This window comes from Odontesthes bonariensis, chromosome 21 (genome assembly GCF_027942865.1).
Source record: "Odontesthes bonariensis isolate fOdoBon6 chromosome 21, fOdoBon6.hap1, whole genome shotgun sequence".
NCBI classification, from domain to species: domain Eukaryota; kingdom Metazoa; phylum Chordata; class Actinopteri; order Atheriniformes; family Atherinopsidae; genus Odontesthes; species Odontesthes bonariensis.
This window is the reverse complement of record NC_134526.1, coordinates 26,697,498-26,768,478: the sequence shown is the minus strand read 5'-3', so window position 1 is coordinate 26,768,478 and position 70,981 is coordinate 26,697,498. Positions and strand designations below refer to the sequence as shown.

At 40.6% G+C, this 70,981-nt stretch overlaps 4 protein-coding genes across 5 annotated transcripts; 1 reads left to right on the top strand and 3 right to left on the bottom strand.

The window, feature by feature from the left end:
• Positions 1-14,927: 14,927 nt before the first annotated feature.
• LOC142371063 (ferritin, liver middle subunit) lies at positions 14,928-16,557 on the bottom strand. Its single transcript, XM_075453654.1, has 4 exons — positions 16,240-16,557; positions 15,632-15,778; positions 15,370-15,495; positions 14,928-15,265 (listed from the first exon to the last, which is right to left on the bottom strand). Exons 1-4 carry the CDS (start codon positions 16,339-16,341, stop codon positions 15,110-15,112), a joined length of 531 nt encoding a protein of 176 aa, XP_075309769.1. The 5' UTR covers positions 16,342-16,557; the 3' UTR covers positions 14,928-15,109.
• Positions 16,558-23,345: 6,788 nt separating this feature from the next.
• aldh16a1 (aldehyde dehydrogenase 16 family, member A1) lies at positions 23,346-40,012 on the bottom strand. The gene is made up of 17 exons (XM_075454260.1): positions 39,695-40,012; positions 36,213-36,312; positions 35,909-36,035; positions 34,808-34,965; positions 34,634-34,711; positions 31,993-32,180; positions 31,734-31,892; positions 31,490-31,648; positions 30,482-30,638; positions 30,161-30,236; positions 29,731-29,836; positions 28,217-28,350; positions 27,947-28,114; positions 26,721-26,925; positions 26,440-26,625; positions 24,740-24,865; positions 23,346-24,569 (listed from the first exon to the last, which is right to left on the bottom strand). Exons 1-17 carry the CDS (start codon positions 39,782-39,784, stop codon positions 24,390-24,392), a joined length of 2,397 nt encoding a protein of 798 aa, XP_075310375.1. The 5' UTR covers positions 39,785-40,012; the 3' UTR covers positions 23,346-24,389.
• Positions 40,013-40,275: 263 nt separating this feature from the next.
• LOC142370822 (histone acetyltransferase KAT7-like) lies at positions 40,276-65,929 on the top strand. 2 transcript variants are annotated; one of them, XM_075453314.1, is made up of 15 exons: positions 40,276-40,471; positions 41,570-41,714; positions 43,263-43,475; positions 45,463-45,744; positions 45,864-45,946; positions 47,372-47,458; positions 49,810-49,908; positions 50,012-50,122; positions 50,749-50,940; positions 53,459-53,548; positions 53,971-54,111; positions 56,839-56,932; positions 57,120-57,266; positions 58,849-58,955; positions 59,046-65,929. In XM_075453314.1, exons 1-15 carry the CDS (start codon positions 40,457-40,459, stop codon positions 59,142-59,144), a joined length of 1,905 nt encoding a protein of 634 aa, XP_075309429.1. In that variant the 5' UTR covers positions 40,276-40,456; the 3' UTR covers positions 59,145-65,929. The 2 variants fall into 2 exon arrangements, with proteins under 2 accessions (XP_075309429.1, XP_075309428.1); XM_075453313.1 differs by having other exon boundaries at positions 45,460-45,744.
• A 1,510-nt stretch (positions 65,930-67,439) lies between these two features.
• On the bottom strand, positions 67,440-70,055 carry tac4 (tachykinin precursor 4). Its single transcript, XM_075454342.1, has 5 exons — positions 69,764-70,055; positions 68,455-68,551; positions 68,261-68,299; positions 68,050-68,106; positions 67,440-67,945 (listed from the first exon to the last, which is right to left on the bottom strand). Exons 1-5 carry the CDS (start codon positions 69,887-69,889, stop codon positions 67,908-67,910), a joined length of 357 nt encoding a protein of 118 aa, XP_075310457.1. The 5' UTR covers positions 69,890-70,055; the 3' UTR covers positions 67,440-67,907.
• Between the last annotated feature and the right edge of the window lie 926 nt (positions 70,056-70,981).

Genomic DNA, 70,981 nt, shown 5'->3' with positions numbered 1-70,981 from the left:
TTCCAAACATTTTTTCCACTTCTTCATTAGAGAAGTGAGTACCATTATCAGATCTTATCACTTCTGGTTCCCCAAATCTTGGAATTATTTCTCTTGTAAGCCATTTAATGACTTCTTTGCCTTGTTCAGTTTTGGTCGGTGTGGCTTCAACCCATCTAGAGAAGGGATCTACACACACGAGAAGATATCTTTTACCTTCAGTCCTGTTGGCTGCTCCCATGTCAGTAAAATCAATTACTATTTGTTTCCATGGGGCATCAGGCACTGCGAAAGTACCCAGTCCTGCTTTGAGAGAAACCTTTGGATTAAAGTGATTGCAAATTTCACATGATTGCACAAAGTATTTTGTTGTGTCCTTGAGGTGGGGATGCCACCAATGTTGTGAAATGAGCGCTGTCACTTTTGAGCTAGCACAGTGACCTCTACTGTGTGCTTCTTGACATAGCAAGTTCAGTAGTCCAGCCGGAGCTACGATTTTGCCTTCATGATTCCTCCAAAGTCATGTGGAATCTTTTGATAGCTCCCTTGTATTTCCATGCTTGTTTTTCAGAGGGAGCAAGTGCTTCCTGGAGCTCTCTGATGTTTTGTACACTTAGTTGTCGTTGCGATTTATCCTATAGCACTATAGTTTCAATGCGTACAGCACTGGACAATGTTGCCCCTCTGAAAAGAACGGTAATCAGTCAGAAGAGGTTGGCTCCTTGGTATAATTCACAGCTGCGTGCTTTAAAGCAGACTGCAAGAAAGCTGGAGAGACAGTGGCGTTCCTCTAATTTAGAAGAGTCTCAATTAGTCTGGAAAAATAGTTTAATAACGTATAAGAAAGCCCTTCGTAAAGCTAGAACTGCTTATTATTCATCATTGATAGAAGAGAATAAGAACAATCCCAGGTTTCTTTTCAGCACTGTAGCCAGTCTGACTAAGAGTCCGAGCTCTGCTGAGCCAGGTATTCCTTTAACTCTCAGCAGTGATGATTTCATGAGCTTCTTTATCAATACAATTGTTTCTATTAGAGAGAAGATTATTGGAATCCTTCCCACTATTGTCAGTGATGTATCATCAAGTACAGTAGTTTTAGAAGTATCTTTAGAACCTGATTTGTATTTAGACGGCTTCTGTCCAGTTGATCTCTCTGAACTAACAACAGCAATAGTCTCTTCTAAACCATCAACTTGTGTTTTAGACCCAATCCCAACCAGACTGTTCAAGGAGGTTTTCCCATTAATTGACACTTCCATATTGGATTTGATCAATCTGTCTTTGTTGACAGGATATGTACCTCAGACTTTTAAGGTTGCTGTAATTAAACCTTTACTTAAAAAAACTACTCTTGACTCAGAAGTGTTAGCTCATTATAGACCTATATCCAATCTCCCTTTTATGTCTAAAGTTCTTGAAAAAATAGTTGCAGCTCAGCTTTGTGATCATTTACACAGAAATAATCTGTTTGAAGAGTTTCAGTCAGGATACAGAGTGCATCATAGCACAGAAACTGCACTGCTGAAAGTTAGCAATGATCTCCTCTTAAGCCCCATACACACACGTCGCTGCTATTTACTCGCTACTCGCTCACTCGCCTACTCGCCACTCGCTTGGGTGCTTTTGCTGACTTGGTGTGTAGAAGTTGGGTGGCCACTGTTTGGAGAAAACTGGGGGAACGTCACCTGTCAATAATCTGTATTCTGCATTTTAATTGGCTACTCGCTTTTACTCGCTTACTCGCGTAGCTCGAAGTTGAAATATGTTCATCTCGGAATCCGCCCACATCGCATCGCTTGTACTCGCTTGTACTCTCCTCGCCTACTCGCCTCGCGTGAACACATAGACATTCTATTGACTTCACTCGCTGAGCGAGTAAATAACAGCGACGTGTGTGTATGGGGCTTTAGCCTCTGATAGCGGACTAGTGTCTGTGCTTGTCCTGTTGGATATCAGTGCTGCATTTGAGACGGTCGATCACAGTATCTTATTAAAGAGACTTGAACATGTTATTGGGATTAAAGGAACTGCATTAGGCTGGTTTAAGTCATATTTATCTGATAGATTTCAGTTTGTTCTTGTAAATACAGAATCTTCCTCACACACCAGAGTAAGTCATGGAGTTCCTCAGGGTTCTGTGCTTGGACCGATTATTTTCACTTTATACATGCTTCCATTAGGTAACATTATTAGACAGCATGGCATAAATTTCCATTGCTATGCTGATGATACCCAGTTGTACTTATCTATAAAACCAGATGAACCCAATAGGTTGGTCAGATTACAAGCATGTCTTAAAGGGATAATCCGGAGTAAAATGCACTTTAGATCAATTTACGGGATGTTGGGAGTACATACGTTGAGTTGACATCAAAATCATGTCATTCGGATGTGTTTTGAGAATTTCGATTTGACCGTTTTTAGCCAAAAGTCGTTAGCCTGGAAGTGAATGGGGCAAATCATGTCACCGCTACAAAACGCTATTTTTATACCTCTTCTACAGCTCCAAACAACATAACACTTACGTGGTAGTGAGTAGAGGGTCCCTAAAGCCAAACCGAAGTGTCCCGAGGTCTTCATGTGGTCGGAGATAGAGTCCAGAATGAATTTAATCAAGCCAGTACCTTTCCAGAAATGTGTCTGCTGCAGCTGCCACTACAGACCGTGGTGAAGTTGGTTTGATATTGGATATTCGACAGATATTCACAATAAGGAAATAAGGTGTCTTTTTTTTCAAACCAATATCAAACCAACTTCACCACGGTCTGTAGCGGAAGCTGCAGCAGACATATTTCCGGAAAGGTACTGGCTTGATTAAATTAATTCTGGACTCTATATCCGACCACATGAAGACCTCGGGACACTTCGGTTTGGCTTTAGGGACCCTCTACTCACTACCACTTAAGTGTTATGTTGTTTGGAGCTGTAGAAGAGGTATAAAAATAGCGTTTTGTAGCGGTGACATGATTTGCCCCATTCACTTCCAGGCTAACAACATTTGGCTAAAAACGGTCAAATCGAAATTCTCAAAACACATCCGAATGACATGATTTTGATGTCAACTCAACGTATGTACTCCCAACATCCCGTAAATTGATCTAAAGTGCATTTTACTCCGGATTATCCCTTTAAAGACATAAAGACCTGGATGACTCAGAACTGTCTGCTTCTAAATTCAGACAAAACTGAAGTCGTTATCTTTGGACCTGAGCGTTTCAGGGAGAAATTGTCTAGCTATATAGTTACTCTAGATGGTATTTCCTTGGCTTCTAGTTCTACAGTGAGGAACCTTGGAGTTATTTTTGACCAGAACATATCATTTGACTCGCATATAAAACAGGTTTCTAGGACTGCCTTCTTTCATCTTCGTAATATTGTTAAAATCAGGAACATCTTGTCTCAGAGTGATGCAGAAAAACTAGTCCATGCATTTGTTACTTCAAGATTGGACTACTGTAATTCTTTATTATTGGGCTGTCCCACATATTCTCTGAAAAGCCTTCAGTCGATCCAAAATGCTGCAGCCAGAGTTTTGATGAGAACTAACAGGAGAGATCATATTTCTCCAGTTTTAGCTTCTCTTCATTGGCTCCCTGTTAAATTCAGAATAGAATTTAAGATTCTTCTCCTTACATATAAAGCTCTTAATGACCGAGCTCCATCATATCTTAAAGATCTCATTGTAAGATATTTTCCTAACAGAGCACTTTGTTCCCAAACTGCAGGTTTGCTTGAGGTTCCCAGAGTTTCTAAAAGTAGAATGGGAGGCAGAGCCTTCAGTTATCAGGCCCCTCTATTGTGGAATAAGCTGCCAGTAAATGTCCGGGAAGCAGACACCCTTTCCACTTTTAAGACCAGGCTTAAAACTTTCCTTTTTTATAAAGCTTATAGTTAGGTCTGTTGAATCTGATAGTGTGTCTGCTAGTGTGTCTTGTCCTGCCTCCACCTCTGGCACCCTCTATACTTTCATTACCCCCTACCCGAACCAGGGTTTAAATCCCATTCCCGCTTATCTTACCTCTTTTATTTCTCCCCCTACCCGAACCAGGGTTTGCATCCCCACCCCGCTGTGACTGGTGTGCAGTTGGTGAGAGTGAGTTGTATGGCTTTGTTTTTGCTGGTATTTTTAGTGATTATAGGACTGTTTAGGTGAGTTTGTCTGCTGAATCTGCTAGTGTGTCTTGTCCTGCCTCCACCTCTGGCACCCTCTATACTTTCATTACCCCCTACCCGAACCAGGGTTTGAATCCCATTCCCGCTTATCTTACCTCTTTTATTTCTCCCCCTACCCGAACCAGGGTTTGCATCCCCACCCCGCTGTGACTGGTGTGCAGTTAGTGAGAGGCTGAGGTAGCTTGTGGCTGTAAAAAGATGGTTGTTGCGGTGTGAGGAGCAGATCTATATAGGGAGTATAGGGAATTACTCACTGAGTCTGGTCCTTTATTTTATTATTTATTTTTTCGTTAGCACAAGTTTCTTGTGTTTACCTTGAATAGGGATGGCTCAGGTAATCCTGAAACATCCCATAGTTAAGCTGCTATAGGCCTAGACTGCTGGGGGGCCTCATCTGTCACACCTTTCCTCACTTTACTCTCTTTATGTATATGTGATATTATTGTGATCATTAACTCGTGTTTCCCTGTTCCAACAGATATCCTTTGAATGGTGTTACAGTGCCGCCGCCGCGCCCCCCCACCCTTCTGTCTTCTCAAACCCCAGCTGGTCGAGGCGGATGGCCACCCTTCCTGAGTCTGGTTCTGCCAGAGGTTTCCTCCTGTTAAAAGGGAGTCGTTTCTCTCCACAGTCGCCTCAGGCACGCTCAGGCCGGGAGATTGGACCGAAAAACAAAAAGTTTTCAGTGCAATCTGTTGGTTTTCTTAGCTAGGAAATTGTTTTTGAATTGGCTCTATATGAACGAATTGGATTATTTTATGAATTATGATTATTATTAATTAATTCAATTCCAATTGGCTTGAATTGGACTTACTATCTAAGTGCCTTGAGATGACATTTGTTGTATTTGGCGCTATATAAATAAAAATGAATTGAATTGAATTGAATTGAATTGATCCATCCACCCACCAAGTCTTTGTCTGTCCAGCAAAGCTGTTAAATCATGCACTAATGGACCGAAACATGCATCCGGTGCAGAGGGTGTCGCATGAGATCTGGTTTCCAGTGATCCAAATGTGTCATTTGAATCTCTGGAGCCGGGTGATTCCACTATAGTACTCGTGGTTAATTGAGTACTGTTTTGCGCTGTAACATTTAGGTACTCTTCTGCTTGAGCTTGGCAATCAGAGTCTCCTGGAAAAGGGGCAGTTTGCAGTAAGCCATTTTTAATAACCACTAATTTGCTCCTTACGGGAGGGTCAGACAGAGCGCCTGCAGCAGTGGGCGCGGTTTGAGGCATCTGTTTCTGTGTCGCATCCAATGGTTTGCGAGCCTCAGCATAAGTGGGAGGAGAATGAGGAAGAGAAACACGTCCCTCCTCCTCACTCGCAGCTGTGCTGGGAGGTGTCCTGTCCTCCTGAGTATCGTGACTCACTGGAAAAGATATTATTTTTTCTGGTTTTTCGTGTTGCATTTGTACAGAGGACTGATTCTGAACAGAAAATTTTAATTCCCCGAAAAAACATTCACAGTCTGCAAGAAAAATTGAGGATCTTGTTACTTCCCTTTCTGCTCTGCCTCTCTGCAATACCCCCGCCCCCTGAGATTGTTGTTCCGCCTGCACCTTACTGATTCTCGCTTGTTTTGCAAAAACTGCAAACATTATAAGCTTAGGCGGAAAAACCTCAAAAGATCCAAACATACCCCTAATTTGCATTTCTCTCGTCCACTCCATAAATCTATCCGTCGCTCGTTTTTCATCTTCCTTCGAAACCTTTTTCTGCCATCTCTCCAAAGTGTCAACAAGCACCGACCCCAACTAATGGGTTTACATTTTTTCCAGTCGTCAATCAATTTTTGTGACATATTCAAAAGTTATACACGTGTTATTCAAAGTAGATGAAAGACGTAATTGCCCAAATGCTGAAAGCCGGTAAAGAAGCTTCTACGCAGAACTTATGCGTTCTGTGCGCTCCAACGCTTGGGGTTTAATCCCACTTTCCAAAGCATTTGTTTTATTTCATCACTTTGCGACACACCATAAAAATACTGTTTCTCCCCCCTTTTTATCTATACCAACCCCAATATTGAACAGAAACCCCTCGAGATCTGCATGAGCAGTCAAATATCTTCGAGCAGTCAATCCCTCCCCACAGTTGCACGAAAACAAAAAACAATCTTTCCCTGTGTCCTAATATCAAATTGCACAGTCAACCCAACTAAATTATGGGGATTAATGACCCTTCGTGGCCCGGAGTCCTCAATCCTTCGTCCCAACACCCATCAGGGGAGAAGACCTTCCGTCACGGAAACCGCTTAATTTTATTTATTTAGTCGACCCAACAAAATTATGGGGATTAGCCTACTAACTACTTCGTCACACGGAGCTCTTCGCGCACGGAAACTTCTCAATTTTGAAGACAAGTTCCCCCCATGGGATATTCATTTATAAGATGAATGTATCTTGTCTTTTATTTGTTCAAATTCACTTGTCAGGACACTTATTTACTTTCCCTTATGTGAGACTATGTGTATTATACTTCACGTGTTACCATTCAAATGCAAATATCAGACAGTACATTCACACCTGGATTTACCCTGATCAGAGGACACCTTAATTCAGACAACTTCATTTAGGTTGACCAATATGCAGAAATTTCACATTTATTCGTATAAGAGGTTTTCTGCCTACCTTCAGTTCTGGCGCCTCAAATTGTCTGAAAAAAGCTGTCCTCCCGATCACCTCCAACCGTCCTCCCTCGGACGGGGGTCTATGAGCCAGCCAACACGGACGTCACGGCACCACTTGTTAGATTCGATTCTTTAATTGGAAGCTCAAGAGTGGACCGGAGTAATTCAAGTGAAAATTAAGTCTTTATTGATGGCAACAAATGAAGTATTTCAGTGCTGGACTCGGTATGACAGAACTCTCGCAGGAATCCGTCAGACAGAGTCCCCATTTCCGGTAACATTTTGTATTTATATGTCTCATTGTTTCACACGTTGGATCCCTTATTGATCAAATATGATTGGATATGAGTAGGTTCTTCGTCATAAGCCAAATAATGTCTCTGAGTAACCCAAATAGTGTGTGCTTTTCGCACCTGGTTTCTCAGGGTTCCCTGTTCTGTCTGGGTCAGTCTCAGTTAAGGTCATGTCTCGTGTCAAACCCTGGATCACTTAGGTCATGGAGAATATAGTCATAATGTCTAAGAACAAGGCCAATTTTTACACCTTTAACCTACTGAAAACATTTGGAACATCATGAAACACAAAATACAACAAAAAAGACCCAGGAATGTTGAGCAGCTGTAATCCTTTATCAAACAAGAATGGGACAATTCCTCTCCCAAAGTAATGTTACAGAGGAATGTTGTCCAGCAACTGTTCTCCTCAGTTACCAGACATTTACAGACTGTAAGAAGAGGGGATGCTACACAGTGCTAAATATAGCCCTCTCCCAAGTTTTTTAAGACATGTTGCTGCCATCAAATTCAAGACGAGCAAATATTTTGCTGGAAATTTGTAAAATGTGTCTCGAACATGTGATGTTTTCTATGTTCTATTGTTGGTAAATATTGGTTTATGAGATTTACAAATCACTGTTTTCTGTTCCCATTAGTATTTTACACAGTGTTCAAATTTCTATGACATGAGAGTTGTATTTTGGTACAAAATAATCTATTTTTAATGAATTTAAATACACCATGTCACTTGGAGATAACTAGCATTTTTAATAAACAAACAAACAAAAAAATAGAGACTCTGTTTGAAATTCATTAAATAGTAAGGATTTTTATTGTGTACTGATATGAATCAGGTGTGACTTTTAATTCTGGTTCTAATTATAAAATGCAAGTCTGTGATGTAAGATTATGTGATCTCAAGTTACATTTGCGATGCTATCACCTAAAATGCAGTTAAGCTAATCAGGTTAAGGACAACAGCTTCTTTTTTTGTAATTTTTATCTTAAATACCGTAAGATACTATATCAGTTCCATCTATGCGGTCATACTGAAATGAAAATGTTCTCTCTCGTGATTGACAGAGGTGAGGTGTGTTTTCACAGTGTGGTACTAAGCTTTTCCAGCAGATGGCAGTGTCACAAAACAAATCCTAAGAAGAAATGTGAAGAACTAGCGCTTTGCTGGAGTGTTCAAACTTTGTGATGCGTTATTGGCCCCCTCATTGCTGTAGTGCAGTGCATAACCAGCTGTCCTCCCACCTCTAAATCCTTTCCCTGTTCATTTATTTTCATTGGAATAGTTGGCGAGGCTCAGACCTTTGATTTCATATTAATGCTTTCTGTCAGGCAGCAAAAGATAGGTTACAATTGGTGCCTACTTTTGGGGTCAACAAATTTGTCAAAGTGCCATTAAATGTCACTTCTTTGTGCTCTACACAACTGGGACTGTGCTGTTGCCTGCTGAGCACCTCTCCACCTGGGACTGTGCTATGGCCTGCTAGGTCCTCTCCACCTGGGGGCTGTGCTGTGGCCTGCTGGCTCCTCTCCACCTGGGACTGTGCTGTGGCCTACTGGCTCCTCTCCACCTGGGGCTGTGCTGTGGCCTGTTGGCTCCTCTCCACCTGGGGCTGTGCTGTGGCTTGCTAGGTCCTCTCCACCTGGGGGCTGTGCTGTGGCCTGCTGGCTCCTCTCCACCTGGGGCTGTGCTGTGGCCTGCTGAGCACCTCTCCACCTGGGACTGTGCTGTGGCCTGCTAGGTCCTCTCCACCTGGGGCTGTGCTGTGGCCTGCTGGCTCCTCTCCACCTGGGACTGTGCTGTGGCCTGCTGGCTCCTCTCCACCTGGGGCTGTGCTGTGGCCTGCTGAGCACCTCTCCACCTGGGGCTGTACTGTGGCCTGGTGAGCACCTCTCCACCTGGGGCTGTGCTGTGGCCTGCTAGGTCCTCTCCACCTGGGGCTGTGCTGTGGCCTGCTGGCTCCTCTCCACCTGGGGCTGTGCTGTGGCCTGCTGGCTCCTCTCCACCTGGGGCTGTGCTGTGGCCTGCTGAGCACCTCTCCACCTGGGGCTGTGCTGTGGCCTGCTAGGTCCTCTCCACCTGGGGCTGTGCTGTGGCCTGCTGAGCACCTCTCCACCTGGGGCTGTACTGTGGCCTGGTGAGCACCTCTCCACCTGGGGCTGTGTTGTGGCCTGCTAGGTCCTCTCCACCTGGGGCTGTGCTGTGGCCTGCTGGCTCCTCTCCACCTGGGGCTGTGCTGTGGCCTGCTGGCTCCTCTCCACCTGGGGCTGTGCTGTGGCCTGCTGAGCACCTCTCCACCTGGGGCTGTGCTGTGGCCTGCTAGGTCCTCTCCACCTGGGGCTGTGCTGTGGCCTGCTGGCTCCTCTCCACCTGGGACTGTGCTGTGGCCTGCTGGCTCCTCTCCACCTGGGGGCTGTGCTGTTGGCTGCTGGGTCCTCTCCACCTGGAACTGTGCTGTGGCCTGCTAGGTCCTCTCCACCTGGGGCTGTACTGTGGCCTGCTAGGTCCTCTCCACCTGGGGCTGTGCTGTGGCCTGCTAGGTCCTCTCCACCTGGGGCTGTGCTGTGGCCTGCTAGGTCCTCTCCACCTGGGACTGTGCTGTGGCCTGCTAGGTCCTCTCCACCTGGGGCTGTACTGTGGCCTGCTAGGTCCTCTCCACCTGGGGCTGTGCTGTGGCCTGCTAGGTCCTCTCCACCTGGGGCTGTGCTGTGGCCTGCTAGGTCCTCTCCACCTGGGACTGTGCTGTGGCCTGCTAGGTTCTCTCCACCAGTGGACGCTAAGATATGGGGCCGAAGAAATACACCACAGCAATGGAGGAAGAATTGGAGGAAATAAAGAAACTTCTGAACTCTCTAACAAGTGAGGTAAAAAAAAATCTCAGATCAACAAGACACAATAATGAGTCTTACTCGTGAACTGAAAGAGTTGAAAATGGAAAACGAGAAAAAAGACAGGAGAATAAATGCTTGCGAATACCGTTTGGCAGATTTGGAGCAATACACACGCCTGAACGATCTCATCATATCTGGGATGGATATTAAGCTGCGCACATATGCAAATGCTGTTGCACAAAATCAGGAGCCGACAGAACAGGATCAGGAATCTGTTGAACAACAAGTTACTCGGTTCATGCAGAGCAAGGGGATCAACTTTGAGAGTCATGACATAGAGGCATGCCATCTGCTGCCCCGGAAAGACAAGAAATTGAAGCCTGCTATTATTGTGAGGTTTGTGAATAGGAAGTAGAAAAATGCCATATTTAAACAAGGTAGGAAGCTCAGAGGAACAAATGTGTACATAAATGAACATTTAACACAGAAAAATGCCTTCATTGCCAAAGAAGCACGATACCTCTGCAAGCAGCAGAAGATCCAGGCAACATGGACATCGAATTGCAGAGTATTTATCAAGTTAAATGGAACTCCGGAGCAGGCAATGGTTGTCTGGATCAAGGATGAGAAGGATTTGGAGAAGTACAATTAATATCAAAGAAGATCAGGTAATACTCACCTGTGTACACTCACTCAGTGACAATGAAGCACAACTCATCCACTATTAAAGACAATAGATTAAATCATGTAGAGACTTTGGAACTAAATGAACTCCCAACCAGCAACCTGGATGAACATGACCCATACTGTGAAATAGACCCAGATAACATGTTTTTTGCAAATAATACTGTTGACTGTAAATATTATTCTGAAGATCAATACAATGCCATCAATACTGAAGGGAAACTCTCTATCATTCATTTCAACTGTAGAAGTATGTATTCAAACTTCTACAAAATCAAGGAATACTTACAGCAAATAAAACATCAATTTAGTGTAGTAGCAGTGTCCGAAACATGGTATAAAGAAGAAAAAGGTGGTAATTTCACAATAGAAGGTTATGACTTCAATTATGTCAATAGAGCTAACAAAATGGGTGGCAGGGTTGCAATATATGTTCTTAAAACAATTAAATTCAAGATTATTGAAAAAATGTCATTAGTAAATGATCTCCTTGAATGTATATCTATAGAAATAGACTGTGGAAAGAAAAAGAATGTTATTATCAGCTGTGTTTATAGATCCCCAGGTTCTAGTATTGAACAATTTAATGAGTGGATTGAGAATATGTTTTCATCCACAAATAAGATATTATTTATATGTGGTGACTTGAATATAGACCTCCTGAATCCGAATAAGCATGTTGGAACAGAGGAATTTGTCAATAAAATGTTTAGCATGAGTTTATTCCCAACTATCACCCGCCCAAGTAGAATTACCACGCATAGTGCAACACTTATTGATAACATTTTTACAAATAAAATTGAATTTACCAAAATTAGTGGTTTGCTAATATGTGATGTATCAGATCACTTACCTGTTTTTGCACTGTATGATGACAACTATGTAAACCCCAATAAAATGCAAAATCCTACTTATAAACGAGTTAGAACAGATGAGATGATTAACAACCTGTATTGTGATCTTGTAAGTCAGGAGTGGAGGAATGTTTTCACGGAACAGAATGTGGACATGGCTTACAATAATTTTTTGGAAACATTCTGCTCCTTATACAATAAATGTTGCCCTGTGCACCAATGCAAAATGACTAAAGTCAATATAAAAAGCCCCTGGTTAACTAAGGGCATACAAAATGCAAGTAAAAAGAAAAATAATTTGTATAGACAATTTATAAAATTAAGGACTGATGAAACAAAAAATCGTTACACAAAATACAAAAATAAGCTGACAAACATAATTAGAAGGAGCAAGAGACAATACTATACTGATGTATTAAATGAAAATAAAAATAATATCAAAGAGGTCTGGAACATCCTAAACAAATTATTAAAAGGTGATAGTAAAACTGATTCATATCCACAATATTTTATTGATGATAAAAATGAATTCTCAGATCAGATTGACATTGTGAACAAATTCAATGACTTTTTTGTGAATGTTGGCCCGGACCTGGCAGAAAATATTCCAGATGTCAAGGATATAAATGACTAACCTATTGTTAGAAATACAAACTCCATATTCCTTTCAGATGTGAGTGAAGCAGAAATTAAAACTATAGTACACAAATGCAAAAGTAAATCATCCACTGATTGTTATGGAATAGATATGATTATTGTAAAGAAAGTTATTGATGCCATTCTGAAGCCCTTGTGTTATATATGTAATTTGTCATTACAGACTGGAATATTTCCCAACAAAATGAAAACAGCTAAAGTAATACCCATATTCAAAAATGGAAACAAACACATCTTCACAAACTACAGACCTGTCTCTCTGCTTCCCCAATTCTCTAAAAACTTAGAAAAACTTTTTAATAAAAGGTTAGAACAATTTGTTGATAAGTGTAGTATAATAAATGATGGTCAATATGGTTTTAGATCCAACCGTTCAACAATATTAGCAGTATTAGAAGCAGTAGAGGAAATTACAAATTCATTAGACAGTAAAAAATTTGCAGCTGGAATATTTATTGACTTAAAAAAAGCATTTGATACCATCAATCATTCAATTTTATTGAAAAAACTTGAAAGGTATGGTATAAGGGGAGTGGCTTGGGATTGGGTAAAGAGTTATTTATCAGAGAGAAAACAGTTTGTTAAGATGGGTGAGTATGAGTCAGAGCATCGAGGTATAATCTGTGGAGTTCTATAATTGGTCCAAAATTATTCATTTTATACATAAATTACATTTTTAGTGTATCCAAAGCAATAAATATGATATTATTTGCAGATGATACAAATATATTTTTTTCCCATGAGAATTATAAAGCGCTAATAAATATTGCAAACCAGGAAATGGAAAAAATTCAAATATGGATGGACCTGAACAAATTATCTTTAAATTTAGATAAAACTAAAGTAATTATATTTGGAAATTGTAAAAACACAGAATTGGGAATAAAAGTAAATGGTGTTATAGTTGAAAATGTTTCAGAAAACAAATTTTTAGGAATGATAATTGACAGCAAACTAAATTGGAAGGCTCATATCAGCCACATACAAAATAAAATTTCAAAAAACATTTCAATAATCAATAAAATAAAATATGTATTGGATTATAAAGCTCTCCATCTGTTGTATAGTTGTCTTGTGCTGCCTTATCTAACGTATGGTATTGAAATCTGGGGTAATAACTACAAAAGCTCCTTAAATTTACTCTGGAAATTGCAAAAAAGGGCTATTAGAACCATACACAAAGCTGGATTTTATGATCACACATACACATTATTTCTGCAATCTAAACAATTCAAATTGCTGGATTTGGTAAACTTTTATACAGCTCAATTATTGTACAAAGCCAGCATGAATAATCTGCCAGATAATATTCAAACACTCTTTAAATTGAGACATGGAGAACATCACCTAAGGGGATGTAAAATATTTAAAGTGCCAGCGGTGAGAACCACCAGAAAAAGCACGTGTGTGTCTGTGATTGGGGTTCGGCTCTGGAATGGGTTGAAGGAACAACTTAAGCAGTGTATTTCTATTCATCAGTTCAAGGCCAGATATAAAGTGGAAGTAATGAAAAAATACAAAACTGAAGAAATTTTGTAATGTATATTTACGGGCTATTATGTTATCATCTTATAAATTGTGATTAAATAATAACATCAAATAAGAGATGAGAAGATATGTGTAATAATATGTTAAAATTAAGTTGAAAGTTAAAAACTATGCCAATGTATGTAAGACGCATCCTTATAAATTATAATTTTTGAATGGGGGTGGGAGAAAATAAGTATTTTTTACTTCATCTCACTCCCTTTCGAGCTAGTATTGATTTGTAAATTGATATGTATTATGGAAATGTATTTATTTTGTAATCTGCCTGAAAATAAGCTCGAAATAAACACTCAATCAATCACACTTTCACTGGATAAGCTATTCAAAAAAAAAAAAAAAAAAAAAGCCAAACAGGACAGAAATGGGAGTATTCCCACTTCTCCAGGCACTATGGTTTAATTTTTTCCTCATTAGATTGAGAACCTGAATTTGTTTATGGGCAAACAAATAATGTTGAAAGACTTAATTGATTAGGACAACATTAAAGTATTACAAGAAATCCCAGCTCCACAGAAACTAGTGTCAAGACTTTTGTAGCACCTACAGAGGAAAATGCTACCTATTTGTACATAAAGTTGAATCAAGCAATGGAATATGATTCTTGCAAAAATATGCTTTACCACAACTGTCACTTTAGCTTCTTTGAAATTAAACTGTACAAGACCATTATTCTACCAAGGTGAAGACATTTCAGCATCTGAAATTGTGCAATTCTTTGGAGTGCATGAGAAAACCAATTTCATTCATGGCTGTCTATGCCGATATATTCGAGTGAGAATTTGGCCAAACATTTAAAAAAAGGTTTGCAGGTTAGAGCCATCCATGTAGTTTTATTACAATGAATTGAACTCCAATTGGACTATTATTTAAAGGGATAGTTCGCCCCTTCGTATCACTCAGTGATTGCCACATTAAGGTGTTTACTGCTCAGTCTACATAGCCTGTAGTGATAAGGTAGAGAAAATAGCACCAAACAAGGTCTTACTTTTTCCTGGGTGACTGATTACTCTTTTGAACGCATATAGTTTTGAGAAGCAAAACGCTTCATTTTTGTGCCCCCAGCAAACTAGCCGGACTACCTCCGTCAACACCAAAACAAGGCTGGAACTCTGCTCACAGTACGCACCGGGGGGGGAGGGGGTAAGAAAATGTTCATAATATTGCTAGTATGGGATGTCATATAGCATCATGTCAAAAGAGGCGAACCTTTAAGTGCAGAGATGAAATTGTAGTAATTTGGCACTTTATAAACTGAATTGATCATCAAGACAGGCAAAACTCCAGCTCAAAATGTTTATTTTGATTAAAAGATGAAACAGCCCCAGTAAGGCATACAGCAAAACATTTCTTCCATATGACATTTAATACCAAAAACTTCCAAGCAACTTCAGATTTGAAAATCATGCTCAGTGGATGAACAGCTGGAGAAGCGAGTTTGGTACAAGGCCAACTGCAGCGCCTTTAGCTCTTGCCTCCCAGGGAGTGTTTGTCAAACAGGTATTCTGCCATCTTGTTGTTGCCAGCATCCATGCGGGTGAGGTTGGTGATGTAGTCGCCAAGCTTCTTGATGGCCTCCACCTGCTCGTTCAGGTAGTGGGTCTCCAGGAAGTCGCACATCTGAAAAGAGCATTTATTAGATTGAATTAAAAAAAAAAAATTCAAATGAAAAAGTTTTAGTTTTAGTCCCAGCCTTGCTTGTTAGACCTCTTAATACAACTTACATGAGGATCGCTGTGCTCAGACGCCAGCTTGTGGAGATCCAGCAGAGCCTGGTTGACATTCTTCTCCAGCTGCAGGGCGCACTGCATGGCCTCTAGACCGCTCCCCCACTCATCACGTTCAGGTTTCTGCACGAGTAAAATAAAATGGACTGAATACTCACGACATTAACCTGGAGACACTGAAAGCCAAAATAAGTGTAGGAACGCCACTATTAAATCACCGGTTTATGTACCATCAGCAGACAGTCAGGTTTGTACTGACCTTGACATCTTGGAAGAAAATGCGCCCTCCTCTCTTGTTCTGGAAGGACAGCAGCTTGTCAGCGTGCTCCCTCTCCTCATCACTGTTCTCCTTGAAGAAATGGGAGAAACCTGGAAGGGCCACATCGTCACGGTTGAAGTAAAATGCCTGCAGGGGGAACAAGAGAACAAAAGGTACTCATTAGGACACTACACCCATTATTATATGGCTGAAGATATCGAGACGAATAGTAGTTATGGAGCCTTCAAGTGGTCAGGTGCATGACTCAATAGTCTGGAGTAGATAACCGGGTCGCTGATGACTAAAGATGCAACTAAGCAGGATTCAGCTTTTTTGTTTCCTCAGCAAATTAAGTATGGTGTAAGGCCCTCCTTTTCTGGCATCAAGTCAGTCGGTTTGATGAGAAGATAACAGACTTTCATAAGATAACCTTAACAGCACGGGAATTCTGCATTTCTGAATAACGCAGTTTAACTAGAGAAACAGCAACATTTAGAAACTATATTAAACATCATTTTTAGAGCCAAGTAATACTTCTCAGCAATATAATCACTAAGCATGCATAAGAATTATACTACATTTCTTAATACAAATAAATATTTTCTTACCATTGAGGTGTAGGTGTAAGAGGCAAAAAGCTCCATGTTGACCATCCGGTTGATGGCGGCTTCACAGTCGCGGTGGTAGTTCTGACGCACTTGGGACTCCATTTTAGCTGGCGTAGCTGTTGCTTTTTGTTATCAAAAACGGTACAAAAATAGAGCTTTACGTCGACTTTCTAGTAGTGTTCAAGTACAAAAAAGGTTCTATAAATCAAAAATGCCGAGCGTTCGATACAAAGAAGCGGGTCGAAGGAGGAGATTCCGTTCAAACACTGTTGAAGCAAGAACTCCTTGAAGCTTTCTACCCTGGGCTGAAATGGAAGGTGAAGTGCTCCCTGTATTTATATCCCGCGGTGGACCTCGTGACCGACGTAACGTCACTCTGTACGTCATTTCCACCAATCACCGAGCGCAGACAAGTTACGACAGGAAAAAAGCTGCAAACAATGGGACCATGATATTGCATTTTTTTTTCTATATCTACTGATTCCTGAAAATCAGGGTTGGAATATTTTATTTGTTTTAATCTAATTTACCGTGACGACGCATTTTTAGTGTTCCAAGAGACACCAAACTGAACTATATTTGAATTAAGATATCAATTTTGGGTGTAAGTGAGTAGCTTAATATGGCCTATGTGTGGAATGTTTTTGAAAGCTATTGTAACTGACTTTTCTTTAAAACAACAATGTTTGAAGAAAATACATCTAAACCCCTGAATACAGACAAAATAACAATCCACATTTTGCAATATATAATATATAATTCAGCTGTAAATCTACTTGAGCTGTATATTATCTCATGACACATCAGGTTGGGGATTTGCAGCTGCAATTTAAAACTGGTGGAAAGCTACAGCAAAATAACCAACAGCTGCCTAACATAGCCATGTGATGTATCAATGCTGACACAGCACTGGATTTACTGACGCTGTCGCAGATTTAGGCAGTGTGCTGTAGTTGATTTTGTGCCACCACACTAAGCTACTACAAAGGGAACTGGTTTTGCCTATAGAGGACATTGTGACTTCTAAAAACTGATGATATGCTGTTAACAACCGGCGGGACTTTTATTGCATTGCTCAATACCACAGAAATGTTGCAAGACACCGAGTGAGAGCCCGTCAGTGTGGGCAGCCCACACACATCACAGAGTCCTGTTCTCTAGTCATTTAAACTTTATTGAATTTCACACGTTATTGGATTGCACCAATATATGCACAAGCTCCAAATTTAGTTGAAATATTTTGCTGTGCTGTGAGCATAAAGGGATCATGTGTGTTTGTCTTTTACTGGCTATGAAAAACTTGATTAGTAAGCAACTTATCTTTTATTGTGATTAAAAGATAAACCATGCAGTCACTCATACACAAGAAAAGAATTTGAAAGTTTTCAGAACTAAATGCCAAATACTGTCACATAAGCCGCTTTCGGACAGACCGTTCTAAGAAAGTAGTTATCAGAACTACCCTCCTCGAATTTCGTTCTGATAACTATCCTTCCCTAGCGGAACTGATGCGCCGCGCGCAGCAGTCTGCTTCAGTGACGTGTCCGTTAGCCGTTTAGCGCTACATTCAAACACAAAACAAAACGCTAAAAGTAATGAGAGTAGAAAAAAAACACCACCAAGAAGCTAATATGGAGAGCGGGGAGGCCACTGTGTTTATGGTCTGCATGATGGTGATATTAATCATGGACGATCACATCAGGCGTCTAATATCGAGGCTGGAAGAGCTCACAGAGAGAGTCAGGAGATACTTTTTCATTTCATGAAGGAATAAAGGAGAGCAGAGCGCTGCAGACAAATGAGACCAGTGTAAGTTTAACTTATTAAACAGGCGCCTGTTCTGTCTGTGTTGTATGAGTAAACATTTCAGCCGTGATAGCATGACATGGGGCGCAGCTACCGACCACCAAACACCTCTGTCAGATTAGTTCTATAAGAACTATAGCCGCTTTCGGACAGACCGTTCTAAGAAAGTAGTTATCAGAACTACCCTCCTCGAATTTCGTTCTGATAACTATCCTTCCCCAGCGGAACTGTTTCAGTCTGCATTCGCACATGAGTCGGGACCTGATAGGGACTAGAGCTGTAACAAAATCCGGGTTATCCGGTTTTCAACCCGGATAAATACGTCACCCGGGCAGACCGGATGGTGGCATGCATTTGATCCGCCTTAAAAAAAATTAAAAAAAAAGATTAAACCGGAATATATATATCCCTCTTTAGTTGCCTACTAGGCTACAGTCTTTCTCTAGCATGGTGTTCAGTCACGAACACACAGTCACAGACACACACTGAGTGAAACGAAACGGGACGAATCCCCACTGACTCGAACGGCTCACTCTGCTCGCGCTCGGCTCTATCTCTCTGCTCACTCGCAACTCTTAGTTGTATAAATGAGCCACACCACCACTTATGTTCCAACTTCGTAGCGTTGCATTTTTTTCTCTAGTTAAGCCAGCCACTTCATGACGGATCATTGCTCGGTCAGACCGTATTGAGTTGTTGCTGTGTGGAAGCGGGTGCCTGAGTCTGGCGAATCATGCCGGCTCTGGGTGACTCACGGCCAGACGAGTCACGCGGCAGAATCGAAACTTAAAAAGATCCGAGTTGGCAGGGATCCGCTACTTGCCCGTCTGACCCGCTGAGTCACCCAGAGCCCGCGATTCAGCGGTTAGACGGGCAAGTAGCGGATCCATGCCAACTCGGATCTTTTTAAGTTTCGATTCTGCCGGCAGCAAGGATTGTCGACTCGTCAACCCATCTGACTGCTGAAGCCTCTGTAGCTCGCTACAGGCTCGGTTAGCGTGGCTTCATGCATCTTGTACAGTCGTTGAAAAATAATCATTTAGTGATATAGGGAGGGCAAGATCATTCCATGTTGTTTACTTGTAGGTCTAAACTCAGCATTGCCTCACCTATGCTACCATATTTGTCGCTGTGTAAATGCACACACTAGCTGTTGTGTCTGGCTTTCAGATAAAATGGCATTAGAGGCGTATAGCCACTAAACGGCAGAAAGTTTTTTTTTTTTTTTTTAATAAGTGACTCAAGTGATCCGTATAACTCGAATCCCCTCCTCGAAATGATCCGATCAGCCCGGATCGCCCAAAAGATTCGAGTTAAGCATCTCTAATTAGGGACTGATGCGCCGCACGCAGCCGTCTTCTTCAGTGTCGTGTTAGCCGTTTAGCCCTACATTCAAACACAAAATAAAACGGTAAAAGTAAGGAGAGTAGAAAAAAACACCACCAAGAAGCTAATATGGAGAGCGGGGAGGCCACTGTGTTCATGGTCTGCATGATGGTGATATTAATCATGGACAATCACATCAGGCGTCTAATATCGAGGCTGGAAGAGCTCACAGAGAGAGTCAGGAGATACTTTTTCATTTCATGAAGTAAGAAAGGAGAGCAGAGCGCTGCAGACAAATGAGACCAGTGTAAGTTTAACTTATTAAACACCCGCCGGTTGTGTCCGTGTATGAGTAAACATTTCAGCCTGATAGCATGACATGGGGCGTAGCTACCGACCACCACACACCTCCGTTAGATTAGTTCTATAGAACCATGAAAAGACCCGACCTCGGAGAAGGAGCTAAATAGTTATAGGAACTAAGGGAGAAAGCCCCGAGTTCCTGTATGTCCGAACACGGGAGAAAACGGCCCCGCGGATTAAAAGGTTATTAGAACTGCCAAAGGTTCCTACAGTCCGAAAGCGGCTATAGTTGTCCTTTGACTAATGATTGCTGGCTCGTTATGTAACACAGTTCTTGGAAGGAGAAGGAGGACTGTGGTATACATGGTAATATATAATGGATAACACTTGATGTCACCGAGCCTTCCACATGCTGAAGTTTCTTTAGGTAAAATGCTGAAGCCCAAGTTGATCCCACCGGCAGGTGAACTGCTCACAGGAACTCATTTTACCGAGAATGTACTGGAGTCATATCAGCTCATATTTCAGAGAGCCACTCTTATATTTTGTAAACAGTACACCTTCCAGTTCAAATTGTTTGTGCATTTTCAGCAATGCCTACTGCTGTCCAACAAAACCTTAAGAAACCCGTGTGTACCAGTTGGCCTCGGAAGAAAAGTGATAACTTTCTTCTTCCTTAGAAGACAATTTCCTCTAAACTCCTCAGTTTTCAGCTGGCACAGAAATGTGTTTGCGAATGGAAAAAGGACAAAAATGCTCCATTACCAGCCAAGCACTCAGGTAAAAGGAAGTATTATCAGTATACAGTATAGTAGTTAAAGTATGAGAATGAAGGTGCTAATTTGATACCTTTGACAGATATAAGACATCAGATTATTAGAACTGACGAATTAATGTTTCAGTAGAAGCTGTTGTAGGCGGTGCTAGCTTTTATATAAAGTATTATCTACTGGGATGGTGAATAAATTTAGTTTTTAAATGATAAATGGGATAAAAATTAAATAAAATCTCATGGTCTCAACCCGTATATGAAATGCTATAAGATGGCTCTTATTGTAAATTGGCACAATATGATAAAATTCAATTGATTAACAAATGGCAGTGAAATGTTGATGAAGTAAAAACAGATCACAAGTTTGTTTTCAGGTCTTGCGCAGCTTCTCTAATCTTTGAGGTGATATAGCCCATAATTTGTAAGTTTATAGGGAAAATTCCCAACTGATGGAGTTGTACATTTTAACAGTCACAGTTTGCATGTACTCTTCAACCTTTTAAAGAGTATCACAAGCTGATGTTTTTATGCTCCATAAATCTGGGAAAACAGAACATTAACCCCCATCTTTGAGTTGGCTTAATTCACTGTGTTTTTCACATCCTCATACTGTAAGACTTAGAAAGTGACTCAGCAGTTTGACAACACCCTCGTGTCTCTGTTTTGTGGGTCGTTATGTAACACAGTTCTTGGAAGGAGAAGGAGGACTGTGGTATACATGGTAATATATAATGGATAACACTTGATGTCACCAAGCCTTCCACATGCTGAAGTTTCTTTAGGTAAAATGCTGAAGCCCAAGTTGATCCCACCGGCAGGTGAACTGCTCACAGGAACTCATTTTACCGAGAATGTACTGGAGTCATATCAGCTCATATTTCAGAGAGCCACTCTTAAATTTTGTAAACAGTACACCTTCCAGTTCAAATTGTTTGTGCATTTTCAGCAATGCCTACTGCTGTCCAACAAAACCTTAAGAAACCCGTGTGTACCAGTTGGCCTCGGAAGAAAAGTGATAACTTTCTTCTTCCTTAGAAGACAATTTCCTCTAAACTCCTCAGTTTTCAGCTGGCACAGAAATGTGTTTGCGAATGGAAAAAGGACAAAAATGCTCCATTACCAGCCAAGCACTCAGGTAAAAGGAAGTATTATCAGTATACAGTATAGTAGTTAAAGTATGAGAATGAAGGTGCTAATTTGATACCTTTGACAGATATAAGACATCAGATTATTAGAACTGACGAATTAATGTTTCAGTAGAAGCTGTTGTAGGCGGTGCTAGCTTTTATATAAAGTATTATCTACTGGGATGGTGAATAAATTTAGTTTTTACATGATAAATGGGATAAAAATTAAATAAAATCTCATGGTCTCAACCCGTATATGAAATGCTATAAGATGGCTCTTATTGTAAATTGGCACAATATGATTAAATTCAATTGATTAACAAATGGCAGTGAAATGTTGATGAAGTAAAAACAGATCACAAGTTTGTTTTCAGGTCTTGCGCAGCTTCTCTAATCTTTGAGGTGATATAGCCCATAATTTGTAAGTTTAGAGGGAAAATTCCCAACTGATGGAGTTGTACATTTTAACAGTCACAGTTTGCATGTACTCTTCAACCTTTTAAAGAGTATCACAAGCTGATGTTTTTATGCTCCATAAATCTGGGAAAACAGAACATTAACCCCCATCTTTGAGTTGGCTTAATTCACTGTGTTTTTCACATCCTCATACTGTAAGACTTAGAAAGTGACTCAGCAGTTTGACAACACCCTCGTGTCTCTGTTTTGTGGCTTGTCATGTAACACGATCAGTCAGTGTTGTACAGCAGCATGAAGTTCAGTAGACGATTGTGCTGTGTCATGGCTGTGACTCAGCATTCCTCTACATCACGCTTCCTGTTAGTTAGTTCTGCTTTGGTCAGAGTGGGAGTAAGAGCGAGGAGTCTTGTGACCATAAAAGTGTTGACCTCAGCGATCTGCTGACTCGAACCGGTTTGAGAAAAAAAAAGAAAAAAGAAACAAAACTTGACATGGCTTACAGAAAAACTGTGTTGTCACCCAAGCTTTTCTCTTTTTTCACCCACCCGTGTTTCAGTGTATAACTAATACAGCTTTGATGTTTTTCTTAATATTTCATTTTTTGACATGAAGTGGCCGTTTTTCTTTTACATTACTATTCCTATAAGTGACTCCCAACAAAGACCACAACAGACATTTTTAGTTCTGTTCCAACAAAAAAAAAAAAAAAACACAGGTGGATTTTATTGCATCACTGACCCTTCATTCTAACAATTCTTGCTAGAAATTGAATATTTTGTGCATCATTAGCTACTGCTGTGTATATTAAGCGTTGACATGAAATAAAAGACGTCAAAATGTCTACTGTGATAAAGCTTCAACCAGACTCGTGACTTGTTGTGTCACACATGAAAAACTGTAATTAGCCACCACCTCCTCCCTCCAGGTAGCTGTTAAAGACTCTTATTAAAACAAGCCCTAAACTGAACTGCTGAGTCAGAATATGACCGTAGGCTGTTCAAGTTTAAGGTTAAGCTAATGCTGCTATCTTGGCTTTGTCACCCTAAGAGGTCAAATAAAAACAGAATTAGCCATGCTAGCAGTGCTAAAAAGCTAACTGCTAACATGCTAACAGTGACTGTAAGTGAATGCCAAGCCGCAATAAATGTTCATTTGAATTTAGCGGGTTAGTATGTGCTAATTAGTATCAACTACAGAATATAACTGCTGCTAAAATTAGTATCAATCCACCCAATGAGTCAGCCGTTTAAGTCAAAACTACAAATGTTACATAATGTTGGAACTTGGGAGACATGAATAACAAATAACAACAACAAGCAAATAAAATCAGAGTTTACATTCATTAAATCATCCTGTTTTATTCATGGTTTTTGAGACAGATTTGACAATACATTTTATTTCACTATGTGAACATTGACAAATTACAATATTATTGTATAGTAGTAATGTACAGTAATAAAGATAAACATAGAATAGAACATAGAATTTATTTTTGAACTGAGTTGATGAAAGAAAAAGAAAACAAACAAACAAAAAAGCCATGTTTTGGCATCACGTTTCTTTTTCAGACAAGTTGTTAATACTCTGTTGTCAGATGTGGGCACCATGGACTCCTAGCTTTCCCTCTCCCCGAACAGCATCTACATAGATGACTGTGTTCCAGGAGGTCACAATCTAACAAAATAGTTAGATAGTTGTAACGCACATGAATAAGTTAAATCTGTGCAGTGAAAACAAAGGGAACACGGTTAGAGACCCCACAAGACTGTGTGTAAGGCAGTTGGGTTTAAAGTTGCATAACAGTACAGTATCAGTTACAAGATGTAAGAAACTTAGGATATATGAAGTTAAAGCTGGCATTGCATTAAATATTTTTCTTATTTTCAATTTATTCCTTGAAAATGCCTAAACCAACGATGAATCAATACAACTAGTGAGTATCATGTTGAACCATTAAAATTCCATAAAAGAACCTTTCTGGTACACCTCTGGGAAAATGAATCTTTGTTTAAACATTCCAACATGCCACACTGACAGGGTTTTGTGTTTGTATTGCACTCGCTTCTTTGACATGGTATGTGTAATTATGTGTAATGGCCAACTTCAGCATAGTAAAGGAACATGTAAGGAGTAATAATCTCCACACTGTATGTCTGCCACTTTTATATCAGGGACCCAATTCATAGCAAGTTACTCATGGGATAATAATCGTACATATATCACCAATGCTGCAGACATTTGACCTTTACCATCATAATCGATCTCGTCTGTCGATTTTAAACAAGCTCTGACTATAAGAATTACTGACTGACGGATTTCATTATTCTTGATCTCTCCTTTAAATTGACATCTTACAGGTAACTGTCACATCATTGTTCACCCTTTCTGCCTCGGTCTTCTTATGCAGTAGGTATCCACACACTCTTCCACTGGACAGCATTTCTCCACATTTCTTCTAAGAGAGAGGGATGACACTCAGGCCAGTTTATGCCTTCGTCTTTCCGATCCTCGTCCTTTTGACGGAAGAGCCGCAGGGTTTTCAGTGGGCTCGTGCAGATGTACTGAAGATACTGACAGCCCTGTGGCAGGAAATCAGAGGACAGGAATGAAGATTACATGTAATAGGGTGATGAGTTCTCTTTTAAGATGTGGTTCTTTTATATTTAAGGTATGGTGTGACTTTAATCCTGTTTTTCAGAGCTAATTTTTTTCTCATAATCATGGTTTATATTTAGTGTGCTGTCCTCACCTCAGCACTGCCCCAGTACCAGATAGCCTTGATGACACTGTGAGTAGCAAGAGCCACTGTCAGCTGGTCTCGACTTCCTGTAATGACGTTAACCAGACCTGCTGGCAGATCTGAGGACTGGAGCACCTGAGGAGGACGAGGAAAACATGCCATAAAGATAAAATCTGCTAACAAATATGTAAGCAGGTGTACACAAGTATTTTCAGTGGGTGTACCTCTTTATCAAACCCAATCATCTGAGTAAACCTGACCCCAATTTCAGGCAAGTTAAAGAGGAGATGTCTAAGATCGAGGACAGGTGCAAATTGAAGAGAAAAGAGGAGGAAGTTTAAACAATTTCTTCCCTTTATCATCATAGAAAATGTGAGATCTCTGGCTAAAAAAAAAAAAAAAAAGAGAAGCTTGTAGCGCTGACCAGGACACAACAGGAATATCAGGAAAACAGTATCAGGTCTTTAACTGAAAAAAATAAAAAAAAGTTGAAGCTACAAATTTCTAATCCGAAACTTGTTGAACCCGTTCTCAGATTATACTGGCAGACATTAGATGCTTATCAAGTAAAGGAAGGATCTGCCGTTTCCTGGATGCTATATCATCAAATCTCACAGAAGGACTGTTCCAACATACAGGACCCTTCAAATGACTTGATCCTTCATTCTGTGAAATGTCAAGGATGCTTTTGTGACTGTTTTCTCAAAGTCAAGGATGCTTCCTTTGTGAGATGGGTCCTCCTAAGCCATATCTTTCTTAAGCTAGGAAAGAGTCTTTTTATTCAAAAACACATTTTTGAGCATTCTAGGTAAGTGGCCAAATGTCACGGCAACAGTCCAACTGTCAGTTCCACTTAAAACACACAACAGATGATAAACTGACATTGCTGTTAGCTGAATACCTAACATCAAATTGTATTGGCAATCACTTTGCTGTGCTTTGATAGAACACATTACACTGAACATTGAGGGTTTAAAGAAGCATCCTTGAAATTTCACACAATGAAGGAGTAGCTGCTTTGAAGGATCCCAGACATGGGAACAGTCATTCGGCGATATTTGATGACGTACCATCCTAGAAATGGCAGCTGTTGAGGATCTTTACTTGACTAAAAGAAGTATTTTGTGTATCGTAGGCATTCTCCAAACACCCACAATCCTTTACATACGTCTTAGATGCTGCAGATAGAAGATGGATCTACATCACAGCAATATGCATTTAAATTATGTTTTTTCACCATATTTGTTGTCAACATAATGTTACCATAGTAATCTGTTCCATTGAGGGACTATAAATTGCAAATGGTCAATATAAATGGTTGTTAGGTAGCAACTAAATTCTGCAAGCTATTTACCAACCATGTCAATTTTCCAACTGTTGTGTGTAAAGTGTAGCTAACAGTGGGGCAGTTGCTGTGATTTTTTTTTATTTTCAGAAGTGTTCTCTTTGACGAGAAGGAAGGACTCTTTCTTAGTCATTAAAGGACATGACATGATGTGATGTTACAGTTTGCTTCTATGTTTCTTCTTTTTAGTGGAAAAGAAGTTCAAGTGATGAAGATTTATGTACATAATGGACAACATGTGAATAGAAATACTGTTCACAATACTGGATGTCACAAAGTGATCTATTAGTTTAAAGAAAGATCAACCACAATTCTTATTTGCATTGGGTTTGAAACTTTTCAAATGTTATGTATTAACACATACTTGAATGAAAGCCAAGGCAGGCAGTGGATACTTTTGACTGGGGACCATGATGACTGCGTTGCCTGTGGCGATGGCTGCCCCAAGAAGCGTAACCATGGAGAGTAGGGGATTCTTGTCAGGGAGGACGACCCCAACAACTCCCAGGGCTTCAGGGAAGGAGAGGGCAGACCCAGACTGTGGCATGGGCTGACGGAGAGGGGGAGAGCACAGGAGGAAATTAACGGACTGTACTGATCCAGCTGCATAATACTGCAAGATACTCAAATGTCTTAAGGTCTCACCAGAGATCCTCCTTGTACTTTGTCACAGTAAGCCGCCCAAATACTGAGCCTGGCAACGCTCAGCTCCACCTCCTTGTCAGCCTCGTCTGATGAGACGCCTGTCTGGGTGATGACTGAAGTGACTACTTCCCGCCTCTTTGCCTCCAGGCCCTTGGCCAGAGAGTAGAGTGACTGAGCACGTGCAGATGGACTCTTCTTTGTCCAGCTAGAGGAGGGGAAGGGATGTTCAGCGAAATAACATATGAGTTTGTCAGGTCACAATTCATTGATTAAACCCTTAAATGGGTGAATAACGGTTAAAATCTCAAAGTGTGAACGTCCTCAGACTTTGGTCATTACTTTTAGTGGTCTGTATGATTCAAGAAGATGAGTTTGTATTTATTACATTTCAGTGCATTAAACTGTGGTGATAGTTACATATGTACTTTGTTTATGTTCACTGTAGTGTAGGACTCAGCTAAATTGTCTGTATCAGCTCAAAGTGACATTGGACTTTGACTGGCGATTAACAAAAAAAGAACACAGGATTGTGAAATAGCTCACGACATTTGTGTCATCTCGAAGCCTGTATAAATTATGAATATAATAGCTTTCAGCTTGCACAACACAAATCAATGAAAAGGATCCCATTTCGGTTTGTTTTGATGGGTCAGCTGACATTTTAGGGCCGTTTTAACAGAACTGTGATATCACACTGTAATTTGTTCTACAGTGAGGCAGCTGACAGCATTAGATAAGAACATGAGGGAATTCAGAGTCCAAGTAGAAACTCTCTTTGACTGAAGGTTGAAACGGGTCCTGAAAGATGATCTGAAACTAAATGTTTGTGGTGTGTTCCACGTGTAACAGGAGACCAAACAGTTTGTAAGGTTTGAGTTAGGTGTACAAATATTAAGCATTGTGGATTCGTTCAAAACAGCATCAAATCACTGAATGCAATTCTAAAAGAAATATACGATTATTTAGATTCTTTATTCAAGTATATATCGCCACCTGGGCTCAATGACTGCAAGCAAAACAGAATTTTCCTTTTGGAAAAAGCTTGTAAGATTTAGGCTTGTTGGAGAGGTTTTTCATGTTTGACTGCTGTTAGACCCGATTCTTTATGTGTAGATATTGTCCACTGAGGCCACTGCTTTGTGAATACATGTGTTGGGACTTTGGTCCCTCTGTGCTCTGTTTATGTGCCTGTTTTTCTGACTCTCTTCACGAGGCAAAGCGCTCACCCCTGCTGAACTTTGATAGCAGCCTCCACAGCATTGCGCACGTCTTTCCGGCCTCCATCTGGACAGAAGGCTAACACACCATCGCCCCCTGGTGACTGCACGGCCACACTGCAGCCAGACACTGATTTACATGCTTTACCACCAACAAACTGCAGGTAGGATGGAGTACTGAGGGGAGAAACAAACACAGGATAAAATGTTCTTATCTCCTCATTGATGACTTCTGAGCAAATGGTTTCACTTAAATCGAAGAGACTGTTAAAAACCTACCTGGCGGGGTCAGAAGGATCAGGAATGACAGCTGGGGATGCTTCAGTTCCAAACTTTGAGTAGTCCATTGAAACAGGGGAGGAGCGAAGAAGAGGAGAGGAAGAAAAGGACGGGCGGAGAAACTGGTACAGGCCCTGATAGAAAGCAAAGATGCATAGTGGATATTTAAAACTGACACAATTTGTCTGTGGAGCTCCTGCATATTCATAAGCACCACATATATGAACTGAGCTCCAGAGGCTAAATTCCTTAGTTCATTGTTTGGTGGAGATAAAACAATGGCTAAATGATAACACCTTGCAGCTAAATGTGGACAAAACAGAAACACTGGTATTTGGGTGACTTGGCCAGTCTGTTAAACGGAGCCTAAGAAACCTTGGTGTTGTGTTTGACAAAGACATGTCATTAGTGCAACATTGCAAACATCCGACTAAAAATAGCTTTTTTCAACTGAGGAAAATCTCCAAACTCAGGAAAATGGTGTCACAAAATGATTTGAAGCTGATCATTCATGCATTTGTGTCTTCGCGTTTGGACTATTGTAATAGTTTGTTTTCATGTCTAAACAAGAAGGAGCTGTCTCGCCTGCAGTTAGTGCAAAACTGCAGCGAGAATTCTGACCCGCTCTAATAGGAGGACTCACTTAACCCCTATTCTTAAAGCTCTTCACTGGCTGCCAGTTTCCTCTAGGATCAATTTTAAAATTTTGGTTTTAACTTTCCGAGCATTGCATGGTCAGGCTCCACCTTACATCAGTGATCTGATCCAGTCTTACACCCCAGCTTGGGATCTGAATCTACTGATGGTGCCACGCACTCGTTTCCGAACCAGAGGAGACCGATCCTTCCAGGCTGTTGCTCCCAGGCTTTGGAACCATCTTCCGCTCTCTCTGCGTTCGATGGAGTCTGTTGACGCCTTCAAGGCAATTTAAGACCTATTTATTTGTTCAGGTTTTTGCTTAATTGTTTTAGGGCTGCTTTGATTGTCACTGAGTTGCCTTGGCCTTTTAAACTTATACTTTTATGTACTTCCCAACTGTGTGTTTCTTTTGTAACTGTAAAGCGCTTTGTGACCCTGGTCTGTGAGAGGCGCTGTACAAATAAAGCTTACTTACTTACTTACTATATATTTTTGTTACATAATTCAAATATGATCTTTTTTCATACCCTGAAATAAAATAAAAATGTATTCAATATACAACTGTGCCACCAAACAGCTGGTGATGTAACAAAATAATACTTATTTTTAAGCCCTTATTTTTACCATTTTTGTTCTGGCATGCCTTGTTATATCTTTCTAAACAGAGACATTTTCCTCTTCATATTTCAGTGAGATGTCCCATTTTTGTGTGTTTAGCTGCATTTGTTTCTTATCTATATGAACAACTGATTTGACGTTGATCTTTGAAGTTCAGAGACAAAGTGCTCCGTGCTTCATCTTCGAATGAAAATATTTTGTTTTGTGACCCTGCAGGGGTCACCTGATAAAGTGTGTGAGGAAGCACTTAAACCCACCTCCTGTCCTCCATCTGTGCAGGTGCCACTGTCTTTGTGACCAGAGACAGGAAGGCAGGGGTCCCGCACAGAGTTAGAATTCACCCACACCGAGCCAACTGACAGGCTGCAAAGACAGGAAGAAGACACCCTCAGTGAAGGGTAACTCGCAACTCTCATAAACTGTTGCAATAATTAGTTTTACCTGTAAAGAAACAACAGAAAAAGGATGCTGGGGATAAAAGTGGTCAAGGAACAAAGAGGAAGGAAGGATAAGTTTACGAGAGGAAAGGTTTACAATCAAATAATATAGGGGATCTATAAGAGGCTAATTAAACAGAAGAAAACATGGCAAATAGAGACTAAGGAGATAAGTGTGAATGGGGATTGAAAAACAAAAACAGGGCAAAGAAAAGGAGAATGAACAGATGAAATGTATGATCGTGTGTACCTCTTAGCTGTCTCCAGAGCCAAGGTGAGGTCTTCAGTCCAGATGGACGCTGCATGGCCGTGCGGGCTGTGGTTCCCTGTGTTTGAGAAACACAGAGAAATATCATTCCACTAAAGCAAGAGTTTTCAAAGTCTGACCACACAGCATTTATTCAACCGAGAACGCAGAAAAGACAAATAACTTCAACATTTGACCCCTGCAATACCCAAGTACGCTTTATTTAATACCTTTAACGTGTGCCGTGCAAAGCTTCTAAAAACTTAAAATGATTGTTTTCTAAGAGAACTGTTCCTTTCCACCACGGTCAAAAGGTTTTCTTACCCATGGCCACTGCTTCTGTGTTGCTTCTGAAAGTCATGAGAGGCAGCAGCGGTCCGGGGCAGGGGCTGACCACACACGGTGAGGACGGGGCCGCCCCACAGACAACAGTGGGAGGATACTGGGCACCTGAGGGGGGGGCAGCACAGGACTGAACCAACTGAGGGGAGAAAAACAAAAGAATAATGTTCTTTATTCAACCTGGAAACAATTCAAGCACCTTCTGCGTTAAAGCTTCTTAAATGTTTAATTTCTAAAAAGATAATGTGTGGGCCCACACACACACACATTCAGTTCATATTCAAGTTTTTTTTCTGCTTGTACTCAGTTCTTATGGTTCCTTTTATTAAAGCTGCAGTCTGCAACTCTTTTTCAAGCATAATGCCTGGAACTGTCCGGGGATTCTGAAAGTAGTACATTAAATACCCCAATACAAAAAAAATGAGTTCTCTAGGCCCCCTATATGTCCCGCTAGGTCCCTCCAAAGCCAGCAGGTTTGTTTACAAAATTGCAGACTGGACCGGTAAAAGGTAACCAATCAGGTTACGAGCTGGGCTCTGCTGCCTGTCAATCACCGATTGTGCACGCGCGATACAAGGTAGGCTCGTCCCCACGCTTATTTATCTAGACTATTGAACTTCATTACGGGCTAGTCTACTTACTGTGTCTTCCATGATCGCAAATGACAGGTGAGTTGATGAATGAGGAGTCGTGTACGCGCATCTGGCAGGCACGTAGACGTGCACGAGTTCTCAATTGTTTTGATGGGGCGGGACAGGAAGTTGAATAACTTTTTATTTTTCGGTTAAAAAATAAGCATTTCTTGCATTTTGCGACTACGGAGGTCACCGTTTTCAACTTCAAGCGTTCTGATAGATCATGTAAACTCTTAAAATGCCAAAAATTAGAACTTTACGTATGACAACAACAAATCCTGCAGACTGCAGCTTTAATTGACCATTTTTAAAGCAAAAAAAAGTGGATTTGGAAAACAAAATTAATCTAACTAACCGTTGCCCCCTGCTGTTGGGCCTCCTGTACTGCAGCATCCACCAGGAGTCTGTCTGCATCACTGTGCAGGGCGACGCACTTCATCCCGGCCAGACGGAGCCTGAGATTGGCCACAACACTGTCTGACACACTCTCCTGCACGCACAACACCCAGTGGACCTGAGGGCAGAGAGGAAGAATAAGACATCATGGTGGATGTGTTGTAATATCCTCCAAAAGTGGATAACTTCACTATTTGCATCACCTCTTTCTTCTTCTTAAAAGCAGTCTCGATCACTTCGTCCACGGCGCTGTCAATGTCGGCTGACTCAAAGATTATAAAGGGACACGTAAACCCTATACACGGGGAGACAGACACTGGAACCCCCATCCCTGCTGAGGCCTTACACAGCGTCACACCATCCTAAGAGAAAGAGGGGAAAAAAACAACATTTTTTTAAATCAGTGTACATTAAATTGCATGGCTGGGTTCTCAACTCCCTATTGAGAGAAATAACACACACCTGGTTGTTGCCACTGTAAGTCACGTAGCTAACGTTGGGGTTTTGGGCCACTTTGGCACCCAGCGTAACATCACTTCCTGTTAAAACATTAAGAGCCCCAACAGGAAGTCCCGCGCCTGTAAAAAGCTGCGCCAAAAGGAGAGCAGGAGGGGCGGCGCTTTGTCCAGGGACAACAATCACAGAGTTGCCTGGAAAAAAAAAAAAGAGAGAAGTTCGGTTATAACTCACAGCAGGCACAACAAGGTCTGAATAAAAGTTAAACACAAAGCTGGGTATTATTAGAGCAGGAGTGTTCAACATTTACTTGACAAACTAAATCTGAGCAGTGACTGTTTTAATAAGCAATTAATTAAAATCCAGAAAAGGTTTTTTTCCTTGCAAAATGAGAATTTGCTCCTGTACCTTCACCTGTTTTATTGTACCATAAGTATCTTTGGCCATGACATACAATCTACATTGTTACATGCACAGTTGAGTCGAGCTACAGGTAGAGTTTAAACTGCCTCACACTGCTTCATAGTCCTTGTATGCATGGGAAGGGAATCACATAATTGACTGAAGTACGTCAGATGCAGCAACACTGTTAACTGTGCGATAAAAAAAAAAAACCTTCCCACTGTCTCTCTACCGAAGTTGCTTAAATGGCGATTTTGTCAGATGACACAGCTATTTAAAAAATAAAAATAATAAAACAAAATCAGGATTTTATTAGAGCGACAGTCTGAAAATGCTTCGAGGGACCACATTGTGCCAATATTTAGTAACAATTTCTGATTCATTTAACCGTCTGACAAAAGAACAAGAGCAGCTTTATTGGAATTCAGCTGTGTCACCCTTATACTTTATTGTTTATATAAGTAGATGCATGCTATCTCTTGTGGTTATTTTATTGTTGTTACCAGCCTCTTCCTATTCTGTGTATTGGACAGGAACTGTGGAACACCTAGGCAAATGTGAACCTTGTTGTAGTACCACTACATGTTTACTTGTAAATTAAAAGTTAAATTTTTCCAAGTGTCATTTAGAAGTGAACCATCAGGGGTCCCAGAGGGGACCCAATGTACTTTGAAAAATAATTTCTACAAATCCACAGTTGTTTTGTCGTCTTGAAAATGCCTGATTTTAATTAAACCAAATGTTTCTGAAGAAGTAATCCCCTTGAACTGGTCCTTTTAGTTCGCAATATACATGAAGAGTAATTGAAAGAAGCCAGTTTGTCATCCTATCAGATTTGTTCCAAGTCTGTCTTGCTAGGAAGACAACGGAATGTGTTCAGGTCTGTGATTGGTGGGCCCTTAAATTGACAAATCGTATCTTTTTCTTAAATAAGTGGGCTGTTTAATCACAAGACCTTTGACAAGTTCAAAATTTTGTAGAACTACAGGCACCTGAGTGCCAGAAAACGGCTCAGAAGAAGAGAAGACTGGCCAGCTGCCTGTTGCTCACGACAACAGCAGACAGTGAGGAGTCAGCCCACTGCCATCAGTTAGAAATTATTGTCATCATTGAATTAGAAGCAATTCAAATTTTCATGGGCGGCCACAGCAGCTGTTGTTCTGGTAGACACATCTGATGTGGTGTGGCCTGTGTTCAAGTTTATCTGGGAAAATTGTTGTCATGTTCAATTAGTGATCAAATATAAGTTCATCATGAAATTTGACCTTAAATCTGGATAATAACAGTTTTTATATCTAATATAACGTGACATGCATTTAATAAGCTGGTTCTCTGATATATTATATCGGTCATTTGTAACGATTTTATTTACTTGTCACTGGTGCTAAGCTTGTGTGTCTGCGCTTTCATGCTGTGTGAACTCAGATGTAATCAAGTTGGTTTTTGATTTGTATTTTATACTGAAACATAAGGTATTGTTGTTTTTGGTATTTCCACTGTTTCTAAATGACATGGCTGGACTATCACCTGATTTTTTTAGAGCTGGAGAGAAATCATGTCGAATGACACCCCTTTGGTATCTGTAATTGGCATTTTCCTCTGTTTTCTGCTATAAAACTGATCAATCAAGAAAGCTATTGGCAGAATAATAGATAATTAAATTGATCATTAGTTGAAGCTTTGTTAAGGAAACCTTTTGGGCTTTTTTTCTGCAAGGGGTGAAGGGTTTCCCAAGCGATGTGAATACTTGCGTGAGCCACCTGAGTATATTAACAGCTGCCCAAATATAACTGACAGCCCACTCACATATCTTTATATTTCACAATCCAAGGCAGTGAACAATAATATTCTGCGAAGTCCCACCCTGCTTAATGCAAACACATCGGATCGAAAAGCAGTCACAGTAGGAACTCTTGTTACTGTCGACAACTAGGTTTAGCAACTTTTAGACCTCTTTTCGGAACCTTTCAGCACCTTACATAAAAGCAGAAAATTGACCCACATTCTGATCAAACCCCAACTACTTTCTGTGTAGTTCTATCTGACCCTCATGCTGCTCCTCTCTTCTTCAAGCACAGTGACAAATCTTGTATCGTTGCCTTTTTGATAAAAATATTAAATGAAATGTAGCGACTGGCTACTTGACTGCCGCCTGTTCAGTGAGTGACAGAATGAACAAGGACCGCAGGATTAGCCGTTAAAGTACATTGTAAGAGATTCTTGTAATGCAACGTGATGCGTTTACCCATGGCCAATGCTGGCAGGACTTTAAGCATAAGGGAATAGAGAGAGCAGTCATCAGAGGTGACTACAGCCACCACACCTGGAAGAAAAGCAAAATGAAAAATGAAAAAAAAAAAAACACCATGAAATTCAACACTAGCTGCCTTGTTGTAAACAAACAGTGCTGTTCCCTTACCAACAGGTGTCCAGTTGGAGATGAGAGTGTCTCTGAGCTGAGCCCAGCTGCTGTAGTACTGCAGCAGTCTGACCAGCGAGGAGGGCGAGCAGGAGGCCTCACACAGCTCACACAGCTCCTGCACACACTGGCCGTGCAGCCCGAGAACACTCACCAACCTGTTAGTGAAGAACAAGTAACACAAACATGGATGGATGAAACCCCTAATTGATCAAAGTGCTGGCTCAGGGCTGGTGTTAGAGCCAGAGGAACCCAACAGAACCAAGTCATTACGTCACTTTAAACGTCTCATCAATACATATCTGACCCGCCCTCCCTTTGTTTTCTGAATTTCCGTATACGACCACAGAGCAGGGAGACAGTTTTTTTTGCACAAAATAACAGATCATAGTGTTTGCCTTGTTAAACAACATCGTTTTTAAACGCTGTTTTACAAAACAGTTTGTGTTTGTGAACGTTCTCCGCAACATCGACTGGCGTTTCCAAAGGCAAACTCTTATTTTTGAACACCAACACAAACAGGACTTTTCGCTAGATGACAATATCAAAACACCCGACAATGTTAATAAATGCTGCAAACATTGTTTCAACATCCAGCTTCAAACAACGATCGTCAACACGGCGCTATCCGATGCATTGGCCAGCGTTCAAAGACACGAGTGATGGTACAAAAAAAAACACTGAACAGCAGGAAGATGAGAGGAAGACTCAGCTCCTCTTTTTCCCTCGCTGCTTCAACTTCACATTCATGTTGAAGCTCAGTTTTTTTTTTATTGTTCTCTCTTGAATTAAGCAAACTAAACACAATACTGAGTATAGATTTTTAAACATGGTGGTCATAATGTTTTAGTTGTTCTGGTTGGTCTTCATAACTCCACCTCTAGCCCCTGATGTAAGCGGTTCTTTTCTCTGGACCGGCAAAGAGTTGATTCTGGCTAAGTATTGGGGTTTTTTTGGTGCCAGAGTCAAAGCTTTGGTAGTCCAAAGAGAGAGAAATAGTTTCAAGTTAAGCTCTGAACCACCACTGGAATTGCTTTAATGGAAAACCCCCACAATCAGGGCAGAGGGCTCCCAAAGTGTGTAAATGTGCATCTGTCAGACCTGAGCAGCACTTTGGCTCTCTGGTAGCAGGTCAGGGTGCTCCAGGACTTGAAGCCGTTAACAGCAGAGGAGGCACACTGGGAAATATCCCCCTCCACAGCACACATTGTGCTGCACACGACACCACCTGTGAGACAGACAAAACCAACATGCATAGCGTCAGCGTCATCACAATCACAATTTAATTTTCTACAATGCAACCACACCAACAAGATGACTTGTATTTCCGTGTGTATATATATATATATATATATATATATATAGATTTTAATGAGTATGCACTCTAAACTCAGACTGCTCTCGCCTTTGGAATCAGTAAGTGATTGGCTCTGTCTGTCTGCTGGGCGGAAAAACTTCCCATCGATGAAGTGACCCAGTGAACGGGAATGATGATCTAGCCAGGCCTGGAGGGGAAGAAAAAGAACAAAGGTTCATCCCTACAACTAAATCCCCAGAAGGTTACTTCAATACAACAAAATTCTGCATCAGAGAAGTGACAAGAACTGAACTCCTGAATAATTTTCAGGATAACACTCGGCAGTAGATGTATCTGAGAACGAAAATGCTCCACCTGTGTAAACACCAGCTGTGAGCCTGTATGCTGATGATGTTTGTATGATGCAAGTAGCGCAAAACCAGACAAATAGAGACGCTCAATAAACTCAATAAACAGAAGCAAATGTTTTCAAAAGGTCAGAGTTTTAGAATAAACGACCAGGGTCATAAATCCCCCAAAATAAGAAAGAAAAATAAATAAATAAATAATTTAATCATTCATTGATCCATTTTCATCTGCCTTTCTGAGGTCTGGTCACTGAGGCAACAGGTCCAGGAGAGAAACCCAGACATCTCTTTCCACAGCGACACTCTTCAGCTCTTCCCGGGGGATCCCGAGTTGTTCCCAGGCCAGGAGGGTTATATGTAATCCCTCCAGCGAGTCCTGAGTCTGCCCCAGGGGCCTCCTCCCAGATGGATGTGCCTGGAAAACCTTCAAAGGAAGGTGACCTGGAATCATCTAACCAGATGCCCGAACTACCTCAGCACTGTAGCCAGTCTGACAAAGAGTCCAAGCTCTGTTGAGCCAGGTATTCCTTTAACTTTCAGCAGTGATGATTTCATGAGATTCTTTATCAATTAAATTGTTTCTATCAGAGAGAAGATTGATGGAGTCCTTCCCACTATTATCAGTGATATATCATCAAGATTGGGAGGGTAATTAATTATGATTACAATGAATTGAACTACAATTGGCTTGAATTGAACTATATTATTTAAGTGCCTTGAGATGACATTTGTTGTAATTTGGTGCTATATAAATGAACTGAATTGAATTACACCGGGTCATTATTTATTCAACAATAAACCGGGTTGGTTGGTGGCGTCGTGGGTTAAGCAACCGCCCCATGTGCAGAGGCTACAGTCCTCGCTGCAACTGGCCCCGGTTCGAGTCCCGCACCGAGCGGCCCTTTGCTGCATGTCTCCCCTCTCTCTCTGCCCCTTGCATTCCTGTCTCTCTCCAACTGTCCTATGATTAAAGGCATGAAAAAAAACAATAAACTGAGTCAAAATGCAGAGGCCTTGTGTGAAAAGCTAAGTCCACTCCAAGGATCAACAGTTTGTAGAACTATCCTCAGCAGCAAGAACTTGAAATAATCTTTTCCATATGAAGTTATCACCCGTGGCTGAGCAGGAATTTTGCTGCACTCTTCTTTACAACGTTGGTTCAGCTCTTTGAGCTTTTCAGCATTTGTTTATGCACAGCTCTCTTAAGGTCCCATCACAGCATTTCAATTAGGTTGAGGTCTGAAGTTTGACTGTACCATTGCAACACCTCGATTATTTTCTTTTTCAGACGTTCTGTTGTAGATTTGCTGCTGTGTTGTGTTTGGGATCATTGACCTGTTGATGACCCAGTTTCAGCCAAGCTTTACCTGTCGGACAGATGGCCTCACATTTGACTCTAGAATACTTTGGTATACAGAGAAGTTCATGGTGGACTCACTGACTGCAACATGTCCAGGTCCTGTGGCTGCAGAACGAGCCCAAATCATCATACCTCCACCACCGTGCTTTACAGTTGGTATGAGATGCAAGTGCTGATACGCTGCATTTGGTTTTCTCCAAAAAAAACTTGTGCTTTTATAGCGGTGCTCTCACTCACTGATGATCAGTCAATCAAGACAATCTAATCAACAGCGCTTGAATGCTACTTACCCTCTTGATTCCTAGGGAGGCAGTAAGCGTGGACTTTTTTCCACAGTCTGCTTCTGCTTTTTGGCTCAGTTTTTGTTTAATAAATAATACCACAGTGCCACATGTTATGGATTGTAATTAATTTGAGGCTGCATTTATCTCGAGCTCTGAATGTTTTTTTTGTTTTGTTTTTTTAAATAATGCCCTGACATGTAAAACCTTGGAAATGAGAGAAGATGTACTCTGTTTTACACATTCAACATATCGACAATTTTGATATCCGACATAGTTTCCTTCAGAGCGATGCCTGGGGTTTTTGTTTCTTGTCGATAATAATCAAGGCTGATGGAAAGTAAAAATTGCATAGAGCTACTCAAGATATACTGGTACTTCTCTTTAATTGTATCCGTAATCTTCCTCTCAATAAACTGAGTAAAGAAAACCATGAACCTTTCTTAAGAAGTTTACGGTGTAACCCAGAAGACATTTTACCCAATGACAGATATACAGTATTTGAATTTCTAATTCAATTCCAAGTTCTACAAATAGTATCTATCTAAATTAGACTGAACTGACACAGGGAAAAAGACATACCCAAACCAAGCTCAAATTTTATTGGTCAGCAAGACGCCACCTCTTGCTTGACAGTGACTTGGATGGCTATGGAGCGTGTGTCAACCATTTACAGACAGAAGACCAAAGTTCAAAATCTCTCTAAACCACTTTAACTAAACTAAACTTCAGCTTCTTTGATAAATAAGAATAAATTGTTGAAATAATTTACTTGTGTCAGTCAATACTGTTTTAGTTGGGCAAAAGGGATAGCGTGTCTTTTGAAATTAAACTCATACTTCCCACAATGCAACTCAAAAGCATCTGTCACTAAGCAGCCCTCACATTTATAATCCAAATATTTATCAAACTCAACATGCCCAGTTTTTCATACAGCCTTTATGTTCTAAATCTATAGAATTAAAAATGTATGAGGTTTAAATGAAAAGATATAAGATAAAAACTCAAATAATAAAGAAGGAGATGAAAATGATGGATCCTCATAGGAGACAATTATATTTGTGAAAGCCAGAAATGTGAAACATATTCTGATCTACATTTGGTCAGATCTAGAGGAGTATGCTGCCCATGCCTTGGTAACACCTCGTCTTCATGAGATTAAGCGTTTTAGGTATTCTGCCACGTCCACTGACAAAAACTGGTTGCCAAAGATCATCAGTCAACGCATATACTTCATATTCTGTTTCACAATCGTCCAAAGGTTCAAGTCTAGATATCAAGAAAAATATTATATCATGAAGAAACAAGATTTCGGAGTGTGGCTAACTTTAGCATTCCAGTCACATTAACAGTTCCTGTTAACAGTTAACAGTAAATGCTCGCAAGTCCGAGCATTTTTTTTTTTTTTAAACAGTAAAGTCACATGTTTGCCTTGTGAGTTACAGCCAGCTATCAGTTAAAGAAGTTCACGAGTGAAACAGTAGCAGGCTAACCCTGTAAAACATGCAAGTCAAAAATAGAAACGGTTACGATGTACAACTAATCAATTTCTCCTATGGAAAATTAGACAGAAAACTTTACCTGTGCAGTGGCAGTGCTAGAAGTTGATGCTGGTCCGTGCTCCATGCTTTGGAAAATATCGTACACTGCCTTGGTGGTGCTACCAGCCATAATAGTGAGAACTCAGTCAGTGAGGATGCAAATCTCTCCGAAGCTTTGTCTCCGTGTCAGGATGGAGTTAAGGATAAAAGTCTTTATTTTTAAGCTTGAAAGAGGAAACCTGCAAGAATTCAAAGAGAAAGGGTTACAGGAAGACTTATGAGCTGTCACTCCACGTCAAATACAACGTGCTAACTTCACTCTTTCTGGAAGAACTAGGCAGCGCGCTCTAGAGGCTTCACCCCTCCTCCTTTCCGGTGTTGTGTCCATTTTCGACGTGTTCCGGTATTTGACGCAAACGACATCAAACTTATAGGCTTTGTAAGTTGCAGACAGAAACTCTAGATTTCAAATTGTAGTTTTAAAATATCTTATATATAATCAGTTAATTTATTAGTGTTTTTTATTCATTATATATTTTCCAAGTTCACTCAAATACAATTATCCTCAATATTGCACACTTCGACACGGAGGTATTTTGTCAACGTACCAACATAGAGCAACCGAGCTTGCGCCGTGCTCACAAGGAAGCGCGGAGAATTTTATGCGTTTCTTTCAGCTGAGTTGGTTTTACGTCTATAGCGTTTTATTTCCTGTCGTTGCACTTTATATGTAACCTTGAATAAGTTGCTCCTAAGGTAAAGGATAACAGTTTGCTAGAGGAGACACGTCATTTCTTTGAAAATGCCCCGGAGAAAGGTGAGGCAAACGGTTGCCAGAGACTGCACATCGGAAACACAACATCATCACGTCATAGCTAATGTTAGCCAAAGTGCATGTAATAATTAAACTCTGTGGGAAAGAAAGACCGCGTTTGGGAGTTGAAATGTGTGTATCTTCAATATGCTGGATATAAGCTGCAGATATGTGAAAAATGGAATGACAGCTGAGCTGTAGATTTGTGTTGTTGCATTAAAGCTAAGCTAGCTAATGTTTATTGCTGAGTTGCAGGAACATGTTGTTTCTTAAATGTCGCTTTTTTTGCTCTGAAAATGCTTTTTTTGTCAGTTCCGTTCAATTGCAAGCAGCTGATAGAGAGATGCTTAAAGTCCGACTGCAGTTTAACATCGGTACGGACTTCTTTAGCTAACTGAAAAAGACACTGTTCTTTGGGTGCGAGGATGGAACGAGCGTTTGCACCAAAACAACACTGTGATTGGACAGACTTGGGACGACCGTTATGCTCATTGGTTCGTCCTGCTCAAATCCAGCCTCGCCTTTAATTTAATTGGTGGTATGCAAATTGTGTGCACAGCCTCTTGTTGTGAAGTTGTCAAACGTGTGCTCGTGCTGTTAGTGATTCATTATGTCGTTTCTATTAACCTTTTTTGCCCATCTGTTGCTCTTTCTCGCCTGCCAGTTCTTTGAAAACATTTTAAAAGACAAGCATTTAACTTATTAAAAGTCATTTTACACATAAAGCACATTTTTTGCTTACTTATGGTATTTATTGTGGATACTGTTCTTATTTTAATTTAGTCTCCCATTTTTAATTTGCCAATAACCTGATTTTTTTTTTTAAAAATTTAAATTTTATTTATTTTTTATATATCTCATCTGTTGTTGCTCTTCTGCTTTTCATTCTTTCCGCTCCTTTTGTTATTACAACGTACAATGATACATTTTAAAATCAAAGCAGATGAAAATTAATAATAAGTAAATAGTAGTAAAATACCAACACGAATTTACAGCAACACCGAGTTTTCAGTTTCGTGTCTGACACTGTTTTGGCGACGTTCCAGTCGAATTTAAAGAGCAATTAAAACGGGTTAATAATAACTGTTGTTGCTTTCTCAGAGGACCGCAGGTAGCAGCTCGGATGGAACGGAGGACTCGGATTTTTCCGCCGACCTCGAGCACACCGAAGCTTCCAAGAGCGCGCGCAGGCGCAGCAGCACGCGGTTGACTCGAGCGTCACTGCGCCTCAGCCAGAGCTCACAAGGTAAACGTTTTAAGTAACCGCAAAAACTACACAAAACAATGATACACGTCGTAAGGAAGTGAAATAGAGACTCAATCAATTACAAAGCAATTACAATTATACCCATATGAGTGGCTTTTAGAGGGAAAAAAAATATGCAACATTAAAATAGTTTGCGTCAAAGTTAATTTCCACATGCAAAAAGTTGGGTTTTCTTGAAGAAGTAGGTGCAAAGTGGGAGTTAGAATGTTTTTGGTGTTGAGGTTCTAAGCTGGTTTATTACTTAAAGGTTTGACTTTTGACTGTAAACATATTTTCAGCAGTGGTCCCTTTACAGTTTCATACAATTGTTTATATATACTGTATATTAATATATTCAAATGATTCTGGATTTGGATCAAAGGATCACAATGTGGTTTATTTATTTTCCTTCTGTATTGGTTGTGGCATCAGGGGTAGGTGTTATATCAGCTGTAGCCTCAACCTACACCCTTTCGGTTTGACCAACTTTAGTTTAATTGAATATTTTATGTCAGATTTTTGGAGAGTCCATATGCTTAGAATTAAAAGGCTGTAGCAAAGTGACACCATGGTTGTATTATTCTGTCAATTTTACCATTACAGAAGCATATTTAAGAACTTTAAAAAGTCCTTTTCTGTCCACTTTTGCCTTTTAACTTTTTATCATACACATGTTATCATACTTAACGTAAGTGTGTCGCCCTGCAGTGTAATTTCATATAAATGGTTCATCTCTCAGAGAGAAAATGATTTTTTTTTTTTTTTCGTTCACACGAAAGAGAAACTTCAAACCCTCCTCATTTCACCCGTTCAGAAGCAGCTATTGTATCTGGGCAGCCATAAAGCAGGAATGAATTCAGACAGCCTGACCTCCCCCCACCACACACACACACATTTAAACACATAACCACCCCCTGTGTGACCGCCTTCTGCTGTCTGCCAGAGGGGATTTACAGCAGAGAAAGAAAGGCCGGCGCTGTTTCTTCTGCTTTTTGTTACTAAGAGAAGTTGACGACACCGTCCTCGTCCTCACACATGCTGAGAATCTGCCCAGAGACTTGTTATATCCACAAAGAAGCGGATTCAAAGGTTCCATCGTATTTGATGTGAGAGGATCAGTTTCTTCATGACCACTGCGGCTGCTTGCAACAAGTAACTTGATCCCCATTTCTGCTCGGAGTTGATCGGTCACAGAGTGCTGCTCAGGTTTAATAAATCCATAAAATTTTTCTTTTATTTTAGACCAACAGCATTAAAAGAAAAAAAAATTCTGTCAAAGAGGGAGTCTGTCAAAAGTAAAAGTAGTAACTAGTTAACTTCTTTGTGTAAAACCGCAGTTGTTTTCTTTAATCATTAATCAGACAGTTGTTGCAGAAGGTGGTTTTGGGTAAAGTCATAAAAGCTCGGTACTTTGAAACGTGTTGCAATGTTATAGTTTTACCCCCCCCCCCCCCCCCCCCCCCCCCCAAAAAAAAAAGCCCATTTAGCCAGAGCGGAAGGCAGCTTTCTCAAAAGTGGACATCTTCATCTTCATCTTTTCTTTCCTAGAAAACTGCAGCTCAGTTCGTTGCCGCTCTCCTGCAGCTGCGGGTCCTGACGAAGGCCTGGAGTCATCAGCAGAATCGACAGCACCGGTGGCAGCACCAGTCTTCTCCTCGGGGCGCAGGGTCACTCGCAGCCAGCAGGGGGCGACAAACACCACCGCCAAAAAATACCCGTTGCGTCAGAGCCGGTCATCTGGTTCGGACACTGAAGCTAATGGTAAGGCTGTGAGTGCTTCCTGTGTGTCTTTTAAAGAAGATCTATCCATTAAATTGGAGAATACTTTCAGTATTTTGTACAGCAAGTAGAGGAGTGTGTTTGTGGTCTTCCTGTCCTCTGAGGATGAATTAGTTGCAAATGATATTCAGGGTATATTTATGAATGGAGAGGTGCAGGGACATGGGGGTGGGGGGGAGGCTGGGTGAAAAATGAGAAGTGAAGCAGCAACATCAGGGAAGATCCAAGGAGAATCTGAGAAACAGAGTTTAAAAAAAAAAAGCAGAGAAAAGAGTGAACAGCGTGAAGATGAGGGGGAGGATCAGAGTGTTTCAGTCTGTCATTGTGCTGCAGCTGGGGCGATGTCGCGAGGCCTGTTTGTGATCACAGTGTGTTCCTGATAATAAAGGAGGCTGATATGTGTCAGTCGATATGCTGAACAGAACCCTCCGACAGGCAGTGACCGCGTATCTATTGATGGATCTCATTTGTTATTACCTTACGGTTTTAACAAAGGAAAAATGTAGGAATATAAAATCAAGGGCGTGATGGAGAAATTGAGATCATTCATAATAAAAGAATCTCATGATTAATTCAGGTAATACTGAATCAAAACCTTACATACAATTTATATAATCAACCTCTAAGACAGCAATTAACTTAAGAGTTTTATTACCAGAACAAATTGACCACACCCTTCCACTGTTTTTAACATCTCTTGTACTGCATTGAATTGATAACTAAGTCACTTCCAAAGTGTATGCAAAATTCTATGACATGCAACCAGGATGATAAGGAAAAGTAGTCAGAATCACAGTGTGCTCAGCTCATTTGAAGTGACACTGATGTGTCAACGTGTAGTCGTGGTAAAAATGGTTTGGAGTATTTTTCTTGATATAGTTTTTGAGTTTGAAATTCTCTTGTGGGGATTAATGTGTCGGACTGACGCAGGTAGTTAAAACACCACACCACAGAACATAGCAGCCAACCATCAGGTTTCTGAGTTATTTCTGAGCTGGGAGTGTGACAAAGAAATCGACTGCAAATCTGAACCTCTTATGTGATTATTTTGTGTCAGGGGTTTTGTTTTTCTTTTATTTAACTTCAGACTCCCAAATAAATGTTTAAAAGGTTAGGGTTTTCACGTCCTCTTTCCACATTATATTTTATTATTAAATCAATTTTTGATTTGACACATTTGACATGTACTGTCTGTCATCATTTTAAGTCGTTTTTGTATCATTTGCTAACAGAAGACACTGATTTTATTTATTTTTTTGGACTCCTTATTAATGTCATTAACGTATGAAGCCAAAAGTTTAGGGCCCAACTCTGAACCTTGTGGGACCCCCACATTTAATGCTTTAAATTTCTCGTTCTTCGTGAGCAAACTGCAGAAATAGCTTCCTATCAGTCAAGTAACTCTTTGTGAACTGTGCCCCTCATACCATAAACTTGGCATTTTTAAGCTTTTTTTTTTTTTTGTAAATCAATAAATACCCCCACTGTGTATTTCTTTTTTTTTGTTTCTATAGCTGCTTTATTTCTTTAATGGATCCCTAAAATCCATTTTGTCAAATCCATACATCTGTTTTTCCACAACATGGGTTACCTAATAGCAGATCCTGGGCTCGCTCACCTCCTGACCAGGTACAGACGGAGTACCAGTTGTTGTTGCAGTTGCTCTGCTTACAGGCTGTTCACACCACATCTGGGTTTGAGTGGCATATTAAATAACCCAGCATGATTGGAAAAACAGGAGAGGATAGGGTTGAAATGCGTCCTTTCATTCGCCTGCCAGGCTCTCACAGCTCCCGGGCCTTCTGCTGCAGTAACATCATTCTTCACTATTGGATTTGTCTGACTGGGTGTAAACTGCATCTGTATTCGGGCTTGTGAGCCCTCAGATGTGCGTTGAAAATGTGTACGCTTTGTGAGAAAATTAAGGCCTGATAAAGATTTTTAATCTCTGTCTGAACTGATCCAGCAGACATAAAGCAGGGAGCAGACCGAGACGAGACTCCACCTCGCACCCCAACGGGCAACGCCCCGTCCTCGGAGTCCGACATCGACGTTTCCAGCCCGAGCAACGACCACGTGTCTTCTAGTAACGATATCGTCGTGTCACAAGAGGAGGACGAGAGATTGGCGAAAGAGCTGTCGCTCAAAGAGGCCGCCGCCCACGACCTGTCACACCGGCCCAAACGACGGCGTTTCCACGAAAGCTACAACTTCAACATGAAGTGTCCCACACCTGGGTGCAACTCGCTGGGTTAGGCCGCAAGCCCTGTGCTACCAGATTTTTCACAGGTTCAAGCAACTTTCTGTGAACATCTCTTTGGAATCCACCTGTTATCTCTTTTTTCCTTCCTCCCTCTCTTTTGCTCTCAGGTCATCTAACAGGAAGACATGAGAGACATTTCTCCATATCAGGATGCCCTCTCTACCACAACCTTTCTGCTGATGAGTGCAAGGTATATATACACACACACAAATGCAGTTTTATCAACAAGGATTCCAGGCTAAGAAGTGAGGGAGAAACTATTAGTCAGGTTCACTGTGTACTTTTGTGGGAATTTTTTGAGGATTTGTTGACCTATACATTTTTGGAATCTGCAGACCTTGGGGATTCCAAAAACCAATGTTGCCACTTGAACAGACACCTGTATGGCGGCCATTTTGGAATTTCAAAACGGGCGCCATATAATACAGAATTTCAGCTACCTTGGCCTCTAAACAACCTAAAGACTCAATTTAACGTGCCAATCCTATGTTTTCTTGGTCAAGGAATCCAATGGTGACTTCAAAATTATGCTCAGAATCGTGCTGTGGCGCCCCCAAGGGGTGGGAAAGAAAATTGTGGCATCTCCAAGAAGTGGAAAAGGAAATTGTTACTCTAATCCCCCTTAATGACCCAATGTCAGAAGTCCCGGAACAAAATACTAAAAATTTCTGCATATGATTATATAAACAATGACAAAGGTAAATTAAAACTATAATCTGTACATAAATGTGATATATATTTATTTCACCATAGGCTGGTAACAGTCGGGACTCAATATAAAATTCATTATAAGGGGGCTGAGGGGCAAACTCAGTGTAAAGCCTAGGACGGGTCTGTTATCTCTCAGCGATGAGTCCAATCATATCGGATTGGAGACACTGGAATTGCTGGCAATGGTCTTGGATAAAAGAAGAAATTGGATATTAATGAATGACTGGTAAATAGAGACAGGGAATGTTCAATTTAACTAGAAAAAATGCAAAAAATCATGGAAGGAGATTCTCTGAACTTACCCTTGTGCTTTCACAGGTCTTCATCACTTTCCTCGGTGTCATTCGGGCCACCGCAGTCTGCATCATTTTCACAGTCACTTCCACACAAACAAAGGTCTAAATTGAGTCTTTAGGTTGTTTAGAGGCCAAGGTAGATGAAATTCTGTATTTTATGGCGCCCGTTTTGAAATTCCAAAATGGCCGCCTTACAGGTGTCTGTTCAAGTGGCAACATTGGTTTTTGGAATCCCCAAGGTCTGCAGATTCCATAAATGTATAGGTCAACAAATCCCCCAAAAATTCCCACAAAAGTACTTTTTTGTACACAGTGAACCTGACTATATTAGACTGCAAACTATTTTTAAAATAGAAAAAACCCTGTGACGGTTACATGTTCTGTCTTTTTTTTATGTCACTTTAATTATACTAGTTCAGTCTCCTCTTTCCCTTTGGAAGTCAGCCACCACCACTGTGACAACATGTCCAGTGGATGAAGCTGAAGGAAACCAAGAGAACAAAATTGAAATTGTCAAGCTGCTGAAACATGGAGGAGGTTGCTGCAATGTTTTTGCTGCGGGGCTGCTTGTGAGTTGTTGGTTGCAGACGGTGTTGATGTTTTGTCAGGGCAAGGCATCGACGCGCGACAAACAGACTGAGGAAAGGACGCTGTCGCACCGGCAGGACGAGAACAGACACTCCACCAGAAACCAGGTAACGTGGCATCAAACCCACGCTCGGACACGGATGTGTGATGCATTTACGGATTCGTCAGACAATCATAACAAATAGTGACACAGACCCACGTTCAAAACTGACACATGCGTGTACACAGGCACTGACTTTCTGGAAGGTGATTGTTTCTGTCAGCTGTACTGAGCGAGTGAATACGGATGAACACTGTGGAACATGCCCCGTCCATGCCCCGGTTTCACCCGTCCAGTTCTGGATGGTCACACATCTATTATGTCTGTGTGTGGAAGAGAATTCCCTCAAGTACTGCGTAGCAAGGTCAGAGTAAAAGTGATGAAGGACTGAATAATCAACAGAGTTAAAACAAACAAACATCTGCTCTTACCATGTCTTAAATTTATGTAACGACCTTAGACGAACAACAGCACATGACTTATTAAACAATAATTTTATAATAATTATAATAATATCATAATTTTTTTTAACATAAATGAAGCCAAAATGTAGAAGAAGTGTGTGAAAAATGAAGTCCACCTTTAAAAACTTCCCTTAAAGTTAAGAGGCTAAATAGCAGCCAGGTGCTGCTTATCAAATGCGATTGTGAGCACCTCTATAAAAGCAGAGGTTTTGTCAGTTTGCTGGTTTGGAGCATTCAGGTGTGTGTTAACACAATGCCAAGGAGGAAAGACATCAGCAATGTTCTTAGAGAAGCAATTGTTGCTCAGTTAGCATGTTAAATGTTAAAGTTCATGACAGTACAGTTAGAAAGAGACTGAACAAGTATGGCTTGTTTGGAAGGGTTGCAGGAGAAAGCCTCTTCTCTCTAAAAAGAACATGGCAGCACAGCTTAGGTTTGTAAAGTTACATCTGAACAAACGACAAGACTTCTGGAACAATGTCCTTTGGACAGACCAGACCAAACTGGAGATGTTTGGTCATAATGCACAGCAGCACGTTTGGAGAAAACCAAACACAGCATATCAGCATAAACACCTCATACCAACTGTCAAGCACGGTGGTGGAGGGCTGATGCTTTGGGCTTTTTCTGCAGCCACAGGAGCTGGGCACCTTGCAGTCAGTGAGTCCTGCATGAACTCCTCTGTATACCAAAGTATTCTAGAGTCAAATGCGAGGCCATCTGTCTGACAGCTAAAGCTTGGCTGAAACTGGGTCTTTAGCAGGACAATGATCCCAAACACAGCAGCAAATCTACAACAGAATGTCTAAAAAAGAAAAGAATCGAGCTGTTGCAATGGTCCAGTCAAAGTCCAGACTACAGTTATTCATCTGAGGTTGCATTTACCTTGTTTTAAGACCTGGTATGAACCAGATTATGTCCCGATAAGTTGAACCTTAGAATCTAATGAGGGTCTTTTTTTTTTTTTTTAAACGACTATATATGTCAGTGGTTTGGTGTAATAAAGAGTAAATGGTTTTATTCAATATTTATTTTATAAATATTAAAAATAAAAAACAAAGAATTTCTGGTTTCTAAGTTTTCTAAGTTTGAGTGTTTTTTAGTGCATGTCTGTTACTTTTTGTCGTTCATCTACTCACCGATAACAGTTTGGTGAAAGTCGGCGTCTTTCGGACGCTATTTAGATCACTCGAGATCCGCGTATATCCATATAACGGGAGTGAACAGGGCATAGACAATACAGCCTCTAAATAAGGCATTATCTGTCTTTATTTCACCAATACTTTAAGACGAATGAATGAACGCGTACTATTGCAATGTTAGTTCAGAGCTGCCATGTTGTTGTTATTGAGGGCTATCGGGGGCTTTCTACACATGCGTCTAGTGGAATGACGTCATCGACGCGCGCCGCTGCAGCACAGCTCATTCACTCCATCATACTCAAAGTCGTCGTCCACGTCGTCAAAATCTGATAAATATCCTGCCATGTTTCACAAAACTAGCAGTAGCAAACTCCGTGTGAATTTAGCGACTGTCACAGAGCAAATAAGCTGTGCTGCAGCGGCGCACGTCGATGACGTCATCCCACCAGACGTGGACGCAGACTTATTTTATGCCAGAAATCAGGTCCAGGTTTAAAAAAACAAACAAAAAAAAAAAACTTCCCCTTTAACATGGATGTCACTTGGACATTTACTGCGTACCTAAACATTTTGCCACACATGCAAAAGACTTACTTGTAACATCCCAGGTTATTGATAGAATATCAGTAACAGTATTGTTGGGATTTACCCAAGTTCAGCAAGACCTGCTCAAATCATCAGAAATATAAACTGAACATAGAGATGTGTTCTTTACTCTGTCGTTGCCACTACAAAAGATAATGAGCTACAAGGCTTTTCACAGTTCATGTAAGCATCAGGTATGAAGTGTTGGTCTCTGTGTGGTCGCTCAGGCCCCGACAGAACGACAGCTGCGCTACAAAGAGAAGGTGACAGAGCTGCGCAGGAAGAGGAACTCAAGCCTCAATAAGGAGCAGAAGGAAAAGTACATGGTAAGCAGATGAGAAACTAACGTATGCCATGAATGGTGTTGCTTTCTGTCACAGGTTATTTTTTGTAAAGGTCTCTTCTTCCCTTCTACTGACCCGCTGCCAGGAACACCGTCAAAGCCACGGGACGAGCCGGGAGCCGCTGCTGGAGAACATCACCAGTGACTACGACCTCGAGCTGTTCAGGAAAGCGCAGGCACGTGCCTCGGAGGACCTTGTAAGAGAGAAAGCTCATCATCACCCCCCTCCCTTACTCTTTTTCTCCTTTCTGCCTTATTCGTCTTCTTCTCTGTTTCAGTCTGCAAACCCTCCTCTGCAGCCACAGGAGGAGTCTGAGATATTTTTGGTAGTTTGGACAATCACTTCTTGTCATTCTGTTTGTTTTTAACTCCTCAGATGAGACGACATTGTGCAACTTACTCTACACCATCACGTTTTAGCACATTTTGATTAATTAACAACAAATTAACTAGACTTTTCTCTACCTACAGCTTTCTGATGAAGAGTAGATTCAGATTAGTCATGATTTTCAAGCTGCTATTAGTTTATATTGTAGAACCAAAGAAAAGATATGTTAAAAACTAAAAATGAAGAAAATAGGTAATACACCATTGCACTTTTCTTCCTGCATCTTTTTTTTTTTCTTTAATTTTCTGGCTGGTTCCCTCCACTGAGGTTTTCCCCAGAGTGGGATCTGTGGCTCACCTGAACCTCTTCCCTGAATAATTGATTTTTTTTCTCCCCCTCCTTCTTTTTCATGTCACCCCTCACCCTGCTCACCTGCCCTCTCCCGTTGTCCTCTTTGAACCTTCTCTCCCTTACCCACCTGTCCTGGCTGAACAGGAGAAGCTCCGTCTGGCCGGTCAGGTGTCAGAGGGCAGCAATATGATAAAGACTATTGTGTTTGGCCGTTTCGAGCTGGACACCTGGTACCACTCTCCATACCCAGAGGAGTACGCCCGCCTGGGGAGGCTCTATATGTGCGAGTTCTGCCTTAAGTATATGAAGAGTCAGACCATTCTGCGCAGGCATATGGTAATGTGGTTTTGGGGGGGATCATGCTGACAGAGAATAACTGTGTAGTGCAACACACTTAGTCATTATTTTTTAATAAATTCTCATGTCATGACCATGACAGGTTAGTTTAGTTTAAGCACTGCAGCACTCGTGTAATGAAATATAACTTTCTGTGTGGTGAGTGTGTAGCTGATGCACTGCTACAATCTTTTGACCTTTTGAAATATGAAAATGCCATAACACAATCAAATGCAGGTAAAAAAAAATGTAAAAAACGAACAATGGTTCTTACAATTAAATGCATTTCAGGCCTGCTGATTCCAAAAGGTGTTCGATAGGGCTGGGCAAAAAAAACCAAACGTTTTCAATTAAAAGTCGATTAATTCGACTTTGTGTTTTAGGACAATTTCTTTTAAAAGAAAATTGGTTTTCTCTTTAACTTCCACCACTGCCACTCCTTCTGGGCTTCCATAGTTCAGGCGGCACGCTGGAAAAGTTTGTTCCCCAAAAAGGCTGAGTCTCTTCGGTTGTTTGCAACTGGTTTGGTTTTCCAGAGTCAGACCTGGAACAAACCACGGTTGTTAAAAGGTTATTGCAACTAATGGCAGCAGCGCGACCGATTTATTTCAGCATGTCAGCCAAGTGGGAGAAATTTTGGTCCCTACGAAATGCAAAAAGACCGCGACGTAGCATTAGTGAAGTCATTTTCGCAATGTATCCCGTAGGAGAGGATCCGGTGAAAAGAGATTATCGATGCACATTACTGAAGATATGTTGCCCATTTATAGCGTGGGAAAGCCGGGGTTTTTTCACATTATAAAAACTTTGGACCCCAGGTGTGTTCTACCACGTTGTAAGCATTTAGCCAATTTTATTTTTTTTAAATTTTTTTCCTTGCCTCACTTTTCCAACTATACACGTGAAAAGAAGGTGACATCTTACTCCCCTATAACGGACCTCTGGTCCAGCTGTACCAGGCAGTTACAGAATCAACAACAACAACAAAATGGAGATCGTATTTTTAGCCCCTATTGCTCAGCCATAGTGTTAGGACTGCAAAACATTTCCCACTTTGTAATGTTGCCGTTCCTTTTTACAACACATAAAAGACACTAGCATTGAATTGACCAATTGATGAAGCATTTCAGGTGTTTCAGTCGAAGCATATTCGTTGTGTTATTAATTACATGTAGTTTATATCTAAGCTGAAATGTCTCTTATTGATTTAAAATTTAAAAAATAAGGCTTTAAGTTTGTGATTTTAAATGGACTGTGGCACAATCTCGACGCCTAAGCCCCTTCCATTGTGTTACAAGACCGTTAAAGGTGGGGTAGGGGTTCTTTTTCTGGAGCATTTTTTTACATATTGCTTGAAATACTCTTCACACCCCCATTGCGAAATACTCTTCACACCCCCATTGCAACCAATTAATTAAAAGTTTTGACACAAATATGAAAAGTTTTAGTGGCCTCTAGAACGTACAATCTAGGAAAAACACTATCCAATCATACTGAACGGACTGTTAACGATGATTGGATTCTGATGCCGTCTATCAAACTGCAATCTGCTCCTCCCTCCCCCTCCTTCCCCCTGTGCGCGTACCCTGCTCCGTGAACGAATTACGCGTCCAGAAGCTAGCTAAACTAGAGCCAGCTTGGCTAGCACCTAGCATTATTAAACGTATAGTTAGCATATACTAAATACTAAATACGGCAACAATCGATGCTTGCTGTCAGAACAGCACTCGTGCACCTTCATGTACTCTAGAGGCGTGGCTTCGGGGGGAAAGTGAAGAAAAGGGTTGGGACTTTTGACCTGTGTATTTTCAAAACGCAGCTTCGCTGGACTCAAAATCCAGGATCTCCTACCCTACCTTTAAGACTCTATTAAGACAGACTGTGTTAAAGGGATAGTTCGCCTCTTTTGACATGAAGCTGTATGACATCCCATATTAGCAATATCATTTATTAAATTTGACTTACTCCCTGCTGCGTCCTGTGAGCCGAGTTCCAGCCTCGTTTTGGCGTTGACGAAAGTAGTCCGGCTAGTTGGCTGGGGCTTAAAAAATAAAGCGTTTTGCTTCTCAAAATAATATGTGTTCATATTGTCTGACATATCAAAAGAGTAATACAATCGTTCATCCAGAAAAAGTCAGACCTCACAATCGCTTGTCGCTATTTTCTCTCCCTTTGTATCACTGCGTGCAGCCACCTGCCGACAGCTGCACCTGTTACAGTGTTTGCTGCTCGGAAGCAGGGGACTGCTCGGTCTGCACTTAGGTCTGCACGGTCTACACAGCATTGCAGCATTTCTGCTGCTCTTCAAACTGTCTGTTAATTTGGTTTTGAGCGTTTTTGATATCTCACCCATCTTAGGTTATAGAATCTCTGAATCATTAGTGCTCTCATAAGGCTGGTCACAGATGAAGAGTTTTCACTTCTGCTGCTATCTGAAACAGAAAGTGAGATGTTGTAATAACCTCTGTTCTTCACTCTTCACTGACAATCTTTTTCGTCCTTGTTATCTCTTCTGAAGGCTAAGTGTGTGTGGAAGCACCCCCCAGGCGATGAGATCTACAGGAAGGGGAACATCTCTGTGTTTGAGGTGGATGGAAAGAAGAACAAGGTGAGACTGCAGAAGTGCAGAAATGGATGGACAAACATGCAAAAGCAAACCAAGGTGCTGAAATTCTTGTTTTTAAGATGTGGTTTGCACAAAAGTAAAGACAAATTAAGAAAAATCTACAGCTGCTCTTACAGACGAGATAATGAACAGTATGAACATTAAGGATGGGATGCTACCACTATATTTAAAAAAACAAAAACAAAAAAAAAAAACGTGTTTCAATGGCTTGGAGTAAAACATTCAGCCTGGCTAGTTTTCTCTTCAGCTTAAACTGTGACCTGCTTCTCCGACTTTTCACCTAAATATACCCCTGAGTGTTAGACCTGCAGAACTAAAAGCGGCGTAACTGTATAATTCAGTCAGCTGTGTTTTCAGGGATAATTTAGAGGTTTACCATCTGTTGTGCTTTTTTCCTCTGTCAGATTTACTGCCAGAACTTGTGTCTGCTGGCAAAACTCTTCCTGGACCACAAGACTCTGTATTATGACGTTGAGCCGTTTCTCTTTTACGTCATGACCGAAGCTGATAACACAGGGTGCCACCTAGTGGGATACTTCTCCAAGGTAACACAGGGGCAAGTTATGCTTGCTCTCTATTTTTTTTTTCTTTTAGAAGTTGGGAAATATTAAGTTGATTATTTCAAAGAAGTATGCTACATAAAACTTTGACTTTACTTAAATTAAAGTATATAACAATTACTGACATCTAGTGGTTAAGTTGGAGATGGCAACCATTTAAATTGCCATCCACCCACTAGTGCCCTGCACGGGCCTATTATCTGGGCCCGAGCCCGGCCCGGTCCAACAGGTTTTCAGAATTCTCAGGCCCAAACCCGGCCCTGCCCGACTTTTTTTTTTTTTTTTTTTTTAACCTCCCATAACAATGTTTTAGCGATAGAACGCTATATTCATTGAGTGCATTCGTAAATTCAATCTGCCGCTCTGAGAATGGGATAACACTCTGCAGTTAGAAAAAAACAGCATTATATTTTTCTGTGAATAAGCAAACGGTTTCTGACAGATCAAAATGGACATAAAAGAGCAGGTTAAAATAGGGGCTCATGTTTCGATCAGCAGCTTGAGAACTCGTTGATATAGGCACAGACCATCTGGGGAGACATCACGCAATCGTGCGCTCTCACCACGGCTCTGAAGAAGCTTCTGCAGCTCTGCATGGACTGACTGAATTGACTCCAGTGTGAGGAAGACTGTGGTATACCTGGTCTCTGCCATTTGTTTAACAGTTCTTGGCAGCTCCTGCGTTCAATTGTTTTCATTTAAACACAACACAGTTCTTTAATTAGCAGTTTTTTTTTTAATAATAATTAAATTGAATTATTTTATTATTTTTTAATAATTAAATTGAAAAATAAAAGTGCCCGAGCCTGTTATTACCTGTTGAGGAGAAAACAAAGAACTTTGGCTTTTCGCTGGCCGTTTAGGATTTCACTTATTTACCGTTACCTGTTCTTGCTTTACGTAACAAGTATGAGCCTCCATTTCTCAAATGTGTACTAGAGCCCTGCACTCCCGCGACCCAACGCAAAGCAGTGCGGCGCGGGACACATTTTGAAAGCTCATTGCGGACGGGAGGGGGAGTGCCAAGTGCGGGAGCGGGCGGGAGCGGGCGGGAGCGGGCGGGAGCGGGCGGGAGCGGGCGGGAGCGGGCGGGAGCGGTGATAAGCTGCAGTCCCGCTAACTAAAAACGTGAGAGGAAACTGAGAAGAAATAAAGCCTAACTAAAAGAAGTTCAAAAGCGCAATCCATCTCTCCTTTTATTCAGGAGATGCGCATTGCACAACGACGAGGGACAGGGCATGGTTAACCTACTTAAATAATAATTGGATTACATGTTACATTTTCAACATTCTGGGTTTAGAAAAGGTAGGGTAATTAATAACACATATTGTTTTCATTCCACTTGTTTGCATTTAAATCAATGTAACGTGAGCTGTAGGCTTATATTTATGCTCAAATCCATTCAAAGTAGGGGGCGGGGCTCCATCACGCTGTGTTTAAAATCATATTAACTAAAAATATATACTTTTACTTCCAAGAATGGAAATGTGAGGAGTGGCATATGACATGTACAATGTATTATTCTTAATATTCACGGTAGATTTTGGTAAGTATGTTGGGTAGGCTTATTGCTGTAAAGCCTCAGCTGCTTGTGCCATGTAATGCGCTCCTGCACTATGTGCCCCACGTGAAGGATCGGACAGTGGTGTGCGCAGCTAAGATCATGTTTCTTTCCTCAAGCCAATGACAAGAACTTCCGTGAGAAGTAACGCGAACGTCTGAATCATACGGGAATTGCGGGCAGGAGCGGGACAAAATATGACAGGTGCGGGCGGGAGCGGGACTAAAAATCCTATCTTTTTGCCTGAGCGGGAGCGGGAGTGCACAATGCGGGAGCGGGACTGTAAATTCTGTCCCGCGCAGGCCTCTAATGTGTACCCTCGAAAAGCATTTACAACCACCGGTTTGATGCACTTTTTCTTTTACGTCAGCCTCTGAACAGCATTCTTTCTCTATGTGCCTTTTATGGCAGTTGGTTCCAAAAACTAAATAAAAGATAAACGATGGTGACATAACTACGGCCCTTAACCAATGGACCTGCTGCGCTAATAGACATGATTGGTTTAAGTGGTTCCAAAGTACTAAGACAACGATTGAATTAGCAAAGTGGCATATGAACTGTTCATTTTTTGTTGTTGTTTGGAGTATGTTTGTTATTGAATGCTGTAAATTTAAGCTGTAGCAAAACTCCACCTAAATTCATAAGTGGGAAGCACCAAATACTAATTCATAAATAATTGTTATTGCATATTTACCTGATATATGATCTATATGTTGTTTTATCAGGGGGATGTCAACATGAAGATATAAGGGAGGAATTATACTTTTTTTCCCAAAAATTGTTCAGTTTTTTCTAAACTGTCAGTTTCAATGAAATAGCCATGCTGTTTTAAAAATGTATCTGTACTGGATTGAGCATTGTCAAAGCATCATTTGATTATTTTCTTTAGAACAAGTCCGGTAGGTTTTTAATGCTGTATGGATGCACAACAGGTCTGGTTCCTTAGCCATTTAATTAGATAAAGGCCTCAGCGTCTGTTTGACAAAAATAATGTAAGTCTATAGAACACCAAAAATACTCGACGATGGGAAAAGTTAGGATTGGATTAAATCCTTTGATTTTGTTCGTAGAATCAGTGTTTCCTGTCTCTGAATATCGTCTAAAATGTTTGTTAAAAGCGCCGTGCTCATACATTTCCTCTTCCTCCGCAGGAGAAGAACTCTTTCTTGAACTACAATGTGTCTTGCATCCTCACCATGCCACAGTACATGAGGCAGGGCTACGGCAAGATGCTCATAGACTTCAGTGAGTACAGACACCTCTCTACACATGCTAGATTTTACTACCATGCAGACTAGTCTGGGATTCTACTCCAGCCAGTAACATTAGATCTAGGAGCCTGCACACTTTGCATTTGGGTTTCATAGTCAGCAGTGTAATGCTTAAAAAGATGAGAAGCAAACAACCAGCTCTGTTTGACCTGTCCAACCAGGCTACCTGTTGTCCAAGGTGGAGGAGAAGGTGGGCTCGCCTGAGCGCCCCCTGTCTGACCTGGGACTCATCAGCTACAGAAGTTACTGGAAAGACGTTCTGCTCCGTTACCTGAACAACTTTCAGGGCAAGGAGATCTCCATCAAAGGTCAGAATTTAACGACACTTACAAATTACAAAAATAATAGAGCCCTTTGCATGATCAAATAAGTACTATCGTATGATATTGATGTTATGAATTTTTTTTACCTGCGTCTACTTGCTGATATTTCTCTTCCGAGCTTCTGTCATAGACTTTTTGCTACATTTGATTCATCAAAGTGGATTATGGGATATGTATTTCTTTACTACTCTTGAATGAGTGCAGTTTCTTCCTTTCTTTTTTTTTTTTTTTTTTTCACACGATGCACACAAAAAAAGGACCCACTGAACAACTTGAGAATACAAAATTAGGTTTGGGTACTTTAAGCGTCTGTGACCACCTCAACTGCCAAGTGACATATTGTTTTATGACTTGCTGTTCACTTAAAACTAATTCACTCAATATATATATATTTTTTTGTTCCACTGATCAAAGGGGTCAGAAATTAGATTATAAAAGCAATAAAATGACACTCTGGCGTTCCTCAGGGTTTTATTTGGGGACCCGTTTTGTTTTCTCTTCTATATTTATGGCTTGGGTTAAGAAATCATCCAGAAATAAATCTTTATGCTGATGACCCAATTATTGATGCACAAGCTCCATCAATAACACGGGCAGTTCGAGAGCCTCAGAATGCATGAGAGCTTAAAATTGGCTTTAAAGGGGTAGTTCGCCATTTTGCACATTAAGCCCTGTTTTTAGGTAGTCTGGGGTGAATTATAGATGTTCTGATCACAATTTGGACATTTGGTGCTGAACGGAGCATTTAGGTATCCACTGCGGCAGCCCCCCCACCTTTGCATTGAGTCAATGACCACTCAAGCAAACAATCATAAAACGGCATTAAACTTTCGTTTGCAGAGACATGAAACTCACCGTGTGGTCTGTGGTGGACAGCGATACGTTGGCTCGAAAATCACCGCGAAATACGCTTCCAGAAAAGTTATATTACCATTATTGTCCGTCTTCATTGATTTGTATTGTATACAAACAACGCACTATCGCCACCTAGTGGCTGGATGTCTTGCTGCTGCTATTCAACGGTGTCCAGAAAAATAGGTCCACCAAATGCTAAAACAACTGTTAGAAGGCACATTTCGCTGCGATTTTCGGGTCAATTTCGGGTCAATTTCGGTAAGGCGCATTTAGTCACGTACTGATTGTAGCATTTTCACATGTGATGGTAAATCCATTAAAAGAGTGCCCCATAAGTATTTAGATGTTTGAAAAGAAGACGATCTCTCATTTTAGGTTTATGTAGCTAAACTAGCTTTTTAAAGAAAGTCTTTTACAAACAAATCAGCTTTTACTTTTATTGCCACGATTTGAAAAAGAAACTTGTTTCAGCAGTATTTCTGTCAGTGACTATGTTGAAATTTTTTTAATATATGTGTGTTTATATGAATATGACACTACTTTTTAAATGTTTAATTGGTAACCAAATAAATATTTCACAGTGGAATTGTGATTTAATTGTAATTTAAGTCTCTTTAAGTCTTAAATCAATGACACCTAGCCTTAGCATGCTGATGGTCAGACGGACCTGATTCCATCACCCAACATTCTAACTCTCATCTTATTCTTACAGAGATCAGTCAGGAGACAGCAGTGAACCCGGTGGATATTGTCAGCACACTTCAATCCCTCCAGATGCTCAAATACTGGAAGGGAAAGCACCTGGTTTTAAAAAGACAGGTACAGAACATTTCAGATTTATTTTTTTCCTCACAAAGCTCTTTACTGTGCCCAGTTGGCCGCTAACCTAGATTCATTTTCTTCCCGAAGGACCTTATTGATGACTGGAAGGCCAAGGAGACCAAACGGGGTAACGGCAAGGCCATTGATCCCACAGCCTTAAAATGGACCCCACCTAAAGGGACATAAAGGAGCTTCCTCGAAACCCTGAAAACACAAACACGCGCACGCAGGTCCTCCTCCATACACTGGCATGCTCACTGACCCTGAGCCTAAACCCTCACAGCCACAGCAGAGTCACTTATACAGTCAGCCTTTTCTTTGGGTTCAAGCAGTCACTGCGGTTATTATTATAAATGATGTCACTAATATGATGCTGATTTAATAAGAGGGAAAGTAAGTAAATGTGCTTGACTAGACCTACAAATTACTTCTTAGTCAGAGTAACCATCTATAGAGCAAGTGGAACTTTCTGTGAACATGTTTCAAAAACCAATATATTGGACTGGGACATTAAAATTAATTTCTGTGACTGAATAGTATAATTGAAAATAGTATTTCTGCAGATATAGATACATTAAAGTTAACTAGATAAAAAGTTGTGTTTTAGACGTATTTATAGCAATAAGCCATGTATTTGAAGACAGCACGGCATTACCGTGTAGGTCATACAATCAAATTATTCTTCAGTTATTCTAACTCATAAAATCCAACTGGCCTTTCATCTTTCAAAATCCATGAGAATATAGTTTTTTATAATAATGCGTCAAGTTTTTATTATTTGTGCTGTGAACTTGGAGGTTTTAGGTACACGACACTGTTTAGTGTAATAGCTTTAATTTAATATTGAACATTTTGGGGCCCCATGTCTAGAAATTGATATTGATATTCATATTTGTACTTTACTGTTTCACTGTGTCAGGACTGCACTGAGATTCTGCCCAACAGTACGGCTAAAATGAAAAGTCAAGATCTATATCCGCAGCTAGTGGGAACAGTACACATAAATATGGCTGCTGACATCTCCTAATTTGTTTCCTGAAAAGTAAAAGTAATGGAGCGTTGTACGCTCACCTCCTCCCTGTCATTTAATTAGCAACGGGCACCAGGCACGTCTCCTAATCCAATCTGAGACAGCCGGTATCGAACACGAGCTGTATTTCAGTCTGTTTTTGAGATGGTCGACACAACGCAGGTTGGCAATACTCGCGCGAATACGTTCTGGTAGACACTGACCAGCTGGCTGGTTCTAAGAACAGAGTTTCGAAGAACAGATTCCCTAACTAAGAAGGATTTGTATGTTTTGGTCTTGGTAATGTTAATTGTGTTAAAAAAGATTGGTCTACTGATTTACTTCTTATGTAAACTAAGGAAAGAGTTTCCACTCAATGTTTAGAGAGGCATGATAAAATGTGGAACAATATTTTACTTTTATGTTAGAGTAATAATGATGACTTCGTTCCAGTAAGCCATGGTGCATGCACAAAAGCCCTAAATGGAATGCAGCCATCCTTTTTAAACCAATGCTTTCCCCACTGCACTTGTCAAAATGCCTGTAGGCATCTGTTGCACAGACTTTGATGTTACATGATGCATCCCATCAACTAAAGGTTTAAAAATTTGAGCTGGAAAAGATGTAGATATTTAAAATGTTGTGATGAGTTAGGATGATCTCTGGTAAGATCTTTTTAACTCATTTTCAGACTGCCTTCTGGTGTAAGATGGAAGAGATGGCACCAAACAGTGACTTTTTGAACCCAGAGCAAAGCACTTTTCTTAGCCAGTCAGGCGGTTACCCGGGAACCTATAGCTGCCACTCACCTCGTTTGGACTGTGTTGTGTCATCGTGGAGGGACCTGATGTATGTTTACTATCACACGTTCTTTTTTTTTTTTTTAATTTTTAATGTTTATCTTAACTATGTCATTTCATGATGTATACAGTTTGATTCGGAGAAGTCTTCGCGGTTTTGAGCGTAAAAGACGGCAAACATTTTTGTTCTGTGTCCTTTATTTAGTTTTAAGTTCTCATTTACATTTCATACTTTCTCTACCTCTAAGGCGTTACCACTGTTTTTAAGCTAGAACAGCCCATTTTGAGCTTCAGTGTTTTTTTTTGTTTTATTTTGTGTTGACACATGAAAATGTGTGGTTGTGTTTGCTAAGCAAGTGGTTGTTTTTGTTTTTTTTGTTCTTATAGATTTTTACGAAACATGCTATTTATATTCTTCAAAAATATATGTTAACTGCATAGAGCGTTAAGGAATGTCTACTTTGTAGGACTGGATTCCTTGTAAATATATTTATCTAAAACCTGTAGATTTGAATGTAACTAGAGATTATTAGGTACCAGAGGGACGTCACCCCCCAACCCCCACCAAATAATGGCAGAAGTCATTTATAGTTCAGATGTTTATTCTCTCTTATCAGAAATGACATGATTGAGTCGAGACACGTCACTTTTGCACGCTGTCACTCCTTGTTACTGCTGTAATTACTGCTGCAAGCAGTTAAATGGCGAGGGTGAACTGTTTGTATAAGCTTAATAAGCATGGTTGGAAGTAATTCAAAATAGATTCTGATTTATCGACAATCTCCCTTTTTTTTTTTTTTTTTTTGCGTAATTAAGATTGAAGCAGTCGTTTAATATTCTGGTAAATAAACTTTAAAAGTGATTTAATCCCTGCGGCAGCTTCACTTAACTTAGCCTTGCTGTGGCCCTTGGTCTATATGTAAAACAAACTTTTGCTTTTAAAGTACAACACACAAGATATAGCATCTATCAATAAGCCTTATGTTGCGTTCAGACCAAAATATAAAGCAAAACTTAATTCAAAATATATTCGGCCACTGGAGTGTTTTAGAAGCATTTCTCAATTCGTATATTCGTCTCTGGTTCAGTGGTTAATTCCATAGATGCCATGCTCTTAACCACGTTTATTTTTGCCATCAGCAGTGAACCTTGTATCCCATAGTTTAAAAAAAAAAAAAATTATGCAAGACTATAGATCTCAAAACTTCAAATATGTGGTTGATTAAACAAGATTGAGACAACCTTAAAATTTTGCTACAATGTTTTCAGAGTAGCAAGGCCCCACTAGCAAAGTAGCTGACAACCTTGCAGACTATCGAGTTGACCTGTGATAATTAATCCCATCAAGAATTGCCTTACTTTGAGAAGGCATTTTATCTTTTTTTAATTAAGATTAAGTTGCATTTATTCAGCATGTTTTACACAAAACGTTTACTTCTAGTGGTAAAATACGAGATAAGTGTATGTTCCAAGAAGGTAGCCAAATGAATATACAAGTTTAGTTCCTGAAAATCTTTTTGAGGGCAGAGGTAAATTACTTATATATGTATTTCACTTTAAAGTGACACTAGAGAAATCTGCAAATTTTTTGCTCTTTGGCTCCCCCTACAGTTGTGGCAGGTAACATGTACATGGCAAATGTACAGCCATCCACATGAATTTGTTGTCATGTTGAAAAGGCCACAAATACACCATCAAAAGCCCCCAAAAATGTCATGTGACTGTAAAGCAAATTGCTGTGGTGCAGAGCAATTTCTTAGATTGCTGCCTCTGTGCTTTTGAATTAGTCGTTTAAAATGTTTGTTGATTCCCTTCTATAAATTAACTTATTACAGTTTTTTGTTCCTACTGGATATTATTTGGCATTAAAACTAATATTTGATCCAAATTCACCAAACAGAAAAGACATGAAAGATGCTTTTTAAAAAAAGCAGTCTTAAGTAAGCGGACATAATGATTACATGCATCACACCTCAACTAGGGACGTCTTGAGTCAGGGCCTCCTCAATCCTACCGACACGCCTTCCGATGAGGAAGCAGAGTTGGGGAGCTCGGACATGGGGCCTGCCATTTCTGGGGCTGAGGTTGCCGAGGTGGTTAAAAAAACTCCTCGGTGGCAAGGCCCCGGGGGTGGATGAGGTCCGTCCTGAGTTCCTCAAGGCTCTGGATGTTGTAGGGCTGTCTTGGTTGACACGCCTCTGCAGCATCGCGTGGACATCAGGGGCAGTGCCTCTGGACTGGCAGATCGGGGTGGTGGTCCCCCTCTTTAAAAAGGGGGACCGGAGGGTGTGTTCCAACTATAGGGGGATCACACTCCTCAGCCTCCCTGGTAAGGTCTATTCGGGGGTACTGGAGAGGAGGATCCGCCGGATAGTCGAATCTCGGATTCAGGAGGTGCAGTGTGGTTTTCGTCCTGGCCGTGGAACAGTGGACCAGCTCTATACCCTCCGCAGGATCCTGGAGGGAGCATGGGAGTTCGCCCAACCGGTCTACATGTGTTTTGTGGACTTGGAGAAGGCGTTCGACCGTGTCCCTCGGGGACTCTTGTGGGGGGTGCTCCGGGAGTATGGAGTGCCCTTGATATGGGCTGTTCGCTCTCTGTATGACCGGTGTCAGAGTTTGGTCCGCATTGCCGGCAGTAAGTCGGACGTGTTTCCTGTGAGGGTTGGACTCCGTCAGGGCTGCCCTTTGTCACCGATTCTGTTCATAATTTTTATGGACAGAATTTCTAGGCGCAGCCAGGGCGTTGAGGGGGTCCGAGAACCTCAGAATTGGGTCTCTGCTTTTTGCGGACGATGTGGTTCTGTTGGCGTCGTCGGGCCGTGACCTCCAGCTCTCACTGGCGCGGTTCGCAGCCGAGTGTGAAGCGGCTGGGATGAGAATCAGGACCTCCAAATCTGAGACCATGGTCCTCAGCCGGAAAAGGGTGGAATGCTCTCTCCGGGTCGGGAATGAGATCCTTCCCCAAGTGGAGGAGTTCAAGTATCTCAGGGTCTTGTTCACGAGTGAGGGACGAAGGGAGCAGGAGATTGACAGACGGATCGGTGCGGCGTCTGCAGTGATGCGGGCTCTGCACTGGCCCGTCGTGATGAAGAAGGAGCTGAGCCAGAAGGCGAAGCTCTCGATTTACCGATCAATCTATGTTTCTACCCTCACCTATGGTCACGAGCTGTGGGTAGTGACCGAAAGAATGAGATCGCGAATACAAGCGGCCGAAATGAGTTTCCTCCGCAGGGTGTCTGGGCTCTCCCTTAGAGATAGGGTGAGAAGCTCGGTCATCCGGGAGGGGCTCGGAGTAGAACCGCTGCTCCTCCGCATCGAGAGGAGTCAGATGAGGTGGCTCGGGCATCTGGTTAGGATGCCTCCTGGACGCCTCCCTGGTGAGGTGTTCCGGGCCCGTCCCACTGAGAGGAGGCCCCGGGGAAGACCCAGGACACGTTGGAGAGACTATGTTTCTCGGCTGGCCTGGGAACGCCTCGGGGTCCCCCCGGAAGAGCTGGAGGAAGTGGCCGGGGACAGGGACGTCTGGGTTTCTCTGCTCAAGCTGCTGCCCCCGCGAACCCGATCCCCGGAGAAGCGGCAGATAATGGATGGATGGATGGCATCACGCCACCACCACACAGCTCACTTTGTGTTTGGTCTGAACACACCATTAGAGCTGCTGATGGGTGGATTTTATTAGCTGTGGACGTAACCTGGCAGTTTCACCCTCATTTGTTCATTTATTTGAAAAAAGGACAATGTGCATTAATCATAATATTAACAATTTAAATGCAAATCTACCTGTGTTAGCTAAAATGCTAATTTTAAATTACTAAAAAAAAACAAGACAAAAATCAATCCAACAACTAAGAGATTGCCTTATGATAAATGTAAAAGTATAATTAGCGAAGCAGTTAATTTCAGATCTTATTGAAATATTCTTAGAAACATGATGCAGCTGACAGCACTTAGTGAAGGTGTGTGGCCAGCAATGTTAGATTAAATCGTCTTTTTTCATTTTTTTTCATGACACTCTTTTGTTTGATAGCTTTTGTGTTTCAGTTTCAGTGCGGTGGAAGATTGCAGTTTAAAATTTCATTTGCTTTTTTGTGGTGTAAGATACGGTATGTGGCCTTTAAACTACACAAAAAGGTGAAGGTGTTGAAGGTATCCTCTGTCTTTATTCCTCGATTTTCACTGTTTTCCTTCATTGTCTTTTATATTATTTCATGTTACATGTTAATATTTGGTCTAATGCTGTGGTTACTTTGTTATATGAGGGAGAAGAGTCAAGACTGCCTCCTAGAAGACTATATATATATTCTAAGAGGTGGTGACTTCAAAGAAATGTATTCTTCCTGTTCTTACAACTTTTGTGACGAGGTTTTTCTCTTTTCTTTTTCTTCCCTTTTACCATTGCTTACATGCATTAACAGGAAAGTGCACTTAATTTGTGAAGAACTTTCAGGAGGCGAGACATACTTCCAATGATGTTTTCTATATGACTGGGGCCTTTTTGTTATTCTTTTATGTTAAGATATGGTCTGTACCTGCTGGTACCTGCGAATTAAAAAAAACATAGATCTTTTTTTTTTCTTCTTCTTCTTTTTGTTATTAATGTTGCCATACGGTGAGAAATCCATCATGAACATATAGAATATTTTCTGTTTTTCACCACAGTAAAAAGTAGATCTGAATATTGTGTTCCTATTGGCTTAAAAAAGCCTAACATTTTTTAAATAACAGAAATTAATTTGTCTACAAATGACCCCTGTAATATGCTGAGTATCAAAACATGTGTTAAAGTATTCAAAAGTGATTTAGTTTTTGTCTATTTTGAAGTCACAAAATCTTTGTTCATTCCTTCGCGTCCTCTCCACCCTGTTGTCTTACTGTTTTGTTTCGTTATTTTTTTTTTTCTGTGCCGATGGCAGCTATAGATCGGCAGCTTAAGAGCACTTTGCTGGTTATAAACCCACCTGAATAGGACACACTTACTAAGCGGGCATTCCGTTACCTTCTATAAGTCACCAGCGAGCTGTTGTAGTACTGCTAACTAATTTACTAACACAAAGCAGCGAATCACAAAAGTAGCGTGGTGCCCATAAGTAGCTCAGTTGTGCTTCTCTTTTTGCTTTTCCCCCGCCTTCCTCTTCAATAAATGCACATGGTGATAGAAATTATATGTAGGTTTTTTTGTGTGCCTGTGTGTGTTTGTGTGTAAGCTGTTTTCATTAGCAGAAGTGTTGAAGGTAAAGATTGTTCAAGATTGGTTAGTTGTTTTTTCAGTTTATGAGGAACATATAGACATATATATATATAAAACAAATATATATATATATATATAGCACATTTAAAAACGGCTAATAGATTTTAAAATAAATAGATTTAATTAAAAAGAAATATAATCAGTTTTTTTTTTTTACCTTGAAATTTAAGGGGACTTTACGAGCGATTTTTGTATCTAGACTATAAGACTGTATGCTGTGTAAATGTGATAATGTTAAACATGTAGGATTTTCTATGGTCAAGTTAACTTCAGTATTAAACACTAATCACATGGAAGCCTCACTCTTCCAGTTTTGCAAATACAGACAAGTTTTGCTAGTGGCAATATGTAACTGTGTGTTACATATTGCAACTGACCAAGTAATGTCATCGCTGATATCTCCTAGTTGGCTTTGAGACATTTATAGCATGACCGAGATTCTCTGTTACAAACGGTGGGTATGGAGTTCAGTGTTTACGAGTCACATGACTGCAAAATGAGGAGAAACCACTCAGGTACAAATTATGATGATTATGATACAGTGTTACTGGAATTTTACCCTGTGCTTAGACAGAAAATGATGGTCTCTCAATAGTATGCTACACACAATCATTTGACATAGAAAGTAAGGTTATATATATATATATATATATATATATATATATATATATATATATATATAAAAATACATAAAATACCACACTCTTAATTTGATTAACTAAAACTAAGCAAAAATGTAGAAGCAGGGTGTAAAAAAAAAGTACACCCCATGATTCAACAACTTATAGAACCACCTTTAGCAGCAATAATTTGAAATAACAGTTCTCTGTAAAAACGTCATCAGCCTCTTACATCATTGTGAAGGAATTTTGCTCCACTCTTCATTACGACGTTGCTTCAGTTCATTGTAGTTGGCAGCATTGGTTTATGCGCAGCTCCCTTAAGGTTCCACCAAAACATTTCAACCAGATTGATGTTTGGACTTTGGACCATTGCACCACCTTAATTCTTTTCTTTTTCAGACATTCTGTTGTAGATTTTCTGCTGTTTGGGATCATTGTCGTGTTGCATGACCCAGCTTCAGCCAATCTTTTGCTGTCGGAGAAGATGGCCTCGGAGTTGATGCTATGATAGACCAGTAAACTGCTAAAACTTCTGCTTTTATAGCGGTGCTCATACTTGCTGATGATCAATTAACCAAGTCCATTTCATTAGCAGTACCTTAGTTTTATTCCATGCTCTGCTTCTATATATTGGCTTAGTTTTGGTACAAGCAATATCATGGTGTAATGTGTTGTGTTGTTGTTATGTCCTAATATGTAAAGCCTTAGAATTGGCAAAGGGAGTATGATATTCAAAAACATACAGAGAACTATGTGACCAAAACAAGGTTTTATTCATTAATTACAACATCATGCCATCACCGTGCAATTACGAAATAAATTGAACATTTGTTTTTTTTTCTGAATAATTGAATGTCTTTTAAACCAACATTAAATAAATTAATTTTGCCATGCTGTGACAACTTTCCATTTCAACAACATTGTTCTTTAAAGTAACAACACAAAATAACAGAAATAACAGATGGATATTTAAAAGTTTTAGTTAAAAATAAATCATATTTACAGCATTTTAAATGTTAATACGTATTATCAATGACAATACATTAGAACTGACAGTACATTAGAATCTAGAGATGAACAGGTGATGAATTAAGTTGTTTTTTTTGGAGCTTGCATTTGTTTCAGTTTACTGCAGCGCAGGTATTTAGACCATCTATCTTGGTCAAAGTGTGTCACTATGTCCTGTCGATCAACAACATAGGACTGAATAGGACTGTGCCATTGAAATGGATCATTTATAATGGTAGTTAAAGTGTTTTTTCATCTTCAGTATGAGTCTGAATTCCATTCATCTTCTTCAATGTCTAGAAAACAGAGAAAAAAATAGAAAAATATTAGATGACATGAATTACACATTTCCATTTATTTCTAAAATGGCATAGGTAGTAACACACTGAGTTTGCATTACCTCCTAAACTTCTCCTGCCCATGAGTCCAACAAACATCTCCCCTTTGTTGTTATTTCCTGATAAAAGAAAAAAACCCACAAAGATGGAGAATGGGAGAATGACATATTTTTACAGGGGTTAAAAGAAATCTTGACTCTTTTTAACCTGCCATGTGAAAAGAAGATGAAAGGCTACACAACAATGACTTTCTTATGATGTGATTTTACTCACTTTTCCTACCCAGCCTTGTCGGTTTAGACGCACCTGAAACTAAGAAGGAAAAAAAAATTCAACCAAAAATAAAAAGGGAAACCAAATGTTTCAGTTAGAATATAAAACAGCCCATTATAGTGCAAAAAAAAAAAAAAAAAAAAATCAGCTCTGAACTAAAGTATAATTATGCTCTTGTTTATTTGTTTGTTTACCCAAGCTTCTTCCCATCAGGCCATGGAACTGCTGTGCTTTGGAACGCTTAATAAGATCCGCCAGCCGGATGGTTATTCCTCTCTCTAATGGGTAGCCCTACACACACACAAACGCACACAAAGACGACAGATATGACTGCTTTGGCAGCCTACAGGACAGAGTGCAGTAAGTTATTCCTTATGTAAATGTTCCCTGCTGTCTGATGGTTCTGTCCATGGTGCTGAAACTGTACATTGCTTCACAAGCAGGTTGGGATCTACTGAGTTGGTGCACAAAAAGTAGTAAGTAAATACTATAAATGCTACAATTCGCTTCCCAGGTACGTTAAAACCGCATAACCAACTTATGTGCTTCATTCACTGCAGTCCGTATTGCATTCGGCAGCTCAAGATTGCATTGTAGTTACAGTTTAAGTTATTAGACAAGACTTTTCTGTTTTAGAAAGTGATTAATTAGCGTCTGACTTCAGCCGTTTAATTTGGTTTTACTGACATCACTTTTCATTACATTATATTGAATTCATTTAGCAGACGCTTTTATTCATAGAGGATTACTATTGAAGAAACACTCAGCAATGCAGCAATACTACTCCCAAATCTCAAACACGTCAATTTAATGATGTTATCTGAAGGATGTAGCGACAGAAAGCAAAAGCAGTTGTTTTGCGTCGTTAGGTTGAGGTGCGTATTGGTTCGAAGCAGCCAGTGTTCAGCTGTTCACCAAACATTGTCTCTGCTGGCAAATGAAGGAGATTTACATAGTTCCGGACAACGCGCGAACTGATTTCGCTTGGGTTCTGCGTCACGGGCGCACGCGAGGGAGAACTTTTCAACATGTTCAGAGACAGGTGAGCGGAAAATCAAAGCCGGAAGTTTTCGTTTCATGTTATTTGTGGACTTTTCCTTCTGACGAGCAATGGAGCTCAAATAAGCTGCCGATAACTGAAGAAATTTAAACGACGATGGCTTTGTTGCCTTGGTTTTTTTTTTTGGTTTTTTTTTGAGGCTGCTAATTTGCACTTTGCACATATTGTATTACGTTACTTATGTTATTTTATGTTAGCTTTATTTTTATTTTATTTTATTTTACTTTAGTACTTCCCCCATTGTATTTTAACTGTTGCACAGCTATTTCCCTCGGGATAAATAAAGCTTTTTGACTCTTGAATCAGATTAAACAAAACAGTAGCCCCATAAAATGTGATTTTCTCCCAACTCAAGGGACACCTGTGGATGGTTGTCTCCCTCCTCCTCACACCACAAGCAGACACATCTGGCTGTTTCTCCTCCGCGGCGCTCAAACTTTTACCTGCCAGTTTTCCACAGTCCACATTTCTCCGCCTTCGTCTTCACCAGAAAGCGGAGTCCCCAGCGCGCCGAGAATCTGCACGAACACGACCGCCAACAGCACGGCCGCAAACTTCACAGCCTCCATAATCACCTAACGGGGCCAGAAATCACAGAAGCAGCAAACGATCATATAGTATCCGCCTGATTCAGCAGCTTGCAGAGACCAACTAAATTCTGCCTCGCAAAGAAACGTATTCAAAATCTTTCTTTTTCTGCACTTTGTGCTTTAATCCTGAGTGAGAAGGTCTCAGTTTGGTCTTATAAACTCCTTCCTCTCGCTCCTCCCCTCATCCCCCAGCCTCACATCAAAGTGAGTAATCCCTGCTGGTCAGATAGATATTTTTTTTTTCCTTTGTCTGACTCATTCGACATTCACAGTGAGCAAACTTCACCTTAATCAAAGCAAACCGTCCACTCCTAAATTCTGAGGGATGGACGTGTTGATTCCTTTCTTTAGCTGATGTCTGACATGTTTTGAGTCATCAGATGCATGAACTACAGGGAGGAGGTGTGACATTCAATACGCCAAACCACATCACAGTTAAAACTGACGCTGACGTTATATTTTCACTTTCAGGCCTTCCTTCAAACCTGAAGCGGATCACTATCATGTTTTGTGTTATCTTTATGGTTTGTGTCACCGTCTTCTGCTGCAATTTGATTTAAGGCTGTGATGTACCTTTACTATTCATGGTTTGTCTGTGTGACTCCGCAGATGGGTGGTGCAGGTGCCTGATTCATTTATTCTTTCACTAATCAGTTATTCTCAAGAGACAAGAGTCTTTCTCTCTTTCTATCAGTGTGGTTCACACAAAACTACATTACATTACACACCTTGAATTTCCTTCGGGATCATTAAAGGGTCTGTAAAAGATATCAGTTTTTATTTTTGTTCATGTTCACTTGATTAAAATGTCCCAATGAATCTCTGATTGTCATTAAATTTAGCACATTCTCCACATGATGATTTTTCTTCTTTTTTTTCTATTATGGTTTTTACTCAGAAATCTCACACTCCAGACACAAAGTTGTCAAGTAAATCTGTCTTTCTGAGCCTGGATTTCAGTTGTCTCTGTGAATGACAGCAATCCATTTAGGTCTCTTCTCTTTTTAGAATTAAAAGATTTTAAAAAAAATGACTCATGACCAAGCATAATTAATTTTAAACCTGTGCCAT

Excerpts from the sequence above, each read along its gene's own strand:
- LOC142371063 (XM_075453654.1), bottom strand. The coding sequence starts at position 16,341 with ATGGAGTCCCAAGTGCGTCAGAACTACCACCGCGACTGTGAAGCCGCC. Across the intron at positions 15,779-16,239 it reads CTTACACCTACACCTCAATG|GCATTTTACTTCAACCGTGA; the intron begins GTAAGAAAATAT and ends TTCCCCCTGCAG. Across the intron at positions 15,266-15,369 it reads CTGAGCACAGCGATCCTCAT|ATGTGCGACTTCCTGGAGAC; the intron begins GTAAGTTGTATT and ends TGCTCTTTTCAG.
- aldh16a1 (XM_075454260.1), bottom strand. The coding sequence starts at position 39,784 with ATGGCTGGTAGCACCACCAAGGCAGTGTACGATATTTTCCAAAGCATG. Across the intron at positions 36,036-36,212 it reads ATCACTTACTGATTCCAAAG|GTGGTGTCGTGTGCAGCACA; the intron begins GCGAGAGCAGTC and ends TCTGTCTCACAG. Across the intron at positions 29,837-30,160 it reads GCTCTGGAGACAGCTAAGAG|CCTGTCAGTTGGCTCGGTGT; the intron begins GTACACACGATC and ends CTGTCTTTGCAG.
- LOC142370822 (XM_075453313.1), top strand. Across the intron at positions 43,476-45,459 it reads TTCGGACACTGAAGCTAATG|CAGACATAAAGCAGGGAGCA; the intron begins GTAAGGCTGTGA and ends GAACTGATCCAG. Across the intron at positions 54,112-56,838 it reads TAGTGGGATACTTCTCCAAG|GAGAAGAACTCTTTCTTGAA; the intron begins GTAACACAGGGG and ends CTTCCTCCGCAG.
- tac4 (XM_075454342.1), bottom strand. The coding sequence starts at position 69,889 with ATGGAGGCTGTGAAGTTTGCGGCCGTGCTGTTGGCGGTCGTGTTCGTG. Across the intron at positions 68,300-68,454 it reads CCTGATGGGAAGAAGCTTGG|TTTCAGGTGCGTCTAAACCG; the intron begins GTAAACAAACAA and ends TTTCCTTCTTAG. Across the intron at positions 67,946-68,049 it reads GGGCAGGAGAAGTTTAGGAG|ACATTGAAGAAGATGAATGG; the intron begins GTAATGCAAACT and ends TCTGTTTTCTAG.